Raw genomic sequence first — 72089 nt, 5'->3', positions numbered from 1 at the left:
ACAAAGTATTTGATAGCTGACACCTTCCGGCAAAAAAAAACGACATGGAAAATTCATGACTGATTTCCTAATCAACACACTTGGAGAACAGTTCATGCTCAGAGCGGTGCTGAGAGTCTGGTTTCCTTTCAGCCACCTAGGCTGATGAGCTGGGTCCACATTTATCCACCTACCTGGACTACAGTTCTCCCTTTGGGAGAATTGCTGAGCTATGTCCCTTCCTGCCTCTAGCCACTGCAGCTGGCCCAGCAGCAGGGAGCTCTCCCGCAGAGATGTCCCTCCAGGCAGGCAGCGTTTAACCTCTCCCAGGAAAGAGCACGTACAGCCAGTGGAGGGTGAATGAGGTGAGTCTACTGTGGCACACAGGCATGCTGTCAAGGAGCTAAGAAAAGCTGCCTATGAAAGATGGTGTTGAACTCCTCACCCCTGTGTCACTTACAGCTTCATGGCTGGCACATTTGCAGAGATCCTTTGAAGCCTCTCTCTGCTTTCTGTCTCCACTTTACTACCTAAGATGGAATATTAGAGATAAATCTTGTACTTGAAAAATCCCACATTATGTAATATCATCTTTAGAACTGCTAGTTTGGGGTTTTTTTCTGGCTTAATTACACTATGAAATGCACACGACCACTTCTCCTGACATAACTACTTACCAAGCGGGATTTTTTTTTTAATGGGAAAGGAGGGAATACAAACCCTTTGCTTGTATTGACAGGATGGTCAAGTGATCTCAGATTTTCTCTATGGTGATGTCCTGATGTAGCTGTCATGATTCTCTATCAATTAAAGTGTGATTTCGATGTGATTCCTTAAGTTCAGCATGATTCTTCATCCCCAGTTGAAACTACCCTGCTTTGGAGGTTCCCGAGTCCAAAATGGCCCTGATGCTGCAAGATAGGATACATATTTTTTTCTTCTTTTTCTTATTTTTTCCCCTCCCCTTTCTTACTGTCTGGAATGATAAGTTTTGGATAAAAATGTCTAGGAAGTTATCAGCCCAAATATACTACTATTATATATCCACTTACCCCAGTGCGAGTCCTTTCAATGTTACTACTTGGCTACAGTTCTCTGTTAATCATCAGGACAGTTTCAGTTCTATGTTTCTAATGGTTGAGTAAATTCATCATGTTCCTACACTTATCACTCAGCAAATCTGGAGCTTCCACTTTCAGAAATTCTTCTGATATGTCTCAACTCTGAAAACTGCTTAATTTCTGATTCTATTAACAGGAAATGTTTACAGAATGCCACTTTTTTCTGAGGGCCTTCATTCATATTCTTCTTTAATATTGGTGTTTGGAAGATAATATGTGCTGCAGGTCACCCAGTGTTCAGAGAAACTGATAGCCTTTGAAAACTAGAAATTTAAGAGCTGTCGGTCAGTGTTTCTAACAGAAATATGAGCATCTTTTCCTGCATACACAGTACTGGTTAAAATTACTCCAAGGAGGTATTCTCTTTTGGGTTGTGGGTGGCTGACAGCAAGGTTCTATGGTTTTGGCAACTGTTTTCTGCATGCCATTTTTTCCCTCTCATTTAAGAAGTATGCTATCTATATATAGCCTAAGGGCATAGCCTCTGTACTGAAATGAGTTGAATTTTTCCAACTGCTTTGTTCTTCTCTGACCCCATTCCATATATGCTTTATCTTAAGGGCAGTAACCATCTGGAATGCTCTCTATTGGTGAAGCCAGTCCATAAGGACAAGGACAAACCAGCACTCCTCCAGATCCGCTGGGAAAAGGGAGAGCCATATACCTGAATCAGACACAAATACCTGGAAGCTGATTTAGCAGCTGCAGGACCCAAATGAGACAACTCTTGTTGCAGAACAAATACTTCCTCCTACAGAGAGATACCTTTCTTGTTCTCTTCCACCTTCCAGACCTCTTTTTTCCTGCTTCCCCATCTGTTTATTCCCTTAACATGATTTTCAGGCTGTCTTCCTCACCCACTTCTCTTTCTGGGATGCTGCAATGGAGCTCCGCTCTTGCTTCTTTTCCCTCCATGTGTAACTGCTTGCTGTTCCTATATACAGCAAATATCTCTGTGCAGGTGATAGAAATGGTTTCACTTCTGCACCTCTCTCCTCTGTTCAACCCAGGCCTGTCTTGCTAGCAGCTCTTGAATAATTGTCAGCTCTCAGAGTGACTAACATAGACCTCAGCCAGGCTCCTTTCCTTGTGGGGGAAGATTGTGCTGGTCACCCCATGCTGCTGGTAGTTAGGACCCTAGAACTAGGGATATGCTTCAAGTCACTCCTGTCATCTTCAGACTCTTCCTGTAACTTTCCTAAAATACAGATGTAGACATGCCAGACATAATATATATCGGATATATTTGTTTGTAGCTTAACTCTTCTAGAAGATGCACTTTCACTATCCACCAGCTGGGAGAGAAGTCACCTGCAGATGCCAAATGTGACTGTCCTTTCTTCCTGAGACCATTACATACAACAAGATACCTCGGTGATTTTTTACCACTCACAAAAACTGCAAGTTCTGTGCAAGAAACTGGCAATGGCATCAACCAGGCAAGGCTGGGAGACGCTCATTGCTCTTCAGGACTAGGAAGGCTGTGAGAGTGTGGGCAGAGGAGCACCTGGGGACTGACACTGCTGTGAGCTGTGAGTAATGGGAGTTCCTCAGCCTGAGGATTTCCTCCACGGTGAGCTGAGTGAGAAAGGCTGCTCCAACAGCACTGATTCCAAACAGATATTGTGAGGGCAGTTTGAACACTTATTGGACAGGGTAGTTGACTGGTCAAATAGCATTGCCCAGGTTTTAGAAAGGTGAAAATCCAAAGTAGGCTCTATGCAAGCAGTGTCACTCACAACCTTGGATCTAACAATTAAGGATGTAAATGGCCTTTTTGTTCTGGCTTTGTGCATCATGCAATGAGGTCATGATCCATGATTACAACTCCTACGCATTAAAGTAATACAAATAATTAATAAAAATAATGAGTTAGGTTTCATTATGTGTCTTGCACTGCATAAAATCCCCTGTGAGCAGTTACTGTCTCTGAGAATATTTAATGTCTTGATGCAATTTGAAAATGTAGTGCAAATGACAGTGTAATAAACCAAAGAACTTCATCAACTTCTAATTGAAATTAATGACAACTGAACTTCTACATTGTGCATAAAAGAAGAGAATTCTTCCCTGGCCTTAAAAGCATTTAGATCCAGGGTTGGCATGGCTCAGTCTGAATTATCTTCTTTTTCTATCTCAAACACTGGTTTTATTGCAGAAAACTAGGCTTATTTCAGACAACCAGCAAATATTGCATGGATTAAAAAGTCAGACTTTTCTCTCAATTCCTGCAGAAGTGTTTTCTCTCTATATGTGGCAAATCTGTAAGAAATCATATCCATCTGTATTTTGGGAGACTAGGAGCTGAAAATACATTCCTTACTTACGAGACTATTTTCTACAATACTACTTCAGAAATTTATATAGACCAAATCTTAACAAAAAAGAGACTCTCTTATTTCAAGGTCATTTTAAACCTCTGTGGCAAAGGTACGAAGGTTAGAAACATCATCTGGCAAAAGCACAGTGTACTGAGGCATGCCGGTGTGTTTGTCAAAATGGCTATGGAAGCCCTTTTCCCATCCCCTGGCAGCAGAAGTGAATAGCAGAGATGGCTGGAAGTGGCCGTTGCATTTTATTGCCATGCCATAACACAGGCAAATATGATTCTCCATGCTAACATTTGGCACCAGGATGATTTCACAGACCCGTAATGATTGTAGCACAGTGCAGCTCAAGCCACTTGGCTCCAGGTAACTGAAGTGTTCCTTGTCTTCAACACTACATGTAATATTTACTTTTCTAATAACTTTGCAATAAAACCTGCTAAAACAAGAATTAACCTTTTTTGTTTTACTAGCTTGCACAGCTTTGCAGAGTTTTAAGAACATCTAACTTGCTGCAAGCTTTAGCACAGCCATTTAAGTCATTCCACATTACTACACTGCAGCTGGTTGCATTACATCTTGTGGGTCACTTGTAAAGAGAAGAGTTGTTGTGATGTACTGTACTTGCCAAGAGCAGGCACAAATCAGGAGAATTGTACATGGAGGCATATCATTAAATTTCAACAGATTCAGTAGAGAAGTCATTCTTCCTATGAGAACACTATAGCTGCCATTGTCCATAAACTATTTAGAAGGCCTGAATAAAGGGCTACTTAAAATCTTCAGCTGATAAGGCTTTATGCTGTATTTTCTTGTTCTTTTGTTTATAATTCTCCTACTTTCCAGTCGTTTCTTTTTCTCAGTGCCTGAAAAATTTGTGCTCATGGGCACGTACTTTCAGGATTGTTGGAGAGATAAGATATTTAAATACTAGCTCCATCTGATACCTACAGAAAGACCTAGAGGTCTGTAAGTTTTTTGATGCTGCAGCATAAATGGGTGGTTAGCTTGTGACAAAAGCATACCACGCAAGCCTCTAAGAAACTGAGTTCAAGTGACAGTCTTTACCTCAGATACTGATGGTTTATTTCTTTTCATAGCAGTTATATACAATGCTTCTAAAAATAATTCTTTTTCATATACCATCAACCTGCACCCTGGGTCTAACTCAAAGACTGTGAAGTCAATGGAGATTATTCTAAGCAAAGATAAAAAAGATTCTCTATAAATAGAATAGAACTTGTGATATTTTGTTCTATTTTACTTTACCAAATATGAAGACATAAAAACTACAACTTCTGTTTTCTGAAAAGCCAATTAGTCTGCACTTTCCAGAGACTTAAAAAGCAGTGACCAGAGTCTGCATACTCTTCTCCAAAATGGTTACCCTCTTGGAACTAGAAACAGCTTGTCAAAATCCCATCTTTCATAATGGAATTTACTACTTTTTGATGGAGGAGGATGCTTTCTGCAGCAGTATTATGCCCTTAAAAGGCATGAATCATTTTACATTTCAATCATGGGTGGGCCCATACCATCAATTTGTAAGAGTGCTTTTAATTTACCTCAACTCACAGTCATTGGGCTGATCCCAGCAGATTTGCCTTTATGGCAATACCTGCTTTTACCATGACATCTCTTGAGTGCCCAGCCTCCATAAAAATAAATAAATTCTCCTGAAACTGTGCTAAATTCATTACCAGTGAATCTTCTTTCACTATATGAATTTCTAAATTAAAAAGATAGGTTTATTTTAAGCTTTTAACATACTGTTGTAGTTAATCGTGTATATTGGGCAAGAAGCTTGGTTGCTAAGAAAATCTTTGGCATGTTTCCATGGAATTTGTGTGTTATTGATGGAAAAAGTACCAAATCATAGGAAGTGGATCTGCTAATTTGAATAGTGAAACCAAAAAAAAAATGAGTAGAACAATTTTCTGCCCAAATTTTGAGATAGTGCAAGCCCATGCCAAAAATAACATACTTCCCATCTATTGACTGTAGATATTTGTCTTTAGAGACTTAAGATAAAAAAAAATAATTCCCATTTCTATGGATAGATAGAACATATGGATCAATCTCTGCTTGTCAGTGGTTGCCCTTACATTGCTGCACAGAGGTTGCTAGGATGAGCTCAAAGCTAAAATACATTGGCTATCTGCAGAAACACCCAGTGTGTTTATTACTTCCAGAATAAATCCCGTTTGTGTTTACATTTAACGTTCTCCGGTGTGTAGTTGTCTGCCCTGTGATCAGATAGACATTTCTATGTAGCTTTTCCAGCTGTCTCAATAACCATGGTCCGGAAGGGGGAGAGAAAAAATGACCTGGGATAGGGAGAGAAGACAGAGTGGAACCTGATACTGCTTGCCTCAGGAAAGGACATTGCAGTAGACATCCAGGGCTTTAGCTGAATAAAATCTGCCTAGAGGAACAGATGACTAGTACTGGGTCACAGCCTGGAGCTCAAAATGCTGCCAGAAAAGTTTTGGCAGGTGTGAAGTGGAGCAGCCCGTGGCAGAGAAAGCCTGTAACCCAGCATGGACACACAGCCCTGCTCAGGGCAAGTTTTAAAGACTGGCTGACCATGAAAAATATATTTAGTCCACTTTGAAACTCTTATTTTTTGTATTGAAATATAGACTGGAGTCACTTGGCAGTCAAGAATAAAGCAATGGGATTAGATCTTCTCGATATTCTCAGAAACCGTAATTGCTACGCTCCATAAGCAGTGCATGACCTCATTATTTAGGATTTTGTAAAAGGAATGAGTTGCACAGGTCTACAGGCCAAATAAAACAGTGGATGTATCGTGGGAAGATATATTGTTTAGCAGGATAACATAGTTCAACAAGGTAGCATGGTGGCCAAGGAGCACATTCAGAGAACAAAGTTTCTGGGCGCACTGAGAACATTGATCTACAGTGCAAGGTTCAGAAAATCCTGTGGAAAACTAATTATTCTGTGGGATGATAATTTTATTTTGCTATCTTGAGTTCCTATCGTTTTTAGGTAGGGGGTTTTTATGCCTTGACAAGGAAAATCAAGCATACATCTGAAGCCTACAGCCATATATGGCACATGTATGGCTCAGTAGTTGCCTCCTACTGTGTTTTTTTACCTCATGAGAGAAACTTTGATTTTTGGTTCTCTGTCATTTAAATAATTGTTTCTTATTTCAGTTTAAACACAGTAGGATTTTATAGCCCGAGGAGTAGGTTCCTGCTTCTGATTAGCTTTGAGCTGATTAAGCAGCAAAACATTGCTGGACAATGAGGGAATCCTATGAAGGTAAAAAAATTGAGAATATAAGACTCTCTTACAATTCAGTAATAGCACTGGAGAGAATGATTCATTTTTTGTGGAAGACAAGCAGTCAAGTTTTTTTCTGTTTTCTTTCTGCTTCTATTATTTTATCCATTCTGTGACCACAAGGAAGTCCTCCTAATTTCTTGGTCCCTCAAGTCTTCTCTTTCTGCAAAACAACAAATCAAACTGCTTTGCTGGAATGTTGGAGGAATGGATGTAGCGCTTTATAAATATGTAATGAGTTCTATTTTGTGCTAGGAGGCAGAATGAATTAATATATAAATATATAAATTCAATGTTTGCCAATGGTTTTGGAATTTTTTTCAAGACGTGGCAATAAGAGAATAACCTTAAAAGCTACTTTGACATATCTCATTGAGTGTCAGAGGTTTGCATCAAATATTTGATTCAAGCTTCTCTATAAGTCTCTTCTTAAAGCACCACAGAGGCAAGGCACGTTGCTTAGCCCACATATCCTTAGAAAGAAATTAGATATGCATTTTTTAAACCATCTTCATTTACTTATGAGAAGAATATCTATCTGCAATACTTCATGTATAAAATGTTTTGCACCCACATAACATATGCACAGAGCATATGTTTTAATTTTAGTTCAGTACAATATTTCAAATTTAAACAAATTAGCCTAAGGCATAAAGTACTATCAACCATTTTTTCTGGTTTTTAATACAAACCAGATTGTAGAGAAGCAATTACTAATGAAAACAACAGTCATATACCTAAGTGTATTTTGCTTACTCCTATCCTCATTAAGGACACAATATACCTGTCTTTTTTAATTTAGATTTTCATATGGTGAAAAAAAATTAATTGATAATGACCTTATCTTGCTATTTATTCACAGATTTTTATAATAATTGTTTTAAGGGCTTTTTGAGTTGATAGTACCATTCAAGCCTCATTATTCAGGGCTATCTGCCTTAAACTTGTTCAGTTTCCATGTTCTGTAACCAGGGAACATGGACACCAAAATCTCTGAAATATTTCTAAGATAGCTGCTAATGATAACTAGGAAAAACAAGTCAGAAGGCCTAAACTTACTGTTCAGGAGTCCACAGTTTTAATCCCGTGGAATGGTATCTATTATGTATAATGAACATGTACCCCAGTAAACCCTCTTTCACCCATGGAAGGCTTAGCTTAGCAAGGGTTGCTATTTCTCCAGTTACAGGTATTCTATGGCAACACCATAGTAGTTGCATCGCTAGTTATATAAAATTTTGTGATGAAGCTCTTTTAACTTCATTCAGAAATCAGAAGTATCCTCCTGAAAATGATCTCACTGAAGGGAAATTCAGTAGTTAATATTATTGCATGTTATGAATACTCAGCTATTGCAAATGATTTTGTAAGTCATTTGAATAGAAATCATGAACAGACTGCTTTTTCTTTTCTGTACAGCAAATTAGGCATTGCTAAAAGCAAAAAAAAAAAAAAAAAAGATTAAAGACCAGATTTAATGCCCATGTAAAGCAATATTTTTAACTCTCCTACCAAAATTTATTTGGATGTTCCTTCCTCTGTCCGCAAGAACTCTTTTATCAGGCAGGGCTTCCTAGAGAGAACTCATGCCTTAAATCTGCCTGTTTGACCTGTTCATATGAACCCTCCTCAGTTTGTCTTCAGTGCAGTTATCTGGGATGGCTTGAGCAGGATTGATTTAGGTCTTTGCCACTTTGACTTTGTTGTCAGGAATGGCTTATAAGCAGTTCACCCTGGAGGCTGAGGAGGATGGAGACCTCTGGTGCAAGGAGGCCATAAAAAGGAGAGAAAGGGAGGTGTGTCTGTATTGAGGGGGCATGCAAAGGGGACTGAGGGTAGGAGAAGTGGAGTGAAAACTCTCCAGTCAGCTCAGCTGAAACTGGAGGAAGATTTGCCCATGGCAAAGTATCTCAGAAGGGACCAAAAGGATGAACTTGGTGGAACTTGCTTTCAGGCACTTAGCTAAAGTTGTTGCATTCAGTGCAGCACCAGGTAGCACTAACACACAGGAGGTAATGAGTAGAGTATGTGCAGCTGTAATCCCACCCTGTCTCTGGTTCCCATGCCAAACACAGAGATGCACACACCCACAGCTAACTATCCACAGGCAGGCTCCTACACCCCTTTCACTCAGAGAACCTCTCTCTCCCTTTTTCTCACCCATAGAGGAGAAGGCTGAGGGACTCACCTTTTACAATTGTCTTACAGTGAAAAACCTAAACCAAGGTCTGATTCCAGATCTCTCTCCAGCTTGAGAGAATTTAAAGTCCAATCACTCTTCTGAGGAGTTTGCAGCCCTGTATGGATAATGAAATATTTGAACTTGATGTGCCATTTTCTGGAAATTTCTATTTCTTTCTCTATAGCAGCACCTGAGTACCACTCTGTGGAATTTGTGTTTCAGCAGTGGGTACAGTGGGGTTCTGTAGGGAGCCCAATTTTGTCAGCATGCATGTGTGCTGACAGTGTCTGCCAGATAAACTCCCTCCCAGGGACAAACTGCCTCTTTCCTGGATGGGCTTATAGCTGAGAAGACACCAAACTGCTCAGCCTTGTTTGAAGCAGGGCTGCTCTAAACAGGAGTGTGGCTTAGGCATATAAGGAACACAAAAGCCTAACAGAATTGAAGCACTCCCAGGATGAGATAGAACAGATTCAGATCCTAAATTCTGTATGAATCTTGTTTTAATTTTCCCTTTTATTCTTTTTGAGATCTGGTCCTAAAAGTCTTGCTTGGTATCATATAAAGATGTTGCAATGGGGCAAGAAGTGGAATTCTATGTCCACCTCTCAGATTACTTGACTACCTAATTTGTGTTTCAGCACAGCCACAAGTATTCATTTTTTTATAAAGAGATGCGTCAGTGCAGCAAAATAAACTTTTCACATGGACTCCCACAGACCTATTCTTGATTTATGGCATTATACAGAAGCTGAGTCAAGCTAATATTTTTCATCAGATATCAAGGGAACAAATTCTAAGTGCTCTGTTGAAGCATTTTTCTGGTTTGAATTTTATGTGAAAACCAACAGAGTGTACTTATTCCAGTGTAGATGAGAAGAAAGTCTACTGCAACTATGGTAAATCAAAAGCAGCCTGTGTTTCAAACAGTCATTTCTTAACATGTTAGTCACTTTCTCATTTCTTTTTGTTCCTTGGTTATAATTAATCTTTAAAAAAAGAATGGTTTAAAATTTAAATGAACTATAAAATCTATAAAAATATAAAATGAACTGTCCAAAACCAGACAGTTGACAATTACATTTATTACTGCACACTGACTGAACAAGATACTGCATTAGATACAGAAGGACAACTGACATCAAACAGGCACTCCACATAAAGTGGAACAATATGTATTGCAGAGGAAAGGCTTTGGGGCAGCATTTGATTAATGTACTTTTAATTGGACTTTCCTGCCTCATTTGTTTTATTCTCTCAATTTAGTTCAAGCTGCTCAAGTACATAAATAGGCAAAGCACCTACTATAATTAACACAGTATACTGTTTGCAAATTACCATATTCCTCAGATTGTGTATAAACAAATAGGATATTGTGCAAATATTGTTGAACTGCTACAGAAATATAAACAGGCAAAGTAAGTCCATTATTCACTAAAAACCCCACCAAAAAACCAAAACCAAAAACAAAAATACAAAACCAACCTCCTCTTTGAAAGCTATTTGGGACACTCGATCTTTATGATTTGTTTTCAGCAGCAACTGTAACTTTAGTTCTATATTTCATTAAAAATTTGTAGGATGTTCTGCCAATGCCATTTAAGCTTGAAGTTGAATGTACTAAGTTATATTCCCTGTGTGATGCTCTCTGATCAGATAAAGAACGTGTGAGACGATATTTGTGTCACCAAATTCAAGCAACAACACTGAAAAGCAAACATATGTTGAATGAAGGATGCCTACAGCATAGAAATCCAACAGAAAATGTTAAGTACTATTGCTATTTATAATGTTGAAAATATTCTAGGACTTTTAAGAATCCCATGGTGTGTGCCATAATTCTAGGATATAATTAAAAAAGAATACCTGAAGTGCACAATTGCTAATAAAACAAATTAAACATTTAACAACTCAGAAAATCATGTAGGTAATTTGGATTTGATACCTACGTGCTCAGAAAATGTGAATGACATCTGGGCAATAAAGCACATGGACAGAAATTCCATAGTCAAGATATAAGTTGAGTGAACTATTTGTTGTGTGAATATTTGGCAGAAAAAGAACAGACTGAAAACTGCATATCTTCCATATTTGTTTAGTGGTCATGTAGATTTACAGGATTTAAAAATCATTTAGTATAATATTTAATATCTTTTTAGAGGTTTTGCACTTTAACTACTCTTCGGTTACCATATTAAAAAACCCAAAGAGCTCTCCTTCCTCAGTAAACCTTCTTTAATTTGCATTTTAGACTATGATGTACCCTGGGAGCACCACCTACTGATGAACATCTACATGTACAGTGTGCAGTGTCCTACAAAGCTGATGGTTCTTTTCAAATATACATTAGAAAAACATACGGCTTTTCATTTAAAACAAACATGGAAAATTAAAGACACATTCCACAAGTTACCTGTATATTATATGAGCCAAGAGGGAAAAGCATGATTCTTTTCCTCACACAAATTAGGTAAACTTTATTCAGGAGAAATCAAATATTGGATTTATTATATATTTACTACTCTTCACCATTCCTCACTAAACTTGGCCACAAAGAAGTGTCAAATTATTATTTGCTTTTTCTTACATTGCTTTTCCATTTCACCTCACAAAATTCAATCAAACAGGCTTGACTAATTATTAAAGTGAATATAGTTTCTTCATTAAATACTCACAAATGGTTTTACAAACATTATTGGAGTCTTTGTATTTTCTTTACTTTACAGTTACACAAAGCTAATAGTATCTAAGATGTTACTATTTTCTTGTTGGGAAGGAGGATTTTTTAACTTATACTCAGTTTGTGGTGCTGATATTTCTGGGGAATACCTAGGTGACTTGCAGACTGACAGGGCACTGGATGCTCGATATTGCCCCAGAGCAAAAGGTTCTGTAATGTACACACTTAGCTAAAGAATTAATTTTATAGGGGGAGGAATTTAAATTGAATCTCCCTATCTGTGTTACTGAGCAAAACAGTAGTAAAGCAAAGTAAGTGTCCATTAGGAGGTAATAGCTGGAGAATGCTCTACTACTGCTGTTCTGCACTGATTATGTAAAACAGCTGTCAGTCAGGAAATTCCTTTGGGAAAACTGCACTTCCTTCTTTCCAAATTAATTATATTAAATGTGGTGAATTACGTTAAGGAATGGGAGCATGGAGGAATGGTTGTAGAAAGTTTACTTCCATGCTACCAAAAAGTTTCAATCATCTGTTTTCATAGAGGTGCACAGTGTAACCAAATTTTTCATATTAGTTTCTTCTCCAGCTGGGATAAATATTGAAGAGACTTGGAGGTTTTATTTTAAACGTATGCACTGTTGCTTTATTTTGAAGAAAAAATCCCCACCTGCTCCCTTCTCATGAGCTATGGAATGATATATATCTCTGAATAATTGCCTGTAATATGCGTTCAAAACACATATCAGCACTGATGTTCCTCTTATTTGTATTTATAACTTCTTCAGACTCAAAGTCTTTCAGGAGCATTGCCTCCCTGCATCTAAGACACATGCTTCTCAGTGGTCCAACATCCTTTAAACTGAGGACAACAACAAATTGATACAACTGTTTCCAAAATATTTTAAAATCTAAATGCTGCTGTGGGGCTCTGTTATCTCTACATCTAGCTGTCTCCTTTAGGGAAAAAAAAAACAACTTCTTTTAGTATTCTCTGTCCTGTTCAGTTCCATGTCTTGTGTCCAAGGACACAAGGGAGATGTTATAGGCTAGTTTTACTTGTGTCTACAAAATTTTAAAAATAGATTGTGAAAACCTTCTAAAAATTGCCTCATTCTGACTGCTTAGATCTGGGTTTTTTTCAGTGTACATGTTTGTTTTGAATTCAGATTGCCATAGCTATTTTCTATTACCAATAATCACTTTTATCACTAAACCTTCTCAATACTTTACTAGCTGCTTCACTTTCTGGTACAAGTAGTTCAATAAGCTGAATAACTCTGATTGTATATATTTTTTTAACTTAGCCATTACTTTTCTGATCCCTGAATGGCAAGAGGCTGGATCTAAAGATGTGATTGAAATGGACGTCACTCTAGTTAATTAACAATATCATTGTAGCGTATTTACGTGGAAGGTGAATTAACTCAGTGAAGTTTGAGGCCAAAACGATTAGAATGTCACGATTTTTATCACTATATGTTAAGGTCTGCCATTCTGCCAGTCAGCCATTCCAAGCTATGGATTTCCTAAAGTTATGGACTTAATCTTATGACTTTTTCTTTTGAGGCTGATGAATATTCAGGAGCAAGAAATGGAATCAAGTATTTCAAATATCCTCTCCATACCTTTGGAACTGTCTGAAATCAAATTCTTTCTGCTAAAAAAATTTTTAAAGTGTTCTAACACTAACAGTTTTCCTGACAGCCCCAAGCAAGCTCTGTAAATATTCCCTTGTGAGAGATCTCCAGTTTCTCCGCGCACAGGTCACACTCTGCACAGGCAAGTATTACTACTGTGTTCAGTATAATTATCCAGTGTTTCTAAAATTCAGAAATAGTAGAGAGAGTGGATGAAAATCCACCTCCACTGAAGATGATCTATTGACTTCAGCAAGAGAGGACTTCACTCAAGAAATATATTTTTTTTTACTGTATGGTCTATGCATCTGCAATATACCTGAGGAAAAGCAACACTCTAACCATAGAGCTAACTTATGTCATCAAAAATATTCCAAAAAATTGCTGTTTCAGTTAGTGAATTATAAGAACTATACCCAGCTGTTAAAATTGCTTATGATGCACCACGACCAAACTCACAAAGCATCTGTGATGAGAGATCAATCATTTCCTGGCATTTATCAAGATGTAGCCAATTAGAACAATAAATAGTATCACGCACATTTTCATGTTGTACCAGCAATTCATCTTTTACAATACATAGCTTTGTTTTGCTGAATTTTGCAATACATTTGTTTTGCTGAATTTTGTCTAAATGCTCTTTCGGCTTCTCAATTCAAAACTCCTTTAATGCATTTCTAAAAATGATCTAATTTACCTGTTTCTGCTGCTGAACTGAAACTCCTGAAAATAATTTGCAGCATATTAGCTTCTGTAACACATTATCTTTGTCCTTCATGTCATATGGTGGGTGCTTGTGGTACAAATTATATTAATTTCAATATTGTAAGTTCTTTTGGTCTGAAGGATCACAGACAGCTCCAGAGAACACAGACAAGCATTTTAGCAAGTATTGTTATTTTATCTTGACTAGAAAGAAATCTTAATCAACTTCAGTGCCAGACACCAATCACACTCAAAAGGATTTGTGGTCTCCAAGTATGTCTGAAATTCTGGTTATCAAGTGAGATCAGTTTCATTCAATTTTAGCTCTCTAATAAAAGGAAAGGGCTTACTCTGTAGCAGTTCCTAGATTTCATCTTCTCTCAATGAAGAGAAACAGGCTCTTCCAGAACATGATTCATCCTGTCTGTCCTAGACACTTGTGCTGTGTCTGTGCAGAAAGTGTCCAGCATGCTAAGGCTGCTAAGGGTAGAAGAGATTTACCATAGAAAGAGTGAGCAGATGAAAGCACATTAAAGAAAAGCTATTTCTACAGAGGCAAAATTAAGAAATCAAGGGAGACTACACAGTGCAGCAATGCTGCTTGAGCTTTCTCACCAGCTTGCACCATGTGTTACAACTGGCCACAATCAGACTTCACAGTTACATCTTTGCAACACTGATCTACCATTTCTTTTCAGAACCACTGCCCAACAGGACAGATTCCCCCATTCTCAAGCATTAACTACACTTTTGTTGTCCCACAGATGTACAGTTTCTCTCAGTCTGTCCTGAAGCACATGTTCAACACACTTTAAGAGCAATCAACTCTGCTGTCTTATTCTTTGTTACTTATTGCTTTCACACCTTCTTATTAGAATCAGAATTTTGTTGTAAGTCTGGGCCATAGATGAACCCTGTGGAACCAGTAAGAACCACCAGCCACTGGTGATTCCAAATTTATGACTACATTTGGACACTGTGAGTGAAACAGTTTATCCTGCTTTTACTACGTATCATGTACATATTCAGTACACTTTATATGTGTGTATTTTTTTTGTTGTGACATACCAGGTAATTCTTTTATTTTTTTCTATTACCTGTATAGATTAAACACAAAATCTCATTTAAAAAAAAAAAAAAAAAGAAGAAGAAGAAGAAGAAACAACATAGTATGATTAAATCTATTTTCAGTAAACCCCTGTTAGCTAGTATTAATTATAGTCCTCTCTTTTAATTCTTGATTAATCAAGTCCTGTATCAGTCATTCCATTAATTTGCCCAGGATTGATATCAGGCTGTCAGAACTATAATTAGCTGGGTCATACTGTTTGGCTTTGGTGTAAAAACTGGTCACAGTCTTCTAAAGTTGTTATAACTAGATTATGCTCATTCTCTTCAATTGAAAAAAAAAATCATTAGCTATGTGATTATTGCTGCAAATCAGAATTTCTTCAAAGCAATCTTACAAAGCAGAGCAGTATAGTATTAAAGTAGCACATTTACTCTCAATTTTCTTGCAGCCAAGGGAAGCAATCAGGAAGGATGTTCTCCATGCTTAGACTGACAAGGACTTGGCTCTAGCTTCCCTTCACAGCCTTTCTGAACATAATCACTTATAGCTCTTTGTGAAGCTGTTAAGGCAACCTCATCAAGTGCAAAGACTTGTCTCCTCAACCTAATGAGAGTGGGACCAGTCTCCACAGTCACATTTCCAAACTGCAATCCAGATCTTGCCACAGCTATGCTTGGCTGACAAGCAGAAATCAGAAGTTAGTTCAGACTCCTGATCTTGAGTGGACAATGCTTACAATAACAGAATCGTTAAACCATTTAGGTTGGATAAGACCTCTAGGATCATCAAGTCCAGCTGTTAACCCAGCATTGCCAAGTCCACTACTAAATCATGTCCCCAAATGTCTTTTAAGTACCTCCAGGGATGGTGACTCCACTACTCCCCTGGGCAGCCTCTTCCAATACCTGACCACTTGTGGTTTAGGAATGGTACTCCCCAGTTTAGTACTCCCACTGAGACTCTCCAAACCATGTGCCACTCGCTTGGTCCCCCTTCCTCCCCGCCCTGCAGTGGGAGGGGAAGGACTGGAGGAGAGGAGAATTGGAGGAACAAAAGGTAAAGATCATGAACTGAGATAAGAACGATTTACTGGGAACAGAAATGAGATAAGGAAATATACAGTAACAGCAGCAATATCAATAAAAGAGCATACAAGAAATGAACAATTCACACGTGAGTTCTTACCCCTGACAACACCCAACTGCTCCCTTCGCCACACTACCTGACCCAGAAGGGACCCCTTCCCCTGTCCCCAGAAAATTATGGGAGGTGGTATAGAATAACCTCTGGGTCCCAGCCATGCCCTCTCCTGGCTACTGAAAAAACTAACCCTGTTCTGGCTGTAACCAGGACACCACTCTTCCAGGGTAAACAACCCCAGCCCCCTCAGCTGTTCCTCGTAAAACTTGTGCTCCAGACCTTTCACCAGCTTCATTGCCCTTCTTGTAGTGAGGGGCCCAGAACTGGACACAGGACTCAAGGCATGGCCTCACCAGTGCTGAGTAAAAGGGGAGGATTACTTCTCTGCTGGCCACACTATTTGTGATACAAGCCAGGATGCCACTGGCTGTCCTGGACAGCTGGGAACACTCTTGCTTTGTGTTCATGCGGCTGTTGAACTGCACCCCCAGGTTCTTTTCTGCTGGGCAGCTTTCCAGCCACTCTTTCCCCAGCTGTAGTGCTGCATGGGGTTGTTGTGATCCAAGTGCAGGACCCAGTACTTCACCTTGTTGAATCTCAGCAATATGGTATGGGATGTATTGTGAAAACTGTATCTCACAATAGTGCTTTACAAATGTGGGAAATTTCAGATTCCTCCATTTCTACTGTCCTAGGTACATAAGAAATGGATCACACCAGTGGTCCAACTAACCCTCTATTCCATCGCTGAGCGCAGCAGTGGGAGAGTGCACAGGAGCCTTGCCACCTCCCGAGTTCATTCCCTCACACATCAGCATAACCCACACTCCTTGTATTACAGGGCACATCCCTGCTCCTTTTCTTTAGTATCTGAATCATGGAATCATAGATTCATAGAATCTTAATATCATGATCTGGCTGTCAGACTACTGGCCATGAATTTGTCTAGCCTCACTTGAAGCTGCTGATACCATCTGCCCCATAGTTCCCTGTGGCAACAGAAGTTCACTGCCCACTGTGTAAAGATGTACTTTCTCAAATGTGCTTTAAGATGCTCTATCCCTCATTTCAGTGAATTTCCCCAATTCCATTATTGCAGGTTTTGGTGATTAGCAGTTCAGTTTAACTAACATTTACATGACTTTTTAAATTACCCTTAGTTCCAGACTGAAGAGTTCTGTATTTTCACAGTATGTTTAGCCTCTGGAAAGGGAAGAATGGGAGGTTTTAAGCCTGTCGCCTTTTATTTTGTCCCACTTCCCACTCCAGCATGGTCATCCTTTCCTTTCATTCTAAGTGTAATGGAAAAACAGATAGCACCAATGCAACTACAGGGGAGTGGGAGGCAGGGGTTGATAAAGAAGTTTGACTTTGCCTCTGGTTGTGGGACAGCCCACAACCTTGTTATATGCAAGAGCCTTGCTGTTGACAAGGCTCTTGCATGTATACCAAGCTCTGTAACTAATCTCTGCAAACAACCATCCCTATAGGAGTGTTATTCTCATAGGGTTTGTGAAAAGGCAGTTCATTAAACCCAGAATGTTGACAAATGTATCAATGAGAGGCTCAGTGATCTTTCTGCATCCACACTGACTGCTGGGGCTGGAAGCTGCTCATGATGGTGCTGGTGTAAAGCAGCTTCTTCAAGGGTGACAGGTGAGACTCCTCAGCAATAGATCACCTTTTGAAAGTCCATCATTTGAAGATGGATGTGCCTCTTTGTCTTTACAAATTTTTTAAACTGCTAGTGCTTAACACTGTCTAACATGTGCTTCGTAATATATATTTGGCCAATTTTCCGCTTGCCAGTCTGGAAAATCATCACACAATCATCTTTCAATATTGGGTTTTGTACACAGCTAATGTTAATGGAAAATAGGGGACTGTTAACAAAGACAAAGAGCATGAGCTGACATTATTTCCTTCAAGCTTCATTCAGCAGGAATGCCCTGTCAAGTGGAGCACATTATTCCCAAAAGCATTTTGAAAATGGGTGGGTGAACATCCTCTATCATTCTGTAATACTTGTTAAATATCAACAATTTTGTTGGGAGGGATGTAGACATGGAGGGTGTAGCTAGAGAATTGACACTCCCAGGCAAAGGGTAATACAACAATAATGTTTTGGTTAGCTCTTTGTAAAATAAATAAATAACAGTTTAAGTGGGTGAAAAGGTAGACAGAGCCTGGCCTAAGTTTACAGCTGAAATGTATGCACATGGAAAACAGAGGACAGAGTCCTCTGCAACCAAAATTATCTGCCTGTATTTGCCACTGGATCTGCAGTACATAATTTACAGAAGTAAGTGTCTTACAAATGTTTCCTTAATGGTTTCCTTAATTATTCTAATTAATGAGTGCCTGGTAGGTTGCTTCAGCCATTGGAGAACTCAAGTGATGTGTTTCTACTCCTGCCTTGTCTTCAGAAATTCCGTAAGACAAGAAATCAAGAATAAAATACAGTGATGAGGAAGAAGCCAGTGACTAGAACTTGAAGGAAAATAATAAATACAAGAATTATCATGATTCAAAATGTAGGTACAGTGCTGGAAAAAGGCACTACTCCCAAGAACAGAGGGGAAAATAGTTTACTGTCTTACTGCCTGGCATGACTAGTTGTGCTGTGGATGTCTTCCTTTTTTTTGCTGGTCATAGTGACAAGAGAACAAAGACTTGACCCTTTTCATTCTTTATATATTAAGCTATAATCTCACATTTTGAAAACAGCAGAGAATAACGTATTACTTGGCAATCTAATATCAAATTATGAGCAAATTCATTCAGGAATAAACTAAAGTCCTACTGAACCCAAATTGCTGCTTAACTGAATGAGCTATGAAAACATAATTATGTTTTGGGAGTTTATCTTGTCTTTCTGAATAACTCTAAATATAGATTTCACAAATCAGTTCATAAATTGTTTTGCTTTTCTTCTTTTTTTGAACTTTCCTAAGTCAAGTAATGCAACAGTACCTGAGAGTATGCACACTATAGCAGTGCTGTAACACTAGAGATGCAAGTTCATGTTTCTTTTCTTAATGTTATTGTAGAAAAAGTACTCCAATATGTTATAGAATACTAGGGCACCATTGCTTTGCCATGAAATTTGGTTGTCTGAATCAACTAGGTGACATGAAGGATTTGCAGCTAAATGCAAATCAATACAAAGGTGGAAGATAATAGCACAAGAAGTGGTTTGTTAGAGGGAGAAGTTTGGGTCACAGGTTTTCAAATACTGAGGTTCTGTTGTGTAATTAATCTTCTTCTTCCCAGTGCAGAGCACGTATTTGCTTTAAAATAATGCTATCCATTTTTTCTCTAGGTAGAAAAGTATTCATGGTGGGAGTCAAAAGAAGCTAACAAGGTAGTTAAATGATATATATATTCAAAACAATCCAACAGTATTCTTTTTTCTTGAAAAGAAAGAGAAATGCTTTTTTCCCTACAGACAATGTCCGAGTTCCTAAAATTCATAGAACCTAACTGTACAATCTGATCTGTATTAACAGTTTTATATGAATGAAAAATGCTCCTGAAATTCATGCTGCTAACAAGGGTCCTTTATGCTGATCACCTTAGAGAACCTGCCCACCAAGGTTAATTTCCAGTTGATCAGCTTAGGCATGAAAAAGAGACATGATTGTATCTGCCAAAAATATTAGAAGCTCCAATGCTGTTAGTTCAAAAGGAAATTATTTGTAAACAAAAGCAGAGTATGATCTGATCACTAATATCAAGAGAACACAGTAAGCATAGCTGCAATTTTAGAGCAGGCAGAAGCTTTCTACAGCTCCCTAGCTGAATTATTTTCCTTTTAATGTCAAACCAAATGTGCTGCTAGAGGATCTTCAACATAATAACACAGAGCATTGCATTAAGGCTTTGCTTAGCAAAGGTTGAGCTTCTCAAAAAAGAAGGATAGCAATAGCCAAGAGCTAGAAATTCATCCCAGTGAACTCTTTCTGTCTGTATCTCTCCACTTCAGAAAGAGATTTTGAATTTTAATCACTAGGTCTCAATTTCACATACTTTTTTTCCGAAGTATAGAATTAATGCAGGAAATGCAGTATCTTCTTCCTCACAATCTGCCTAATGATGGTCTGCACATGGCTCATTCTGGACCCCAGGTATAATAATACATGGTCTTAGAGACCCGTGTCAGCTTCATTTATCTCTTTTCCTTTCATAATTACCAGTGAAAAAATGAAGTGATCCTAGGAGTAAACAGAATAAAGCACTTCATTTCTGCAAGAGGATAGAAGGAAATACTACAATCTTTTCTCCTCTTCTCAGGCTTATGTGTACAGCACTGCTAAAGATGAAGGCTTCCTGTAAGGCATCAGCTTCTAGGAGTGTACTGAGATATTGCAGTTCTCCTTTTTCTTTTTTCTTTTTGGTGATGTACATTTCCTACAAGCCATAAATATTGTTTTAAATTTATCTCTGAATGCCACAGATTGGGGAACTTTTACATGTATTTGGTTAGAATTAATTCTTGATTCAAGTAATGATTTCACAAATGTTCCCTAAATCTTCAGACCTCTCCTGTCCACACTGATGAGGTCACTGCAGACAGAAACTGATAAGGATAGCACTAGACAATTTTCTCCTAGCCAAAAATGCTAAAACTGATTCTACAAAAATCAAAACAGAGGACAGAAAGAGACATACTGTATCTTCAAGTTCAACATGGAGCACATGATATATGAGGACAGGTTGAGATATGTGGGTTTGTTAAGCCAGAAAAAAAGTCTTAGGGGATTACTAGGGGCTTACAAAGAAGACAGTCTTCTTCACAGTCAGAAATAAAAATGAGAAGCAAGAGGCACAAATAGCTACAAAGAAAATCTGACTGGATAAAAAGAGAAAAAACCACAATCTACAGGAGAATGGTCAAGTGCCAGACCAGGTTGCCCAGAGTGGCTGTGGAATCTCATTTCCTGGAGATACTTTCACTTCAAGTGGACAAAAACCTGATCAACCCAATCTGACTTTGAATTTAGTCTGTCTGTTTGAGAAGGAAATTGAACTGAGCGACCTCCAAAGATCCCTTCTAACCTGAATTATGCTACAGTTTTTCTCATTTTGCTAAGCTACCCAAGCCAAACTTTTTTGTCTCCTCTCATAAAAAAGAACCTCAAACTCATTTTCATCCAAAATGGCAGATAATATCATTTTCCTGTGTCAGTCAAGAATTTATAATAAGTGGGGTGTATTAAACTCAAGTAAATGTTTGTAAGCAGTACATTATTTTATTTACAGGTTGATATAAAATAGAAGCTCAGTAGATGGAGACACTTCACACTGAAATGTATGCAACAGAGTCCCAACAAAGGAAGATATTTTACTCCACGCAAAGTCAAAGTCAGCCAAGTACGGATGACACCTGATCTGGCAGTGTGACATTTCCTTCCTTGAAAAGGTGAGTCTATTCCTAAATCAGCAGGAGGAAAACCATCTCTCATATAACTAAGTAATTTTTGGGTAGGATGTCTGAATCTGAACGAATTCCCTGGAAACCTCTAAAGAAACAGTATTGGCTATAGGAGTTAGGATGATGTACTAGGAGGTGGTTTACACTGTGGGATATAACAGGTTAGAAGGGCAGACAAAGAGACAGAATCAGTGAAGAGAGGGGCACATCTATGCTGGTGAAAAAAGGGAGTACTGGGACCAATGCTTGACCTTGAGGACAGATAGGACGGATTAACAGAAGTCCCCACTGCTTTGGTCCAGTCCCTTCATGAGAAATCAGTCATGTACACCTACAGACTGCTTGGCATTGAGTCTCTTCTCTATCTTACATATTGCCCACAAGATCCTATGACATAATTATTATCTTGTGTCTTTTTTTTTTTTTTTAGTCACAGAGTCTCTGAAATAACTTCAGGACTACATGGCAGCCTATCACTGTCATACCACTGGAGTATGAAACTGGAGGGTTTCTATTGTGTTCTCTGGGAAGCAAAAGGGTACAAAGCCTATTAGAAGACTTTGCTGGGAGTTGAACCTGATAGTCTCTTTCTAACTGACTGCTAGATTAGATTTCTGGATTGAACTACTCCCAAAACTGCATCTGGGTTTTCGTCTTGCAGAGAATAAGATAGAGTGGTCAAATGCAGAGCCAGGGGTAAGCTGACAAACAATTACATATCCACGCAGGCACTTCCCTATCATGCCAGAGTTGCTTAGTTTCCTCAAAATTTTTAATAGGACTACCATGGGGTCTGGTGTTAAAGCTCACTTCCTGGCCCTGTGTGTTTACCAGAGTACAGGTATGTCTACAAGACCTAGTGTGTCTACAAAACATATTGTAGAGATTTTTTTCTTATCTCGGTACCAGAGTCTTAGGCAGTTTTTCTTTGTTTCTGTAAACCTTTACAACTGTGCTTTACATTTGGAATTAGTAATTTAACTCTTTCTTTCGACTTAAGTACCACAGTAACTAGCTAAAAGACAGTGGTCCCACACCTCTCTTATTTAGCAAGATATTCCCCTAGATTGGTAAAGAGGCAACAAATTGTTTACTTGGTATTTTAGCAACTGTCCCACTTTCCTAAGATAGCCAAAGGAAAAGGGACTGTATCCCCATGGTAGCTGCAAGAGCTGCTTTGGGACTTTGCATCACAAAGATTAGGAAAGGAATTATGTGTTCCAGTTACTGTCTAGATTGTAGCAAGGTAATAGATGCTGATCCTGAATGTCCACAGGCATCCTGTGTCCATGCTTGTGTCTGCAGGCATGCTTCCAGATGACCTCCAGTTCCACTGATGCAGAGCATCCACACAGTCCAAAACAAAACCTCCTCAAGCACAGAGTGCTCGTGTACACACTGCACAGTACCTGAGTTGGGTCTCCTTGGGGACAGCACGGTGACACTGTGAGTCTAAAACATCATCAGCAGCACAACTCTGTGTGTGTGTACACGTGTGTGTGTGTGGTGGGAGGAGGTTTCAGTTTGAAGGGTATGTAAGGATTATGCTGAACAGACCCCACCAGTGCACTGATTTTATAGCATGATTGTGAAAGACATATTGATTATTCTGGGCCTTGGATTCAGCTCAGTGGACTTTAAGGGTGTCTTGAACCTCCTAGGCTAGTGTTGGAGGAAAGTGAAGGCCCGTGGAAGCAAAACCTGGCAACTAGAAGCCATCTCTGTCTGCAGGGAATGACCCCTAGGACAAATGACTGCCAGAACTACACCAAAGAATGGTTGTCCATCCAAAATGTCCAGGCAGAGCTTTGCTGTATGGTACAGACACTTCCTGGAATCACATTTGCCTCTTTCATGGTAATATCATTTATGCACCACATAGTTCTGTGGTCATCTGATGAACACCCATGTAATAGCAGACATTCCTGTACTTTGTCTTGTATTTGTCTATTGCTTTGTACTTGAAATTGTTAAATGTGATTCCATCTTCTAACTTTTCTCCAATTCTCTTTTATATCCTGTGATTCTATTTTATATTGTTAATATTCAAATCATTTTCTATGTTAATGTTGCCTCTCAATTTTGCATCATCATCAGATTTCATTAGGATATGCACATTTTCGCATGGCAATATATACTACATGAAAATATTAAATTAGAGATTGAGATAGACCAAAACTGCTCCTGGGGGAAATGTGCTACATACTTCCCTCCAGTATTAGGACTATTTTCAGCACAAATTCCCGTCATCTATGTTCTAACTATCCTCTTTTCAGTTCTTATATACAACCCCCTCTTCATAAACTGATGATTCTCTGTGTGGAATAGAAAGGGACTAAGCAACATCCATGTGGATTAAAGCTATGGCTTTGCAAGGGAAAGATAACAAAAGAAAATATTTTTGTCTTTAAAAAAATCATGTTGTTATGATATAATCTATTTCCAGTGAACACAAAACGCATTTTGTCCTATTTATCCAAGACATACTGGCAAAAAAGCAAGTAAGGTCAGCTTTTCTATGTAAGACCTGCCTTCTTCTTTTCTGGTTCTTGTTTTGTTTATATGGGTATATTTAAAATCTACTATTTTAATTGCCTGTACAAGATCTAATTCATCTTAACTTTCAGCAATTTTCAATTTAGTCTACTCTTTTTGCCCTCCAGGAAAATCTTTGGTCTCCTTCTGTGTTTCACTAAGGGTGTCTATTTATTTCTTATATACTTTTGATGTTGTTAATTGTCCACCTTGATTCTGAGCCCTTTCATGCCAGCTTTTGGATTAAAAATCCATACTATTTCTTGCACTTTTGACTTCAGAACAATCCAGTTCAAACATTCCCTTCCCTAAGCACTTCAGTCCAGCCTGCCTCACTATATAGTTTTCTCAGCTTGTCATTTAAAATCCTCACTATATGTACAGATCACTCTTGTTAATCCTTCTGTTTCATCACCAGTGTTTGCCAGACAACAACAAGCTCCTTGGTGAATTCTCTTAGTCTCAAATATTGTGAGCTCTGTTGGTTTTGGCTATGGTTTACATGACCAGATGAATGAGTGTGAATGAAGTTGTTTTACCTAAGGCACCTCACTTGCATTTGTTTGCAGAGAAGATGAATGTAGTGCCCCTGGCTTTCCTGTCCTACCTGCATGTATAGACATTTGACTGTTTTAAAATATATGGTCCTGTGGAGGGAGTCATATAAATGTCTCTGTCTAAGATAGTCACTGCAGGTTGCCCCTGGAGTCCCTGAAGAGAAGCAGACATTTTAAGGCTGCAAATCAGAAATTAATATTTATGGTCCTTCCAGTGACTAGTTTTGCATAGGGAGACCAGACAGTTATCTCAGAAGTAGCCATCTACACTGCAGATAACTACTGTTAAAAGGAGATGAATCAAACTCCTGCAGTGCTTTAACCAGTTGCTTCTGAAACAAACTATTGCACCCATTTTAGTGCTAATGAGGCTTTGGAGTCTCTCTGCTACCCATTAACACTTCTGGAGACAGGACACTGGTTACTGGGGCCTTTGATATAATAAAGGGTGGCACGTTCTTATTGCCGATATTCTTCAAGATAATGATGTCACTTAAATTTTACTTCACTGATAATTAACAGTAGTGAGATTCTCTTGCTAGATAATAATTAGTATTATACCTCAATACTCTTGTATATATTAAGCACAGAAGACAATGCTTGCTCAAAATGAGGTGCTGGTCTGAATATCTGGTTTAAAGTATATATTAGATTTTGTACAGAATATGAGTTTCTGGGGACCTCTATATTACATAGTGTGTACAAGCTGGTGTATGTTCGTACAAGGTTATCTACTAAAGATAATTACTCAGTTGTCACAAACTGCAAAAATTCTGTTCTAATAAACCTACACATAATTGCCTAAAACTTTATGGTTTGCTTAAATTTGCATGGCCATAAAAAAAGGACACAATTGCTTTCTTCACACTGAATCATCCTGACTAATCTTGCTTTCCTATATTTCTAGTTAAGTAGTCAATAAAGATTAGAAATTTAATATGTCTTCCTTCAAGCCAGGAATGGGTTTCCCTCTGATCATCCATACAAAAATTTACTACTGGAAATATTATTCTAACAGTAAATAATGCAATTAAGCATTTGCTTTTATTTGGTTATTTAATCTTTAGGTCCAACAGACCTTTTCTCTAAATGTATGTCTTGATTTGTTATTAATCAGATGTGTAAAGTAATAAATGATTTCTGAGGAAATACATCAATTTTTACTGTAAGTCTAAGGAGAGCAGAGAAAACTGCACCCACTATTATATAGTAATGACATACCTTGACATCTGGACCACTTTATGATATTATTATATCTTCAGGCTGACATATAAAAGAACAATAATACCAATATTAAGCAGTATAAAAGTACCGAGTGCTACTGACATTTTGACATAAGAAAGCTTAAGGTGATGTACAGATACTCAGTGCCAACAATTACCTGACTTCTACAAGCTCAGCTGAAGCAAAGTCTGGTGAGGTGGAGGTGAATTTCCCCAGCAAGTGGTGTGCGGTGATGGAAGGAAACAGTACCACCTCCATTTCAGGAATAGGAATTTCCGCAGCAGGAAAGTTGCTCACGGACTATTGAGCTGTACAGTCATGACATTTTTCAGGTAATCACTTTTCATCAGTTTAAGCCCTTCTTATCCTTGTGGATATTTCAGCAATATTCACGACAGTATTCAGGGTGTAATATTTGCAGAGGTATTTTAAAATATTTATTTTTTTTTATCAGAACTGTGTCTGGGTTTTTCCACAATATTATAAGCTCACTATTCTCTGGTTTTCACTTGTGTTGGGTAACTCTACTCATCCTTTCTGATTATTAATTGGACATAAAACTTTTAAAACAGTTGAGTAGGAAAAAATGGATAGCAAGTACTATGTGTGAAAAAACAGATTTCTTTTTTATAAACACACAGCTACATCCATGAGGAATACTCTCATGATTGTGATGAGCATTTAAAAACCCATTAGTTCAAAAAGACAGTTGGAGTACAAGTGTAATTGTACAAGGTAGTTCATTGGAATTCGAAGTTCATGAAGGCCCTTTCTGTAGCTTTTGGGTGTAAAACTAGCACAAACTTGAACATTCCATGGGATGGAAGCAGTCAAAACAGATTAGATTTTATATTTGGTTATATCAAAAAAGAGTCTAGCTTGAATCACCTGGCATTAACAAACAAAACTCAGAGCTATTTAACATAAATGTGCAGCAGTTCTATTACAGACGTTACATGGTATTTGTCAGTAAATGATCTTTGAAGATTAGAAGCTAGGGAACTTCACAATCAGATGCATTAAATTCAGCTGTCAAGTAATACAGTGACTCACAAGAACTTAGAACAAATTTAGGAGGAAAAACCCAAGTAATTTCAGTTCAGTATGTGTGTTAGAAAGAGCAAACTTCTGCCCATTGTGGCTATGATCTCAAATACTAATCTGGAAAACAAATGAAAGTACTTTACAAAGCTCCTGGTTAAGAACATAGAAGGCTGAGAGGTAGTAAAAATAAAATATTCTATTATTTCTTTCCCCTCTTTATTTGGTTTTTCTCTGGCTTAAAATATAGCAGAAATGTCCCCAGGCTTTGAGCATCCTGTGAATTATCTTGAAATTTAACTAAACCAGACAGTACAATCAGTTCATGCTGTACTACCAGTTAGCTCTATGTATACTCCCTGTTCATCTGTCTGCATGTTATTTATCCAGCCACTCTTTAAAGGGAAGCTAACAAAAACAGGTGCTGGACAGGGGGCAGGAGGCAGCATCCCAGACTCTATTTCATAGAGAATATACTCCTGACCCACCACTTTCAACTTAGTTGCACTCGAGCTAGCAACAGCATGTCTCCAGATTGCAACCTAGGCTCTCTTAGGTATTGCACATAGAGATATCCTAAGACATACTTGGCTCATGCTACTTTAAATTTATCTCACTATGCCAGTTCAGGAGAGCTTTACTGAAGCAGACTCATATGGATTTACCCCTAGTTGCTTGAGGATAGAAAATAATAATGGAATTCATAATTAGACAAATGCCAGTTTCATTACTTCTGACCTCCATATATCAGTTCCAGATAAAAGAATAACTGCTCCATACTCTTAGATGAAAAACCATTTAGATCAAGGCTCAGCAAGAAGCCTTGGACAAACCTGATATATCTATTTAGAGCCATGACAGAGAAGAGCAATTTATCAACATCAGTAAATCCTGATGAATGCCAAGACACACAAGCCTCCTAAATCAAACAAGGGCCTCAACCAGGTTTTGTCTAGTAATTGCTTGCTGAAAGCTGAATGCAAGGTAGGACATAATTAATTGGATTCTCCCTCCTCATAGGATAGCACAGCCCTAGAGTGCAGGCTGCGAAGGTTTAGGAGTCAAGAGGGAACAGGAAATTAACTTGCAGAAGATAAAGGAATGGCATTCTCATGTTCTCCAGCAGGTAAGATCATGTGGAACTTACTGGTTTTTTCGGCTGACTTTTCCAAGCCCCAAAACCTATTTTGCACTCCATCTGCTAATCCTGAGTGTCCCATTTAGCCCAAACACTGTGAAATTTTTATATATACTTGGCAGATTAAAGAAATCTGTATTTGTTTTAGGTACTATATGGTAATTAATTCCACCATAACAAGGTACTAATCTAGAGATGAAACGGTTAAGGCACTGTTTGGGGCTTATTAAGCAAATTAGTGCACTATTTTGGCTTGTGAAACAAATCAAGCCTTGCTCTGCCAAGGAAAAAATGTCATTTTGCATATTACCATGGATATATGTAATGTTGGGCAAGTCATTTGCAATTTCTTTCTCTGTTCTATTTTCTTAAATGGGAATAGCAGAGCCTGACTGCAATGGATTTATGGAAGATGTATTTGTTAAAGATTATGACTATGCTGTAATAGTGGACCTATATAAGTATCTTACAACTAGAACAGTGACAATAATATTTCTTTCACATTTAACCAAGGTACACAGTGTGTGGATGAACCTGCAGGACCTGTGACATCCAGCAGGTAGCAGGAATAAGTGACAGAGTGAGAGTCATCTTTATTTAGCTTCCTGATGTTTCATTGAGACATAGATAATACAAGAAAAGAAAATGCTGGGGTCTGCACCTAATCTGTTTGGGTTTTACCACTAGGATAAAAATATTACACACAAACACACACACACACATATACACAGAGGAAGAATTCACAGAAATAAGCAAGCTTGCTTTCTCTTATATCAGTTTCTCCTGTGCAGGGGGAAATGGGATCCTGAGAAACTCAACTTCCTTTAATTTGCCAGAAGACAGCTTTGCCTGAGAAACAAGCTTTCAAGCCAGAAGGCAGACCAGCTCTAATATTCACCCATCAGTAATCTCCTGTAAGGATTATGCATTTTAAAAAGAGAAAGGTATGTGTTCTGAGATGATCCTTTTACTTCTCAGCATTTGTCATAGTTGTTCTGTCAAAAAGTACTGCTTCTTTGAGAATATAGTCTTCATGCAAGTGTGTAGGTGACTAAGATTGTTGATGCCTTTCAAAACCTACTGGTAAAAATATCCAGATCTCAGAAAAACTAAATCCCAGGCATCAAGGCAATGATAGCCAAGATGCAGCTTATGTAGCTTAGTTGTCTAAAATGGAGGGCTTCCTGTTGTAAAACTGCTAGTCTCTTTCTTGAAAGCAATCATCCTAGGGAAAAAAAAAAAAAAAAAAAAAAAAGAGAGGCAATACAGTCTAACCTTAATGAATGTTGAATTTCCACTGACTTGTGCCAGCATGTTGCTTGTGCCAGAAAAATGGCAGAAGATGATGTACAACACAATTAGTGCCTAGCTAGTGGAAGAAAAGAGAGATTAAAAGGAAATTTAGGGAAAGAGTAACCTGTTTCTTATCCTGCACGTGAGAAAAGGCCATGGAACCTGGATCTTGTAGGCACATGAAAAGTCACTCAAAATTTATGTATCATCAGCTGCTACTGTCAACAACAAAGCAGGGCTGTTACTGACATTTCTGCAATCAGAGTATGTGCTGTGAGCAGCAGGACAGTGACATCCTGCCATAGTGGATTTAGTGAAACTTGTAGTGAGTCTGTCCTCTCTGAATGGGGAACTCCCCAAAAAGTATTTGGAACTCAGCACAGTGCCTTCCCCCTCCCCCCCTCCCCCCATGATGTATGTTACCCTTTTCTGGGTTCAGTCACCTGTAGTAGGCAAAGATGAACACTTCATAGGTTGAGTAAAACCCTGTTGAAAGGGATGAATGTAACAACTGCTGTTTGTTCAAGTCCATTGTAAGGAACTGCACAAGGGGCCTCATGAAAAGACAGACACATGTTACCACTCTAAACAAACGTGTGCCCCGTGAAATCCCAGTCAGGAATTTGAACTATCTAGGTGGAGGTCTTAGATAGGTGGAGTTTCTGTGAGTGCTCTTGTGGACGTGTGTGGGTGGGACAGAGAGAAAGAAAAAGGAAGAGGGCAACAGAAAGGTAGAACGAGGAAGGGGGGAGGAAGCAGGAAAAGAACAGAGAGGATATGTTTGGTTTTTGTTGGTTTGGGGTTTTTTTTGCAAGCAGATGTGAGCTTGCTTTGGTTGTGTTCCAAGCAGGCACAACTTGTGCCCACGCTATCAGCAAAGGCTTAGCAGCTCAGGCTTACTAACCATGGCTACACTGTTTATGGTTTGGAGCTGACTCATACCCATCCAGAGTAAAGGCTGACAACTGTGCAGTTAAAACCAGAAGAGACCAGAAAAACAATTCCAGACATAGGCAGAATAAGCAAGTTGTGTCTTCTCAGACAAGCATATAGGTCTTAGACTTGCTGCAGGGCACTGTCCATAAAAGTTTAAACTAATCTTAGCACTGAGCCGTGGGAATTCATCTTGCAGTTCTTGTGTTCCAATCCAGGAATTTAGCATTGGGCTACATGTACTTTGTGACAAAACTTCTATTCTTCATTCTGGAACTGGAGGACACTCTTCAGTTACCTGCTCCGTAAGTGAGCCAATCCTTATTGCTACTACAGGTTTTGTTGACTTCAGCTTTCAGCCATGAGATTGTGTTTGTCTAATTTTGTTGTTCTGACATCTCACCCGTATTGTGTGACATTGGCTAAATCCAGCTGATGTGCAGCAAATCAAATACACATAAAAAAAAAGAAGAAAAAAAAAGAAATCAATTATTTTAGGCCTCAAACTTGGATATGTCTAAGTCCAAAATGACAATCTGAAACAAATCTTTCAGCTTTCTTCTGAAGGTGTATATGAAGTATCTCAGCATCTATCTCACACCTGCACCAGCTGAGATAGCAAAACCATGATGTTCCTCAATCTGCCTAAGAAGAAAGAGGCAATATAGTCAGGAAACTTAGTTGGTCTTAGCAAAACATCTGGAATTTGAGCTCTGCTTTGACAATTTCTGCATTTTATAAGAAACAGTTAGTGAAGAATATTTATGAACATTTCTTGGAGCAAAAACTAAAATCTAGATATTCCCCCTCCTGGGTAAAGGTCCTAAGGCTCTGAAGCCTAGGATCACAGTGGAACTCAAAGGCTTTTTTCATTCCTCTGGTGCTGATAAATTATTGGCAGTTGCAGCTCCAGAAAGTTGCAGATGACCAGAAAGCTAAAAGACCACTTATCTCAAGTTTGTTGATCTGCTCTTATTCTTAAAAAGACATTGAGCTGCAATATGGCCTGAAGACAGGAGACATCCCTCTTATGATGTTAAATGTCTAACTCCCAGAGCAGAGCTAGGATTACTGTCAGCATTGGCTTGGTGTAGACAAGTCAAAACCTTTGAGCATGCTGACTGTAACAATGCACTCCTATTGCTACATTCCTCTGATCACACACAGTGCGGGAACCTGACATGGCTCTATCCAAATATTCCGTAATATCTATCTCTATCCAAATATTCCATAAATCCTGCACAAGATAGAATTTTCAATGCTGTGATGTTCACTTTTAGATATAGGTGCAAGCTTCCAAGAAAGATACTGATTTCTCAGCTATGGTGGTTGTATTGCATTTATCCTCATGATATATGTCATTTCAAGGGCAAACACCACGGGTCTTTTCAAGTCTTGATGTGTCTTATGAATGCATCTGGACTCTACACTGCAACAATCTTCTCCAAGGACAAAAGGACAATAATTCTGTATTTTGTGTTTCGAAAATTTGAGCCTAAGTAGTTTGATGAGAGGTTTGGGATGTTTTTTTCCCTCTGTTTCAATAATGATAGGATTTCATTCTTCAGATACATCTCTTCTCTGTGTCTCACAGCATAATAGTCAAACTTGACAATGTTTTTAGTCAGTGGTGAAGAGCATGTCTTTACTACATGTTGAGGGCTGTTACATTGGGCTACCAAACAGACTGAAAGCTGGTTGCTTCTTGCTGAACGTTATATATGCTGCATGTTACACCATCATTCGGGCACACTGATTCCACAACAGAGGTATTACATCTGCATTACAAGGTAACAGTGATAATAGCAAATTTCTTTCTCATAATCTCTAAACATATATCTTATTCTGTATATAAAATATGATATGCCACATGCAACATATACTACAATAATATATTACAATATATGTGAGGTAATTTTTTTTTACATTTTCTATTATGTTATACATTTTTGTATATATGTGCATATATATAGATATATAAAATCATATCTATAGATATAAAATCGTAACTTAAGGAAAATTTTAAAGATAAATGGCACTCAGTTTAGCAGAACAATCTCATCCCCCTCCCCTTCAAAGACATGTCTCTGTATGTCTCTGGCATATAAAGATACTGTAGCAAAACACTGAGGCAGTTTAACTTTACAAAGTGCAATGTAGAAGTGCTTTCAGAATCCATGAGCATACTGCACTCCAGCAGCCTTGATTTCTTCTCACAAGGGTTAAGAAGAAATTCACTTAAGCAGAACAGCTAGGCTCAGTTTACCAACTTCTTTTAATACATTAACATCTTTGTTGAAAACTGTACTGTGAGCCCTCAAAAATCAATCATCACAACTTCTGCTGGCAATTAGGATGAAGAAAATTAAACCCAGGAGACATACCAGTTGTACATACAAAGCTGATTCCCCTGGGGATGATTGCTTCACCTACTAGAGCGTGCCAGAAACATCTCTTAAGGCTTTATATCATCACCAAACTGGAAAAAAAAATAAAATTCTAAAAAGTGGTCGTATATTTGATCTATGTTGTAGACTTCTGCAATTTTCAGTTAGAAGGCTCTGACTTTAGCATTCCTACAGCAATAAAGGCCATATCAGGTGCATTGTCTCAGCTGTTTGTTAAACAAAAATGAACAAACAAAATGAGATCTTCAGTAAACTCCAGATAACTCTCTTCTCACTGAAGTTCTCCACTGTTTAAATTCCAAATGTCTAAATTAGCAACTACAGGATCCCTTCAGCTTATCACTGAAAACACTTGTTACTGTATTTGCTGACTTCCACTGTTCACCCAGATGTACAGGTTCCCCTAAGATAACAAAGCCTGCAATACATAAATTATCATTTGGGGAATAGAAGAAGCAATATGAATTTTCAGGAAGATTTGGTTTGTTAAGTATCATACATATTTTCAAATGTTTTTCATCTTTCCAGTTGTCAGGGAAAAGATTTGTTGAAGGGCTCAGCTTTGGTCTCACTTTGCTTCTATCAAAGACAAAGGTTTCATTCTTATCAGTGGCACCAGATAGTTGACATCAAATCTTTGGGAGATACCACTAATGATGTCTCCTCGGTTTGAAGAAGACGCATGATGTAAAGTTTTGTGTGTTTAGGGGGTGGTGATGCTTGTTTCATTTTTCTTTGGTTTTACTTATCTTAGGGTGTTAGGAAAAACTTGTGGCAGAAAAAGGGTGTACTAGTTATATTCTCGTATCTGTTTTTACAAGAGAGGATAATTATAAGATTAATTCAGGGGGAAAAAAAGAAGGTCTGCATGTAATGAAAAAGTTAAAGAATGTGTGCAAGCACACTGTAGAGAAGAAAAGGTTAGTAAATACAGCCATATCTAACATGCCAAAATTGTTATAAAGATATCTTATTAGAATATACCATACCATGCATGCATATACAGGTTTTGTTGTTTGTTTTTTTTAATAGTGAGAAACACTTTTTTGGTACAATGACTGAATAGTTTCCTGTACAGAACTGTCTACTGATTACTGTACAGAACCAAGCACTCCTCCAGTAATGGTTCTATCAAACAAAACCTATTTTCAATGACAATTCTAAAGCAGTATTCTGGAAATGCTTTTTTTTGTTGTTTTTTTGGGGGGTTTTTTTTGGTTTTTTTTTAATAACTGTTTAGAAGCTGCAACTTGCAAACTCCATAAAATGATACACTATCTTTATTTCCTCAGGTTCATTAACTGTTCCTCATGTCTTTGTTGAGTGCTACAGCTGGACTTTGATATATCAACAAACATAATTTATGACTTTGTGGCTGGTTTATATGTTTACTTACAGGTTAATATGTTTACTTGCTATATTATCTAGCAGTTCATTTAGGATTTCCCATTTAAATTACCCTGGGTATTTAAAGGCCTTATTTGACAATGTTTCCATTGCATTGTCTTTTTCTTCCTGTCAGTTCAATCAATTATTTATTGATACATTTATCATGAAATATATACAAAAAGGGATAAGCACAGTTAGCCCAGGAAAACATATGCAAGGAAAATTGAAAGACAATTAAAATATATTTACACTGCTTCCTTGCTACAAAATAGCCAGTAAACTAACCTCTACACCCCTAGTGCAAACTTACAAAAGACTGACTCATATCATGTTTAACATCTAACAGCAGACTCTCACCTGGTAGCAGATGCAGCCTGAGTATGCAGGAGAGATGAGCAATCTTGCTGCTGTAATCTCAGGAACTTGGTGCCAGACTACTGCAGCTACAGTTTGTGTTCTCTTGCGTGCTCACTGCTTGTCCAGTTTAAAGCAAAAGAACTGATTGCAGAGAAACTCTAAGGAAAGATTGTAAAGAGCTAATAACAGGGGATGCAGAGGAACTGCTTTTTTCTTTAGTTGGTCCAGAATTTAAACAGAACGTTTGAGCATTGGCCTGAGCTGTTCAAAGTGTCATTAAATGACAAGCTCAAACATGTTGTTCCTGTGTTCTAGCAGCGTTTTGTCATTAGTCAAGGTGGACTCTTCACATTTTCAATTACAATGAGCTCTACACAGTGTCTACAACAAAAAAGACCACTTACCTTTTACAGACATAAATAAATGTATATGTATCATATTTAGAGAAATTTTTAACAACTATTAAATTTTAGCTGATCTAATTAGGCCTTTTATAATAATAGTCCCTACAATCCCTTATTGATTATTGACAGCAGGGCTTAATGCTGGGGAACAGAAATAAGCCACTAAGTTTGGGAAATTTTTGGGTTTATTTTTTATCACTGTATGTTAAAAGAAGACCTATCGCTGACCTCAACTTGTCTCAAAGTTGATTGATTTTAAGGTTTAAAAGAAACTTTTCCCTGTTTTTGTCAATCAGATGTAGTAGTTCAGAGAACTGTGATGGAAATTCTACTCTATACTATCAGGAAGATAAAAATCTAGATTTATGAATCTCTTTCCAATATTTATGTTGGTTTTGCAATTTCAAAGGGTGATTCAGAACCTCAGTAGGATGAAGTACTTCTTATAGCCACTCAGTTCTCACCATCAATTAAAGAGGATGCTCAGGGAACATGGTTTTCTGTGTACACACACCTAGTTCTGGCTGTGACTAGGCTGAGTGAAGAACACTTAGGGCACCTCTACCTGCTCGTTACCACCCCCACCATAGATTTCCACCTCCCAGGTTCTGCCAGTGTGACTGGTCTGGTTGCTCCCCAACCTGTGTTGAAAGGAGCCAGGCCCACTCACTTTCATTGACAGGTCTTTGCAGGTCCATTTTGGTTTGCCTGAACTCAAATAGTGACTTTTTGAAAGTCCAAGCCAGCAGAATTGAGGGCAGCATTTTTCAGAGGATTTTTATGGTCAAGGGGTGGAGGGGGCCCTTGACCTAGCAAAGCTGCCACTGAAATGGGGCATCACTGCAGGTGCCTTCTTGTCTGATGGCAACTAGGGAGGACAAATGCTGTAGTACAACTGCAGTCAGTTCCAGCAGCAGCTAAATGAGGTCTACTGCCCCCAGCTACAGATTACTGCCCTGCTGCACTAACTGGAGGTTACCATTTCCCCAAACCCCACACTGTACCTGTGATTGCTCCCAGCCCTTATTTTAAATGGTTTGATTAATTACATGCCTCCAAACATTTGTGTTTCTAACCTAACCCACTTTGACAAGTAGTGAACTGGGGTGTGGCCACATAAATTGGGATATTGATAGACCCGAGAGCAATCTCTATCTTCATCCTGGTTCAGTGGTAGGTGGAGCAACACATGAGAACTTTGTTAAAGCCTTCTGAAAAGCAGTCAGGTCTACTTTTACCTGCTTGATATATACCCCAATGTAAAAAGCACTTCAGAGTGCGCTCTTTTCTCATTTTTTAGCTACTTCATTCTAGAAGTGCTTAGACATGCTAAGAATAAATGTGGAAGGCGGTGTATTCTAAGTAAGCCTTCTGCATTCATAAAACAAATACTAACATCACCCTGGAAAAATGAGTGTATATTTACAGGTATGTGTTTGTGGGTGCTTTTGGAAAGGGCTGACAGAGTTCTGAAGATAGAGCTACTGAAAGTAGAATTACTCAGGAGAAAGTTTAAGATGATAGAATCACTTCTCTGGAATTCTTGTCTAACTGAAATCAGACTCTTCCCCTGCCTGCGCAGGTTAAGTCAAGATTTACTACATTTAATACTACTTTATCTCAAAAGGTGGTGTCTTTCTTGGCCCAGCTTTTGCATGGAAGAAGATTAGAAAGTATGAGTTTCGACAAGGGAGAGAAAAACCATTGTAATAATTTTGTTGCTTGTGTCAACTTAGTGTCCATGTTAGCATTTAGAATGCCTCATGGCTGGAGGTGTTGCTGAACCTGAGACGGATGAAGGCCTCTGCTCTTGCTTCAGCAAGTCATGCAAAACAATGACCTTGTATGTAATAGGCCATAAGTTTCCTCAAGGAGGCTGTGAAGTCTCCATCCTTGAAGACATCCAAAACCTAACTGGACACAGTCATGCAACCTGCGGTACCTGACCCCGCTTTGAACAGAGGTTTGGAGTAGACAATCTGCAGAGGTCCCTTCCCACTTCAATCATTCTATCACCTTAAAAGTTCTGTGATTCTGTGATCTTAAATGTTAACAACTCATGGGCTGATTGTGGCATGAAAGCATCCAAAATAGTCCAAGTTCTCTGGTGTAGCTGGTGTTAGCCCACTTCTGCTGCAAACTTCATTGGTCTGATGATTCCTCTTGACTTCTATGAAAACTATGTACACCAATCGCTCTCTTTCTGCAAGTAATCGGGAGAAATTAATGGGGAAAAATATTAGATTTCTCAATTCAACTGCCTAATACATGTATGGAACTGATTGCACTTTTATTGATTTGTATAGTACAAAAGTAGGCATGGTTTTCTGTCTTGTAGTAGCTAGCTACTAACTGTCTGTTTTCTGCTGTTTCCCACAGTATTTGTGCAGAGCACTACTGAATGGAAGTTCAAGAGATTTTAAGTGTGGTTGTAGTGGTTTGAGGTGGTAGAGATGTCCCTGAAACAATGGTAGAAGGAGCTTTGCTGAGTACTATTACATGTTCCAAAAGCTTAATAGCTTGGAAACCATCATGATAGTAGTGTGGTGAATGTGGAGTGCTTGAACTTTTTTCTTATTCAGAGATAAAACATAAAATTGTTCTGAAACTTATTTTAAATGGTCTACGGTTGTTCCTTCATATCAATTGAACTGCATGATAGGTCTCTTTTCAAAGGTAACTGTTGTAGATTATTTTTGCTCACAAATAGCAATTCTGAAGTAACAGAAACTTCTACACAGCACCAAACATCGATAATGATAATAAAATAATTACCAGACTCCAGAGTGTCTATGTTTGAAGGAGTGGAACTAACTAGAAATGTGTTGACTGCTTTGTTCATATATCTGTAACCCCTTACCATCACCATTTGGAATTATTTGCCTACAGCCACATATTCATACAAGGAACTGATGACAATAATGTCTCTTCTGACAGTTCCAAGGCTTTCAGGGTGGGTCGGTATTGCAAGTGTTATCCCTTGGACATGAAAGGTGATGTAGAGCTACATTACACATTGATCTGTGTACTTCCTAAATGTTATTATAGAAAAGTGTTATTATAGTGTGTTACAGTTGCATTCCCTAATTACTTACAAACAGTTGTGAAGTTAAGCTATAAACTAATTTCTATGACAACCAAAAATACAGTCAAAATATGGCTTTTCTAGTATGGCCTACATCTGTGGTACAGAAGTTTTCACCACATATTGGAAAAGAGAATTTTTGCCTTTTTCCTTTGAAAACCTTGAGATCAGCATTTCTCTTGTTAGTGTCAGACCTTTTCAGACAAGAGGCATCTTTCAACACTGGCAGGTCAGGTATGATGGAAAAAGACAAGAGCTGCGAAAAGAAGAAACTACCAGGCAATTCCTGTGCTTTTTAACTGAAAGCTGTAGCAGCAGGCCAGCCATCGTGAACGTAAATTCTGTTACAGAGAAAGTGTCACACAGACACAGCAGGAATGAGTATGGGGTAGTAGAAAAACAACTTGCTGCTATTCTCACGTCCCAGTGAATTTCACCTACAACCTGCCATTGCCCAGAGATTTGATAGGACTTGCAGTGACATAAAATGAACACAATTCTGTATTGACACAGAAAATACTGAGGGAGTGAAGAAAGATACCAACTGGACTGTTTTACAGATCAGCAACTTTGCTGAGTGATTTCATCCTGAGGTGCAACGTTTCCACTGAACCTGAGTTTGGTTCAGTTGAGGAAAAAAGGCATCTGCAAATAAGTTATTAGCTCTACCAGTTCTTTCTCTTGCTATCTTGCTGCTAAAATTTTGCATTTCCTTCACACTGCTCGTTTGTTGTAGATAGCTGTAAATTAAATGTCAACAGGATTGCTTCTCCCCTTCCCATAAAGCTGGGGAAAATTACCTCTTCAAGTCTACTGGACTTTCCCTCTGCCTGTTACCAGGCTCCTACTGCTCTCACAGAACTGTTGTTGCTGTCTTCTAGCTGAAAGTTTAAAGAAACTGGAGTGACTGCGCAAATAAGGTTGGGACAGTTTTAGAACTGAACTTAAGCATACGCAGGGAAAGAACCAGCAAAGAGTGCCTGAGGAGATGATAGAATTTGTGTTTGCAGAGGTATTCTGAACTTGACAAGGTGTCCAGCTGTCTGCTTTAAGTGAGCAAAGGGTTTTACTTGGTGACCTCCTGAGATTCCTCTCAAACTGAATTATCCTGCAAGTATAAAAGTAGAAGGACAAGATGAAATAGGAATGTAATCATCACGGCTAGGTTTCATGAGCGAAGATTTGGGAAGGGCTCTACCCACATTTGCTACAAGTGCGCTGGTGGCTAAAAAGGCCAATGCGAGACAGACAGGTCAGCTTGCAGAAGGCACAGTGGAAAGATCGCTTAGGTGGTATTGATAGGACATGATTCTTTCTGTGTTGTCTTTTCTCCTCGAGAGTGATCCTGCGTGCGTTCTCAAAGGAAGCAGCAGCGTTATAGATGGTGTGTCTCCAGACCTCCCGACTGGAGGCCAGAGTAGACCAGTTATGTTGATCAATATGGCCAAGGCTGAGATGTTGTTTCAGGGAGTCCTTGTATCTCCTCTTTGGGGCTCCTCTCCTGTGGCAGCCGGTGGCAAGTTCACCATAAAGCAAGATCTTAGGGAGGCAGTGGTCCTTCATCCTTGAGACGTGTCCTGCCCAACGCAGCTGTGTTCTCAGCAACATGGCCTCAATACTGGAATGTAATAGAAGGAGTAGAAAGGTAGCCATAGAACTAATCAAAACTTGTAATTCCCCCTACCCAAGTTATTTTGGTTTGAAATTAGCTGTGGGATTAATCCAATGTTTTTGGGTGGCATAGGAATAAATCACTGCAGTTGCGTGCAGTTCTCCTGTCAATGACATTTCATCTGTATTAATGGAGGTCTAGCTCTCTTTTCTCTTTCTGAACAGATGGACCACAGTGAAGCTGTAGGGGGTTGCGCCCATCATCCATAAATGATTAAGGACACATGAGAAAAATGCTGGTTAACAGGTGGAAAAAGAAATAGGGAAAAGTTAAGTTATAGAGTAACACTGACCTATTTCCTTCCTGTGTTACTCAATACCTAGGCAATAGACTGTGTACGGTGGGATGAAATATGTAATTAACATAGGCATCTCCTCCTGAAGTGAATATTTCCAGTCTTTCCAAGTGGAACTATACCACTTTGTATAAACTACTTAAATATACACAAGTAGCATGTAAACAAGTGGGTGTGACTCCCTAGTTTGGTGGTTTACAGATGTAATTGGGAGCAAACCCAGCTGGGTTCCTGCCCTGGTGGATTATCAGCACAAATTAATTAATATAAGCTCAACAAAGCTGTTGAAACAGTATCAACGGGAGAATCTAAGCTCTTCTACTCCAGAGATACTGTAGTTTGTTGTCAAAGTAATGTTGTGGGAGAACAAGAGATATGAGTTCAAATACCCTCAGGTAGAGAGGAAAAATGAGGCCTATGGCTGCCACATCCATGTGTGCATCCTAACCGCTTAGCTCTCGGCTGAAAGGCAGGTGGCCAACGCCTTGGAAAACCTTTAGTTTCAGTTCTGCTTCTTCCGCACGTACTTGAGAGGGATTGCTTAGTTTCAGACCATAAACAATTCAATTACTTCTGTTTTTCTCATTAAAATTAAAAAAAAAAAAAGGTATTTGATGGCATTTGAACTTCCAATTGAAGAACTGATTACACCACCTTGTAATGGAGTGTTTCTCTCAGCAGCACTGGTTTGTCTTGCTGGCGATTTATCAGGGTAATGCAATGAGGAGACCTGATACAACAGCTTCCTTGCATCTGGAGGATGGGAGGATGAGTGGATTCACACGGCAACACAAACCTTCGGGTTTAAGAAAGGGAGAACGGTCGCGATGGAGAAAGATTGCAGCGGATTTCAGTCGAGTAGAGGAAACCGGAACCTAGCGAGGAGAAAACGAAGGCAAATTTAAACAGGCTGAAATAATGCACCTGCACGACGACCACTGCAGGGGTTTGCGAGCGGATGCTCTTCGCCGCTCACCGCACGCAACTTGCCCGACGCGCCCAGACCTCCGGCTCGCCTTCCCGACGGCTGATGGCGAATCCCGGGCCCGTGATGAGCCGCTCCCGCCGGGGCGGGGGGCGCGGCGCCGCCGGGGAGCCAATGGGGACCCGCGGCCGCGCCGCTCCGCCCGCCCCGTCGGCGAGGCGGGCGCTGGCGGCGGGGGCTGCCGGGGCGCCGGGGGCGGCGGGGCGGCGCGGCGGGCACCGGGCGCGGGCACAGCTGCGGGCACCAGCTACGCCGGTGTCGCCGCTGCCGCCGCCACCGCCACCACCGGGCGGATCCCGCGCTTCTGCCGGAGCTTCTTTCGGTCGCTTTACTTTGGCGGCCCGGAGCAGGGACATTATGCCGAAGAGAAAGGTGAGGCGCCCCGGGCGTGCGGCGGGTCCTGCCTCCCCCGGGCGGGTTCGGGGGCCCGAGCGGCGGCCGGTGGGCGAAACGCGCATCAGGGGCCGGGAGCGCCCGCCGCTCTCCCGCCGCCGCTCCGTGTCGGAGCTCGCGGATGGCTCCCGAGCTTGGGCATTTTGCTGCCTGTTGCAAGCCCCCTCCACCCCGCCCCGCCGCCTGTTTACTTCCCCGGTGCCGCGCGGGGCGGTGTCGCCCCCTCCCCGGGGGGTAAAGTGGCGATCACAACTCCAGCCCCCACCTCCCTCCTCTCTTCCTCCTCCCCCGCCGGGGAGAAGCGCCGCAGCAGCTGCGGCTTCGCCCCCGGCCCCGGCGGGAGGAGTTTCCTGCTCCCAAACTCCGGCGTCGCGGCGGGGAGGGGGCCGCCCCCACCCTTAGCGGCCGGATCCCGCCGCCGCCTGTTCCCGCCGCGCCGGAGTGATGGCTCCGAGGTAAAAGGGAGGAGGGGAGAGGCAAGCCATGTTTAAAACAAACTACACCCTTCTCCTCGCCTCCCGCGGCAGACCCGTATGTACCAACTCCAGCGCCCATCCGGGCAGGGCCCCCGGGGGCGGGGGGCGGCGCCTCCCGAGGGAGTGCCCGCGGCCCCCGCCGCGCCGGGGGAGCCATGGCGGGGTGCGGGGCCCCCGCCGCCGTCCGGGCACCTCGGGGCGGGCAGCCTCCTCGGGAGGGAGCCGGCTGTGAGACCGCCTTCCCCAGGGGAGAGAAACTTGGGCGGTCCTTCGGCGGCCGGGCTCGGTGGCGTGGGGGTTTTTCTATCCCTCCCGTGCCTGCTGGAGCCCGGAGCCTTGGCGGCGCGGCCGCCGGGAGCGCTCCGGCGCTGGCAGGAGGCGGGCTGAGCCTGGACGGTGGCAGCCGGCCCCCTCCCGCCGCTGTTTTGGCTCCGGGGGTGGGCGGCCGAGGGAGGCCGTGCTGCCGGAGATCCTCGCCGAGGACTTACTACCCGCCTTCTGCAGGCGCTAAGAGTGTAACGAGAGACTTGACACTAATGCATGCTATGACAAAAAATGATAGCTGCAGTCCTTTAATTTTAACTAGGTCAACCAAAGCAAAGCAATTTGTGTTTGTCCCAAATGTCACCTATGACCTCCTAATACACCATATCTGGGCTGGGGCTCAAATCTGTTTTAATAAAGTTACAGGTAGATGATGCCTTCCAGGTAACTCAGTGTTTACTTTTTGTCCTGTGCTTATTGCTTATGGGAGGTATCAAAATGTCAACTTGTCAAGTATGCAACTGGATTATTTAATTCATAGTTAAGGACCTGATTCTGGTTCTGAAAATGGATACAGCCATGGGGTTGACCGCCCTTATTGGAATAACGGGGCTTGAAGTCAGTGAGCGTTGGGCGGTTTTTCCTCCTGCTCTACTGTTACTTCACCACTGTGTGTTTCCATGCTTTTATTGCCATTGCTTGTCATCAAGAAAAAGTTGAAAATTAGCCTGTGTCAGTAGGACTCTCCACAACTTTTGAAACTTTCTTAACTTCCTGCCCTGTTTCCTTTGCCCTTCTGCGTTCTTGCACTAGAGATGTTTCAGGCTGTCCTTCGTAAGTGGAGTTAAAGACACTCCTGTAGGTTTTTGTGGTTTGTTGTGAAATGTTTTATAAGAGAAACCATCTTTGAGTAGAAAGTGCAGGAGAACATGTTTCCTTTCTAGAAGACCACAATAAAAGTAATAAAATCATTGCGCGTGGGATCAGAGCAATGGAAACAAATTTTAATGGTGCAGTAAATTTTATTTTACTTAGTATTGTATGGGTAAACATTTACATTTTAAGATTATGTATGAAGTGGGTTCCAGGAAAAGTGTGTGATTAGTGGCTTTACTTTTTTAGAAAAGTAGAATTGCTATAAGTATTTTACAATAGTCAATTTTATTCCAGAATAACATCCATAGAGTGAGAAGTTCATGATACAACAGTAGCTGAATAATTACGTCAGTCAGCTTCAACACAGAGGACAAACCCATCACATGCATTTAATAGTCAATTCTTCTAACTTATAACAAGGCTTGTAGCACTGAAAATTTTATGAGGAAATAAACATCAAAAGTCAAAATGAGAAATTTTCACAGAGGGTAAATAAATAATATTGCAAAAAGGGTTTAAATTCACCTGTATCTATTTTTGTGTATCCTTAGTTATGTAAACTGGCTGGTTCTTTTTTGTTTGCTTTGCTTTTCATCTCTGATGTTTTTAATCTCTATGTAGACTCAAGTCAGTGGCCGATTCCCTGGCCTTATGTTCATTGTGAATATTATGAAGAAAATGATGTGGGCTGTCTCTGTTTCTCTAGAGGGCTGTGGCCTAGGCTATTTGGATATCATTGCTCATTGCTTGAGGGTCACAGAGGAAAGGAAAAACTGACTGTGTGTTGAGGTGGTGTTAAATACTGTGCTGAAGCAAAAAGGTGTTGAACTCTGGGCTGCTCCTGTCAGATTTCTGCACCCTTCGTCTGTCGTAATAAAATGTTGTGGTGTGCACATGGCCTTTCACAAGAAGAGTGGCATGCCAGTGTGGGATAAACCAGAATGCTTGTTGTGGTATTGATAGGAACGAACGCCTTGAAATGGGTTGGGGTGTTTTGTTTTGTCACTTGTCTTTCTGGAATTAGCTCTTGGATCATAGTGAAAAACTCCTTGACCTTGAAACAGCCCCAGTAAAAATATCCCAGTGTTATCCATAAAAGGATGAAGAACCATTCTGTACCTGATGACAAGGAGAATCATAGTATGGTCACATACACCCATGTGCATAAGCATCCATCAAGTTGAACAGCATTTGGCCTCTTGATGTAGAATGTGCACCATCTCTGAGGGATGTTAGTAGGTCAAGTGGTGGCTTGTCCGGTATTGGATGGGGAGCCTGTCTGTTAGTTGGAATTGCACTCCAGAATGACCCAACTTATTCTTTATTCTGAATCTCTGAATCTATGCAACACCACTTGCACTTGTTTTGAAAATGCTTGGAGAGGAATCAGACGTGTGGACTAAATGCAACTTCTTAAGCCATCTTTTTTTTGTTGTTTTTAGTGTGACATCTTTGAATATTGCCATTGTTTCAGAGCAAGTAAAAAAAATATTGTGTTCTAATTAGCCATTTCAGTAGGTTATTAGGTAGCTCCATGTAGTTAGGAATGTAGTTTGCAGTATTGTTGATGCTATGAAGATACAGTAGAGAACATCTGTGGCAGGTTCCTGTTCCATTATGCAAATTCACTTTCTTTAAAGTCAGAGGTACTAGTTGGTTCTATTTACTGCAGGAAAAAAAAAGCTGAATATTTTGCTTGTAACGCTGCTTCTTTAGCAGAAGTTAGAAGGTACCATATTCAATGATTATCCTATCATAGTGCATTTCTAGTTACCTGATCACATGATGGGTTTTTTTGTGACACTCTTACTAGTTGTTTTGCCAGCCAGGTCTCTAGTCAATATATTTTCTAGTCTTTAGGCTTAAGTGAGTGTTCTTATATGTACTAACTGAGAGCTGTTAAATTCCACTTACGCTTTTTTTGTCTGGACCTAAACTGAGTTCTCTTTGCAAAATTCTTCTGCATGTTTGAGTTTGTATTTCTGAAGTATCATGAATATTCAAAGAGAAATGTTGTTCCTTATCCACTAGTAGGAGAGATGGGGCACAGAAGTAAATTACTGAGTTGTCGGAATGGTCTCTATCTTGGATTCTCAAGTTAAGATGACTGTCCTGATGTTTTATTCCCCCTAATAAGCACCACCTGCACTTTTCAGTGGTGCATTTGTTGTTACTTCACCAAATTTGTCTTCTTCCTTTGTGGTGTGTACATAGAAACTGGGGAACTTGCAATAGTAACATGTTCTCTAAAATTTTTATTGGAGCAACTTGTATGTGATCAAACAATTAACTAATGAAGCTGAGGTCCTGCAGGTGACAGCTCTTTTTGCTGCAGCTCTGAATGATCCTGCTGTTGTTCTTTGGTCTGTGGAATGAAGTCTAGATCCTCTGCAAAGAGTAGCAGGTGAGTTTTTGTTCATGATGCAGCAGTACAAAGCATACTCAAGTGCCGTTCAGCTCCATTCCATGTCCCTTTCCATGTTTTGATACTCCTACTGTGATTCAGTCCATGTCAATTAAACGTACTATATGTAACATAGTGGGTTTTTTGTAATGTTCTGTTAATTTTGAAGCTATCTGGCAGAAAAGAAGCTCCAGTGATGCTATGGGGGCCCACACTTTCCCAATAAGTTGTTTTGTCAATGGGGTTGGAAGCTCTTGCTCTGTAGCAGAGAATACAATAAGGAACACTGTTAGCAGTGAGGTTCTGTATTTCATTTCACACTCTGTAGGTGATTATGGAATAGAAAGGAAAAGGGAGCCAGTACCTGATCCAGATGTCTTGGCTAGTGCCTTCTCCCTACTCCTATTTTGTCCCACTTCTTTCTCCAGACTTTCACTTGAACTCCCCCTGTGTTTCATGCTGTTTAGTCCTTTCTCCCTGTCCATGAGAACTGAAAGCAAAAGTCAGAGCTCTGAAAAGGCAGTTTCTCTTTCCACTCTCTTGACCACTCCTAGGCCACTCAGTAACTACTGGAAAACAGGCTAGGCAACAACAGAAGATGACCTTCATTGCATCTGTCACTGATAGCCCTGATTTTGACAAATTTCTACCTAACAGGTCAGCAGAGTCCTCAGGTGGACTTCTACCTTCAGCATCCTTTGCAGGGACAGGTAAAACAATTGCTATGCAGAGATGCATTTAACATTTGAGCAAGGCAAAGAGAATAGATGTGCTAGAGCATCTTAAAAGATTGCAGAAGCCTTCTAATAGAAGGGATAACAATGTTTTGTCTATTAGAATTTTAGAAATTGTACCATTTGTACTGGATTTTTAACTATTGAGAATTTTAAACCTTGGTGTGTTTAAAAGCAACTGAAAACTCGAAGAAAGCCAACTAAGTCAGTTGACCAGGCTGACTCAAAGGATCTACATCTTTCATAGAAAAATTAGGCAGAAAAAACTACAGACATTTATCTGTGCATGGTATGCTTAGATACAATACAGTGTAGCAATGTTGAGTGACACTGTAGAAAAAACATGCTTGAGCAATGCTGCTGTGCCACATAGCAATAAATGATGTTTACAGGGCTATTAAATACATGCAGCAAGTACATGTCCATGTTTTATCTTAGAGGCACTTCAGCTTAGAAAGAAATAATTGTGTAATTTTAGCCGCTATTATTAATGTTGTTGTTGCTGTTATTTAGTTATGGAGATTAAAAGTTCATTGACCAAGGATTTAATGATCTAAAACATTTCTGATAACTTTATGCAAGTCTGTAAAACTCTGATTCATTAGGAATTGATGGCAATGTATATAAATTTTTTTCTTAGACTACACAGAAATATGTTGGACTTAATGAATGGGAAACCTAAAAATTCTTAGATTTTCACTAATTTATTGGTTAAAAATCATTCTTCATGCTTCTTGGGCACTTGAAGCATTATATCTGATGAGGTGTTGTTAGTAGTACAGTCTACAGCAGTACAAAGTACAGTCTACTTTGTAAGTCTTCACCTCTGAGTTCAGCACTAACTGTGCACTTGTAATCGTTTTATGTATGGTAGTTCAGTGCTCCAATGTGGGCAATACTGTTTTGTATGCAAGAGTATTGGTATTGTTAAGTTTAAAAAGTAAAAAGCCCTGTGTGTAAATGGAATGTAGCAGGTACATGCTATTTAGTTTAAGGCTGCTTTTCTTCTGTGTTACTTGAAAAGCTTCACTTTCTCTACTGTTCAATACCTAAGCAGCAGCAGTGTATAGGCATGATATGTTCCAGGGTATATCATTCCTTTAGAGAAATTGTATGAAGTTGAATTTTGCTTGACAGGATTGTAGCATTATCTTTTGTGTAGAGTGTAACTAAACCAGGTCCAGAGATTTCTCTGGAAAGTTAGCACTTTGTAGGATCATAATGGCCACCATTTATTTTCAGTTCTTGAACTGCACTAAGCTAGCACATGATTTATCCCATGGTCCAGTAGCCAAAAAGATGATTTAATGTGCTGTACTTACGTTTCAGGCCCTCACTCTCTTAAAGCTTGTCTACTGAACAGGTTTGAATGTGAGTTGGAGGTTTTTTTTAAATCCTGGATCATTTTACTGCTCCAAGTTAGAGATGCTGCACAGTGGCACAACAAATGTGTGGTAACCTATTAGAAGGCAGCAGGGCTGGGAATGAGCTACTGACTGCACACAGAAGTAAGATGCTCTTATACCAATTTTATTGTCAGCAAAATTGGCAGTGTGGAACTTCACAGTTTGGATTGTAGTTCAACTGATAATTTCAAGCTGGCATATACAGGCCAGAAGAAGCAATTCCAGATGCTCGTTCCTGTCCTTATTCTGATTTAACCTGTAGGATATCGTATTTTTTTGAGGTAGTTTTTGGCCAGACCTCTCTGCTGATCTAGTTTCTCATGGCACAAAGAGTTAAGCTGGCTTATTGACAGGAATGATTAGGTGGGGAAGAGCAGAACTCTTCCTAGCAGTAACCAGACATTCATCTTTGATTTGATTGTCCCTAACTTAGAGTTTCTAGAGGAGTATTCCTTAATTCATTAGAATAATCAGAACAACTTAGTGTTCAAATTGTGTCCTTGCAGCACTGGGGGCAGGAGAAGGCATCTGGCTTGGTTTTTATTTTTGTTTTTTTTTTTTTTCCCCTCCTTGATGTCTTTGGAAGCTACCAGTTTTCAATTAATTGCTGCTGTAACTTGGAGATACAGTTCCTGTCTTCCCATAGTAAAGAGTGGGTGTACTTGGTAACAGTGAAAGCTGCAAATACAAAGTGCTGTGTTCCCTAAGAACTTTGGAATCTGTCTGCATAAGAGAATTCTGAATGTTCCCATCAACACCAGCTTTATTGGGACGGTTGGGTATGTTGCTCATCCCACCTAGCTTTCTCCATTGACTTAATCCTGTCCGAGTTAATAGTAGCAGAGAGTGCTTCCATACTTGGAAATCAAAGTCTAAGGACATTTTTACCTCTGCAGGGTTTTGTTCCTCTCAAGCAGAATTGAGGAGAGGTGTTCGTGCTCGGTTTGTAGTAGGAAAACATCCTTTGTTTCTGCTGCATCGTTTCTTCCTTATCCCACCTGTACCCTCTTGGAGACATACTGCTTTATTCTTCTCTGGAAGCTGCATTTAGGTTGTCTGTGAAGCTCTTCATTCTGGCTGATACAGTAGAGCAATACTCCTGTTAACCACAGCTGTAATAATTATTATTGGGATGTCAGAGATGGGTGTATTTAAGGCTTTGTCCCAGCTGTGGCTTTGGTACCTGCTATCATCATCTCAAAGGTTTGATGTTTTCTAGCACCAGTTAGTTGAAACAACAACAAAAGTCCTTTTTCTAGAGTATTGTGGTTTTATCACAGTAATGTTCTCTGTGAGAAGAGGAATTATTTACCTTCTTCAGTCCTTCAGCGTATTTTTGTTTGTTAGAGGTGGCTATTTTTGGGAATCAGTTGTTACTGAAAGTAGTTATCTAAATGTAATCTCTAGATAAAATCTTTAGATAAAATATTTTTTTTCAGAAGAACCTTATGCTAGTTTTACTTTGCAGATCTGATCAGTTCTATTTACATACAGAGTTTGGAACCTAATCTTTAAGGTTTTAAAACCTGCCTCTGTGCATAGACTTGGATGAGTTGAGCAGCTTCATCTCACTTGCAGAACTGTCATCAGCTTTGAAAGATCAGAGAAATAATATTAGGGGCTGAATTTCATCCATCATATTTTTTGAATCTGCCTTTTTAGGGTGGCAGTAAAATGGTTAAGCAAATATAGAGACAAGAATTTACTTACTACCTAGCTGAATTTTCATGTCTGGTGTTCAAGGGAAACTGAACAATTTCAAATGCACTGTGCTCACTGCTCCCATGGTTGATCTGTATTTTTCAAAATGCAGCTGATTACTTCGCTGTCTGGAAAGGGAACTGTCTGACTAATTTTAAATTACAATGCTGTTTTTTTTTAAAATCTGAGCCTCTAGAAACTGCTCTTATTTCTTCACTCTACTATAGGTGGAAGATGATGTATTCAAAAAACTGACTACAGGGAAGAGAAACTGGGAAGGAAAAATAAAAGCCAAAACAGTTGTGAGATTTTTTTGAAATGTCCCATCAAATATAAATGCATTTTCAATTATATTGGTCAATCTTTGACCTCTTTTCAGTGGGAATAGCAAAACTTCAATCTACAATGAAGGAATTTCCTCTTCTGGAAAAGCATTTATTCTTTCTGGTTTTGGTTATCTAGAAATACCCCGGTCCTAACTTGGTTACTGTCTTTTCTGTTTTGTCTGGAAGAGCATAAAGCTCACAGAAGTCACCTGTCAAAATGAAGGAATTTAATAAAATGCATTTTCTGAACCTACTTATTCTGTTTTTACAGGCTATTTGTAGTCTTATTTTCTATATATTTTTTGAAAATGCAATGCATGCCAATGAGTCGCTCTGTTTGGCTTGCATCTCTAAACAAAAGTGAAGACTTTGGTCAGGAAGTGTTTTCCCTGATTTTTCTCTATTAACATGCAATTAGCATATTAATTCCAGGGATATTAATGCTTGTCTTTATATTTAAACTTTTAAGTAGCATTCGTCTTTCCAGAGCTTTATGATCTTGACATTCTCCCCCAAAGAATTAGAAATTTAAGTCTTCTGCTTTTAATAGATGTAAATGAAGGGATTTAAATTCTCAAAACTACATTGTATAATATTTCATTGTAATAATTCTTAACAAAAATATTAAAATATTATATAGTTAAAGAACAAATACTTAAGCAATGTTAGGATTGTTTGATTTTTTTTTTTTTTTTTTTTGTGAAGTACATATTTACATGTATGTACAAAAAAATCAACCTCGTATTTCTTGGAAGAGAGGAAGACAGATAATTTCAGATACGTATTAAAGAAATCCAACCACTAAACAGATTTATTCCCTCCTGGTTCTGAGAGAATTACTTTGTTGGGTTTTTTTGAATAGCAGCATGCATATTTTTTCCCCATCCAGGATCAGATTGGTAGAAAAAAGAAATGAAAGGGTGTAGTAGGAAGAATACCTTTTTCTTAAAATATTTATTAGAGGAAATTAATTTTACTTGAAAAGTTAATTCACATTGGCTCGACAGAGAACACTGTTCTATCCACCGAAAACAGATCAGAGAACTAGTTATAAGCAGAGGTTAATGATAAGATGCTGAGGGAGCTAAATTAGGAAACAATGGTTAGAACAGTGTTGCAGGAGTTGGTTGGTGTTAAATTAGTTGACATGTAGTTGTCATTGATCTAAACCAAGAAGTAAATAGCATTTTAATTACATTTATGAACTAGCACAAAATTCAGAGCTGCTCTGAAGACAAATAATTAGAAGATGTAGCATGTATGGGGACACCTTTTATTGATTTAAATTTGCTCTAATGCAGAGTTCTACTCAAAGGGAAATGAGGAGTGGAAAAATTTTTGGAAAATAGTGCAGTAAACTCTGAAAAAGACTTGGGACTTGATACATCTTTTCTTGCAATGTGGTTTTTCTTGCAAGCTTTTACCTTATTTTGGTCGGTGAAATAAATAGTTGGAGGAATGACCAAAGCATTACATCATGGAAATTGCAGCTGCAACAGTGCACCAGGAAATCTACAGGCAAATCCCCTTGCAGGCAGTATATTAAGATGTGGCTGAACCAGCTTGTAAAGGGAGGAAATGCTGTTCACAATGCTCATGTGCTAGGACAGTTAGGGCTTTTTGCCTTTCTAACTTCTTAACGTGGTAGTTAGAGTAAAATTTGCATCTAGTTTGTTTTTTTTTCTTGTGGGTATGAAAGGACTAATTTCTGTCCCATCAGAGCCAAGGTGTTGAGTTTCGGTTAGTAATAAGATCCTTCGGAGAATAAACAATCTATTTAATTTTATACCGACCTTCTGCTGACCGTTACTTCTCATGTGCTTGTGTTCTCATTCTTCATGCTTTTTAATGTGCTCCTTTGTAATAGTGCAGTCCATTCATTATAGTACAAACAAAATATTTATCCAGAAGCTGGACATTGCAAGTTCAAACATGTTTCTTTGGATCTCTCAAACAAACATCAAGGACTTCACTTCTTTGGGTTACTGTACTCTCATTGCATCGTGGTTGTATTTCAGGGTTTTGATTAGAAAAAACTGAAGCTTTGTGGGTTTTTTGTGGTGCATCTCTACGAGGTAACCCAGCCTTAAGAACAATAAAAAAAAGGAAATTTACCTGTATGTTCTATTAAATGTTTCCTTAAAACAGTTATCTGTTTTCAGCTTAACAGTTCTGTAATGATGTTGGCATTGCAGATACTGCAGTATTGCCTTGGTGTGTGGAAACACTGTTTCTTATGTATACTTTTCAGCTGGTGAAATGCAAGAGCTGTATATACAAGTAAGCTCAATGTTAATATTCCTTTGGGTGTTTTTTAACGTTCTCTATAATATATTAATCTTCCTTTTTTTTCCCAATCCACTCAAAATAATTTTCTAGGTTATTCTTAAAAAGAGATGGGGGAAAATCAATTAATAATTAAAAAAAGCCGAACACTGGTAGACAACTTTCCAGATTAGTCTTGTGGTTTGAAAGTTATGCAGCTCTAACAGATCTTACAAAGCTTAGTTTCAGCTTAATTTACAATCTTTTTGCCAATGTGTAGTGCTAATTGAGATATGACACACTGTGTGGTCACCTCAGCCAAAAACTTGTTAGTGGTTTAAATGTCAAAAGCATATTTAGAGGTAGCCAGTCATCTTCTTTCCTGTGCGTTCCTCTGTGGAAAAAAATATCACTCTTATCTGTGTCCTTATTTGCTTTTTTATTTTATGTCTTATGTCTTGTAGGCATCCATACGGTAGCAGGCGCAGCAGGCCTATAGGGACTGCTTTATGAGAGTAATACAAGCATGTGATGGAGTACAGCTGAAGAATTACTGAGGCTGGAGTCCTGCCCTTGTCAAATGATTCAGTGCTTGTATTGGTCTTTGATTTTGCTCCACAAAACTTGCAGTGTGGACACTCCTGCTCCTGACTAGTTTATGATGTGAGGCACAGTATCCAGGGTGCATTTTAATGCGACTGGGGTGTCTTGTGAAACATGGTGAGCCCTGGAATTGTGTCATGTGGGAAAATGTGCCAAGGGGATGGGTTACTCAGTACGTTTGGTTGCTTTGAAACCAGATGTCCTTCAGTACTTTGTCACTTGGACATAAGACAGGGGAAAGTGTTCCTGTGGAAGCGTTAGGAGCAAGGACTTCTAAGGTTTTAGTGGTATCTACATAAAAGTACTGTGACTTCAGATAGTAGTGCAGACAATCTGAGTTTTTGGCATGCCAAGTTCTTTGAGAACTATGCTTGGTGCAAATCCATTCATGTATAAATCTCTCTTTTCCCTAGGGAAAGGAAAAAGTACTGCAAAAATTAGTATGAAGAACCATATCAGCTGGGACTCATTGGAATGTCTAAGCAGAACTCATAGAAGGGAAAATAAGTTTCTATTCGTCTTTTAACAAGTATACTGTAGCCATATCTGACATACATATTTTTTTGTGTGTGTGTCTATTAGCTGAAGTAGATAGAATAGATGGAATCCCAGGCTGCCTGCAGCTACCCCATGCCACTTCATTCTTGTCTGTTGTACTGGCTCAATTGTTTGTGCAGCTGTGCAGTAAAATGATTCTGCCGGAGCAGGGAAGACTATATATTTATAATTTGTATATATATTATAATATTTATACATTTGTTTAAGCAGCAGGCTATTTTTCAGCTGGATCAATTACCTTACTCGTGACAAGGCCTCCCGTGCATCTCTGCCAGCATACTGGGGAGCCAAGGCCCTGGAGGATGAGTGCAGCCTTCAAATGCCTGGACTCATAGTGATTGCAGAGAGGAGGAGCAGGTCTGAAATGGAAATTAGAGCATGTCAGGACCCCTTGCTGCTTATTCGCACCGCTGAAATTATTACTGTGCATATCCCTCCATGGAGAAAGTTGTGCCCTTCAGAATTGCTGTTGGATTTTCTAACTTGAGAGGGAATGCTGAGCTAATTAATTAGTTAACTTAAGTATGTTGTGTAATATATCCATATTAGTTAGTACACAGATGTTGTGGTTGCACAGAGTATTTTTAATACAATTTTTTTCCCCTACAGTTAGCCCCATGAGCAGCTTTTTTTTGTATGTTGTCAAGCAATCGTACTGGCATCTAAAATCAGACTGCCATGTCTATCAGAAATGTAGGAGACTTCTCCTTCATTAGTGCTAAATAGAATGGGGTAAATTACTGTGCGTTAACTATGCAGTATTGCAGACTGAGGGTTTGCTCCTGGGCAATTACTGCAAGGCTATTGCTGTGTGGCAGTGCCATCCTGGGATAGTTTAGCCCTGTCTCAAAGCTCTGTGATTCCTAGAAATGAAGCAGGGTAAAACAGCCTGATTGTGGAGTGTCAGTCAGTTTAATTCAGTTTATGATGAGTTTTTTAGCTTGGCTTCTGAAGAAAATGAGTCATGCTGTCCTTCTGTCCCTGCCGCTGTAGATCTTAAGTCTCTTGACTACTGTGAGGAAAAGGTTATAAAATCTCAGAGAACTTCTATATAACTAGGTGCCCAGGACGTGAAGGATGCTATTTGAGTTCCCTCTCAGGGAAGGGGTGCAGCACAAGTTCGTTAGACTCAAGAATATTCATACGGGAGAAACAGGTATTACGAATTCATGGACTACAGGAAAGTTGTACCCAGAAAAGTTGTGCCCAGAGCATGTCTTGTATCGCGAGCTGAAGTTCTAGGAAACAAGGCTCTACTGACAGTGAACGTGAAACTACTTGTTTTTGTTTTCTTTATGACTTTTGAGGCTCCCAGCATCAGACCATCAAGCTGTAGCAACTCTTTAGTAACCAGATTGAAAGGCTCTTAGAAATGCAAGTCTGAAAGAATCCTGCAGGTGACTGGTGAGGCTGCAGTAGCACCGGGAGCAGTCAGTCTCCATTTTGGATGCCTGACTCTGTTGCTATTCTGAGTTGCTCTGCGCTGTGCTGTGCTGCTTAACTTCCTGCTGTTTTCAAGCTACTTAGATGATCAGTCCCCTGCTTTTTTTAAAGCAGCTGCTCTTGTGGCAAGATTCCTTTCAGTCGGGAGAGTGCATAGTAACAAAGGCACATTTTATTCCCTGGTGGGGGGATGTCTATCTGTAAGTATGATAAGAGCCCAATGCCAGGAGAAGGCAGTGGTCAACTGCTGCAAAGTAGCTGGTCTTTTTCTCTGCTCTAAACCATAACTGTATAACTCAAAGAAATTCCGTGTCAAAATCTGTGAGGAAGTTTAGGTTAAGACTGAAATGGAGAGACACAAGAAAAGATAACTAGCCAGCTTCCTTAGTGATTGAAAAACAAAACAACAACCAAATTGCCTTCTCTGCTACCTGTTAAATACCTTTTTGAAACATGTGTTGTTCTTGTAGTTCTCCTCTAACTGCTGCTGCTTGCTATTTATCCATGAATAGCTTGCTCCTAGGTGGAAACCCAGGTATTTGCAAAATATGAAGTAATACATCTTGAGTGGTAAACAAAAGACAGAAGCTTGATGTCACCGGCTCCTCACCTGCTGTAATTTAATTAACCTTTCTCTAGTACCTCTGGAAGACTAGTGTTAAAATGCTCAGGTTGATGCTTTGTTCTTGAGAAGAAACATGTTGTCCCTAGTTTTCCTGTCAATGTATCAGTGTTTTACTAATTTTTGCTCTTCTGATGGAGGAGGTGAGATATGAGGGACAGATACTTTTAAAACTTCCAGCTGAGTGGGGCTGAGATGAAAAAGGAGTAAATGAGGTAAATAAATCATTCATTTCAGTAATGCTATGCTTTTTTTAGTTCATCTCATCACATCTCATAACTGGTTAAGTTTGTATTTGGGAAGAAATGTGTTCATTTTCTTGGGGATTTCAAAAGCCTTCATAGAGCCTCAGATTTCCAGTTCATACTGTTGTGCTTCCAACAGCTGATAAGATGGAACTCCCACTGGAGCCTGCGGATGCTTTAGTTAATTGGCTAGAGGGCCCACTGAGGGAGGTGTGTGTTACAATATGTATGTACCTGGTGTTCTGTCCTCAGGTTCTTGCTTGGAAAATCAAGACTGGTTTTGGTACAATGCTGCTTGTAAATACTAATGCAACTTTGTCAGGCTTCTTTAAGTTGTTGCAATATATTGAAAGAACAGTCTTCACCATAATCTTTGTTTTGCTGTTGCCTGCACGCTTTTAAGTCTGTAATGAAAACACTGACTTAATATTTTCTTTCAGTCTCCAGAGGGTGCTGAAGGCAAGGATGCAGCAAAAGTAACTAAACAAGAGGCAAGTATATATATAGAGATATAACTAAATTTATTTTGGCATGGAATTATTTAACTGGACCCCTGCAGTCTTGCACATCAGAAGATTATGTGTTTCTCTGGCACTTCTGTTGAGGTGTTTTCAGTGGGAATAATGACAATAGACTACATTTTTACCCTATCTGACATAATTTAGTTTTGGCATACTGAGGATTTATAGAACTTATTAGTACACCAAATAAATTTCAGAAACGTGTAGGGCTTTGATAGACAAGCTCTGGTGGATCTTGTGGCAATAGTGTAGGGTGTTACTGCCTGAAATTGTTGCTCTGTCTTTAGTGGATTGGCAGAAGAGGCCTAATGCACCCACCTCAGACAGTCTACTTCAAAACTATTCTTAGCTTAAGTGACTGATGGAAGGGTGTATTGAATTAAGGTACTAGACTCTAAACTGGAGCAGCTGACACATTTGTGTGGTTTCTTTAACTGAGTTTGTTTAAGGACACAGTAAATTTTGCCAGAGAAGGCAAGGAGAGATGTGGTGATACTTTGATGTCTACAGTAAGTTTGCTAGTTTATTTGTCACAGCCTGTAGTAAAAAAACAGAGAGTTATGAGAATTTGTTTTCTTAGGTTTTCATCTTTTGTGGCAGAAAAAGTTAAATCAGGATCTTGAAAAGAATGGGTGAATATTCAAATGAATTAACAATTAACTGCTCTACTTGTAAGCATATTTGAACAGGAAAATAGCAGGTAAACTATTGACATGCTCTGTAGTTTACTTGCTTGACAAGAAAATTTTTTATAAGGCTTCCCGAGAGATTCTTAAGGAAACTAAGGTAGCATGAATTAAAGGGAAGATTTTCCCAAGAATTTGTAACAGATCAACTTTTGAGAAGAGAATGGAGAAGTGGTAGTTAATTTTCATAATGGAGGAGATTTGTCAGTGAAGTATTGGAAGGATTTATGTTTGGGCTTGTGCTGCTGAATATATTCATTAATGATTTCTAGGAGAAGAGTTACTAGAGAAATGGTAAAGTTTGCTGGAGCTTGCAAAAAATACTAGGATAGTCAGAATTGAGAGGGGATGAGACGGCTTTATGTCACTGGTAAATAAGTGATAAAATATCAAGAGCAATTCAGTGTGGAGAAGTGCAAATTAATACATGGAGGGAGGGGAAGACAGTGGTGGTCACCAGATCAGCTGTTAATTGGGGGAGAGATTGTAAAATCATAATGAATAGTTACTAGAAAATGTCAATAGTTCTAAATAGAAAATAACTAGAAAATAGGAAAAAATACTAGAGGACAGAATAAGCATCAATGTAGATTAATTTGTTGCATTCTCAGATACGGGACTACTAAATGGAGTTCTCCTGATAGAGGCCATGATAAAATTAAAAGGATACCCAGTACAGGGGGACAAACAGAGGATGCAGAGCAGCTTTTAAAAAAAGGCAAACAACCAAAACTAAAAAAACAAACAACACAGTTTTTCTAGGATTCTTGATCTTTTATATAATGGAGTTGTGATAAAATAATTAGTAACACAGAGAAAGGCAATTAGGGAATTACTACTCATGAAACCTGTAAACAAGAAGAATCTAATGAAAGTAAGAGGCAAGAAGTTTAAAGGAAAGACAGTGGAGCGGTAAGGTTTTGCTTTTTCTTTTCCACACAAATCATAATCCCATTATGGAACTCAGTGTCACAGCATGTTATGCAAACTGAAAGTGTAAATGAGTACTAGGTTATTAGACAGATTTGTGGAGAAAATAACTCTTAGGGACTATTTAAACACATGATGTGTATATGATATCCAGGTTGGAAAGTTGGCAACTTTAGATAGCCAGGATCTGGTTCAGCAGGAGAGTGCAGGGTGTTGTTCTGTCTGCTCCTTTTCACAGACTCTTCTGTAGATGTTTGCTGGTGGGCCAGTGTCAAACGGACTGTTGGGTGAGTTGCTAGTGTCTGGGTTAGTACAGCTGTTTGGAGGGGGACAAAGATTCCCAAAGAACATTAAAATGTGATCGTTGCTGACTTGGCTCTAGTTCCCTCCTTATACTCAAATAACACAAAATAGATACAAACTCCAAATGAGAGTACTTAGCTGCCAGGCTTTTTTAAGAACTTCTGGTTTATGCTGACTTTCTTATGGCAAAAAAGCCTGCTGTGAAACTAGTCATGGAACAGTCAGGAAGAGTTGGGAGATATGGGAGACAATTATAATTTATATAAACCAACATATTATCCTTTAAAAAATAGATGCTAACAAAGCATTTCAGTTCCTAAAACCTGAGGGATAGAAATCATTGGTTAAGAAAGCAGATTTGTAAAAGACAATACCTTGCACTAGGAGTTCTTTCATTACCTGACCAGCTGAAATGCTTTGTTTAACCTGTTGTAAAATAGGCTAGGCTGCTAACAGGCAGTTGATATTCTAAATTGCCAAGAAGAGAGGTTTACCTTTTTTTTTTTTGTTAATGATGCATAAATATTTCATAGCTGAAAATATCTTTAGGTGGTTCTTGACAGGAATTCTATTTTGCTGGATGCAGATTTGAACTATTCACTACTGCTTTCCACTAAGAATACTTAAATGCCTCCAATGAATAAAGTTACTGCTTTCTTCAGATATTAACATAGCTTTTTCCTGTTGCAGGGTGTGTGGAGCCATATTTTTCCAGCTCAAATTAAATGCTTAATATGTAATTAAGTTGATATTTTAGATTAATTTTTTAAGCTGTGTTATGTTAGATATTTGTTGCAGTTGAGTTGTCCCTTGATTTTGGCTACAGGTGTGATTCCAGTTTTATGACACAAACCAAACTTTAACTCAGTTTAATAACCCTACTTTGTAACTTGGTTAATCTATTTTAATTAATACAAAAATACTGTGAACAAACTAAAGAGCTGACAACTACTTCTAAAACCTAACTGCAGTAATAAATTTATGACACTGAAATAAAATCTAGTAAGGAAAGTGTCTTGAAGTGATTAAGCTGGAGAGAAACAGAATATCTGGCTTGATTCTTTCCTTTTCAGAATTGTGTTTAAATAGAAAAGATAATTTCTCCCTCTGATCCTGCAGCTGTCTTTGTGCACCTGGACTCAGACTGAGTGTGTAGGGAACTGAGGAAGTGGAAGGACTTAGTTTCGTATTTTGAAATTTTAGCACTCTGATAGGCTCTAGAGAAGGACGTTAACTTCATTCAGCTGTTAATCAGATGGTATTTGTACCCACTATTACAAGTAACATCTGCTAGATTCTAGAAACATAATTCTGAGTATGTATGAGGAAGGTTGAGAGTTCTGTGCACAGGTAGTTAAGGTATTTGTGAACCTTTCATAGAGCAGAAAGGGACTCAGAAGTACTTATAAAAGGATGTGTGTGTGAAGTATTTAATTGTATGGAGATTTAGATGTTATAATTTCTGAACTTTAATTTCTAATTTTCACGTCACTTTGTCCATTTAAAATTTTGAGTGTCCAAAGTGAGGAAGATGCAAATGGTGCTTGGCAATAGACACTTATTTTGGTAGAGGCATATTTTACGCTGTCCTCCTGAAATGACTGATACTATATCACTTTAGATACTTTTTGCTGTGAGCCTATAAAAATGTTTTCTTTTTTTTTTTTCTTGTAGCCCACAAGGCGATCAGCAAGACTGTCAGCTGTAAGTATGTAGAGCACCTCTTGGTATATTCTTTTCTAGGCACTTACAGTTTCTCAGACCGAACAGGTTTGTTACGTTTTCCTTGATTCAATTTTTATTCTTGCTGAGGGGTGTTTAAGAACTCTAGCACTGAAGTTATCTATGTTTCCTTGGCTTCAGGTTTCAGGTTGTTCTGACAAAAGATGTATTTCCCCATCTCAATGCAACACTGTCTTTTGGGTGCGGTATTGACTTTGTATCATTTTGCAGGCTGATGTCAATTGTGGAAATGCAGCTACTTTTCTGGGAAGGAGAAAGAGCTGTCTTTCATGGACTTCATTTGATGCCATTGCTAGTATTTGGTTTTAGTTCCTCTTCTCTGTTAGGACATAGCTGATCGTTTGTGGCTTTTGTTTTTTTTAATAGTTACTACTAATCTCCACATTTTACTCTTAGAATGACCCCCAAATTACTTTTCTTTTCTAGATAAGTGAGCTAATACAAACAGCTGTGAATAGAGATGAGGTGCATTTGTGCATAAAGGCTTTTCTAGCTTTTTCTAGATTCATACTACTGAGCAGGAAGTAAGGGAAGCTGTGGGGTGGGGACAAGCTGAGTGTGGAGGTGGCTGACTGACTTTTGGTATTGTGTCTAACACGTTGTGCAACTAAAAATGTTTTATAGAAACCTGCCCCACCAAAACCTGAACCTAAACCAAGGAAAACAACAAAGGTAAATAACTTTCTCTTTAGTTACCATCATTGCAGTCAATAGTAAGCAAGTATACTACTACTTTGCATGGCAAACAGTTCAGTTTACAGCATTTTTTGAGGCATGGGCTTCCCTGCCCTCTCTGCAGCTCCCTGCCCCTCCTTGCTGGAAAAAACCCATAGATTAGATCATTCTTTTCTTTTTGTTCCACCCCTTCCAGGCCTCATTACTGGCCCAAAGAAAATGTCTTGCCTGTTTGATATGCAAACCATGTTAGTTTTTAGTGAATGGTTAGTTTAAGAAGAATTTTTACCTTTCCTGTACCTTTCCTGAAAAGTACGGGTTTGGTTGAGTAAGTTCTACCTGAGACCTAGTAATTTCTACAAAAGGATTTGAGATTACTCAGTGCCATCCTGTTTTCTTGTCTAGAGACACTCTAGACAAGAGTTTTCTTGTAGTGAGAAACTTTTATCTGTTCTTGAAGCCTGACTGTTGTTGAGAATGCACAATTATAATTAAAGGTGAAATTAAATATATTTAAATTGAATGGTTTGGGTTTTCTGGGCCATTTACAGTCAAATTAAAATCCTGTTAGTGTCTGAAATACCTTTTCAGGATTTCTGCATATAAATCATGTACTTCAGAAACTGTAGATTTATTTGTGCCTAAGGGGGATGTTAAATAAGAGCAACTGCTTTATTGAAGAAAAAAACCCACCCCACATGTTGTAAACTGAGTTTAGCACTTCTCACTCTTACATTTTTCAAGTCCTTTTATTGGCATCTCAGTTGGGCAAGTACCAGAATACAAAGTCTGTATGTGAAAGTAAAACTCTGACTTTGAATGCTTTGTGATTTATCAAATTAAATTACCAGTAAAGTCTTCCTAGGTCCATCCTGCTCCCCTCTTAAAAAGAGAATTAATAAGGAAGGGAATGTGGTAGCTTCTGTAGCTTCAAGTACATGTGAGATGATCTCAGTGTTACAGACTCAGTCTAAGTTGGATGAGAGATGTTTGAAATTCATTTCAGGTGACTCAACATTACTCTGAGTAACTCTTTAATATGATAATCTCTTTTTTCCAAAGTCTAACTGGATCACATTTTAAGGAGCACATTAATCTTCGTGTCCTAAACACAAATCAGCAGAAGTGTGTACTCTGTACCTGCTAGCAAACAACCAAATATGGTACAGATTTGAGATAATTTTTAGTGTTAAAAGCTTGCACATTATGAATTTACTAGGGCAACTTCTTAGCTTGCTCTTCTGTAGGTGATCAGAGTTAGGACTATGCTCATAGCACCAATAAGCTTCCAAATGATACACCACAGCTGCTGTGTAACACTGAAGCTGAGGGGTGGAAGAAGTAATTCAGACTGCCCTGGAACTAGGATTACTGGCATTCCCTCCCCAGTGCCCCACTCCTCTATGGGGATCAGTGGGGAAAGGTAGTTAATGAAGGGAGACAGACCTTAGTATCCCCGTTCACAACTACTATTGCTATTTTGCATGGAAAATTTAGAACAAATGATCCTATGAAAGATCTCCAGTGTTTATCAGAACTGCTTTAAATACTAATGTAAAATATTAAATGCAATACCATTTAAATTTTTGTCCCATTGCACTTTAAATCCTTAACTTATGTCTCTACTAACCTTTAGATTGCAAACATAAATAGGTAGAGCAAGGATTTATGAAAAATAGTAGACTTCAACATATGAATTGTTTAAGAGCAAATCTCCAAATAAAACTGTAGCTGTTAGAATAGATCCTTTTGATAAATTCTGTTTTGTGTTGCTGCAGATGGAATTTTATCGGTGTTTGCCGCGTTAGTGTGTTGGTTGGTTCTTTCATTGACATGGTATTACCATCATAGATGTTATCAAAGTAACAAAAGGACAGCCAACAAAAAAGCTTAATTTTTAAAATCTAATTTAATATTTCATGTTAATCGAAAATGTAGTGCTGTTACACAAACAGTGTGGTGTTTTTGCTTGACTGAATAAGCTTTCAATGTACTGTAATTGGATTTGTTCACACAGATATCTTGTATATACCTCTGTATAATACAGCTCAGCAATACCAGAGTAGTCTGATATGGTTTTATATCCCTGTAAAAATAAGGAGAAACATTAAAGATGCAGACACCACCGTTTTCTAGAAATGTTGAGAGTCACTATAACTTCTGTGGATTTACATTTTCCAGGTAGCCTTTAGCTGGTTTTCTGTTTTAGTCCATCACATGCAGCTTGCCAAGATTTGCTGTTTAGTTCATGTAAAAGTTTTTTTTTTATAAAGGTGTAGGGTTCTGGCTACTCATACAACGTCTGTACCCATGTTTTTAATCTTCTGTCAGAAGGAACCTGGAACAAAGGGCAGCAAAGGTGCTAAAGGGAAGAAGGATGAAAAGCAAGAAGCTGCAAAGGAAGGTACTACACCATCTGAAAATGGTGAAAATAAAGCTGAAGAGGTACTTTCCACACATACCTCTTGCTGATTGAATCAGTGTTTTTTAATTATTCAGCCTTTCAGACATTGCTAGCATTTTCATAATGTTTCTTTTTATTGCCCATAATGTTATTGCAGATTCGCATCTCTCGCTCAACTGTTAGTGTTTCAACATCCAGAGGTGCCCCACCCAGCACACTGTCAGTAAAAGGGCAGATTGAAACAGTGAAAGTTAAGGGTGCGGTAGAGCATTCAGCATGTATGCAGTGAATAGAAACAGGTGGTAGTGTGGTGCTTTTCAGTATGAACCATGGAGGCTGACAGGTAAGGCTTGTATTGCTTTTGAAAAGCTGGGACCGATAAGTTAAGAAAAGTGTGTGACTGTACCTGTTCCAGTTGCATAAATGTCATGTGGACATAGGTTTGAACCTGAGCAGTTGCAAGTAAGAAATGTCAAAGGGATAAGGATAGTTTGGGTATTTAGGTGCATAATGGCAATTTACTGTAGTAATTTAATTTCTTTCTTTCTTCTCCACAGGCTCAGAAAACTGAATCTGTAGGTGACAAGAACGAATGAAATATGAAAATTTTGGGTTGATTTTATGTACCTCTTGGACAACTTTTAAAAGATATTTTTATCAAGTATTTTGTAAATGCTAATTTTTTTAGGACTATGATAGTTGACATATTAAACTGTATATGAACATTTCCCTTCTCATAACAGTGCTTTTAGAAATTCCCATTGTTGCCAAGTAATATAAATATCAACTTAATATTGCAAGGTATGTGTAAAATTGGATCAGCATTCCATACACTTGCTTTAAGACATTAAGTCTTGTGCATATGGTGATGTTTTTACTGTGCGTATTTGAATTTTTCATGCAGTTTTTCTAGAGCAATAATCAGTGGTGCTTTTGTACTTAGGGTTTATGTGATTTTAATGAAACATGGATAGATGTGGCCACCTGCTGACTATTTTGGGTTCTTTTAATGGATTAAAATAAAAGGTCTCCTTGCCTGCAAAACTACAGCCTCCTAATGTTTTCTCTAAATCTGAGGAATGCCTTACTCATATCTTCGACTGTTATAAGGAAGACTAAATGATTTAGTAACAGTTGTTTTGCATGCAGTCTGTTTGCTTTTTTCACATATGTCTGATTAAAAACCACCCACGCAGGAGTAGCAAACTGGCATTTTCAGTGGCCCACAACTTAAGGGACTTACAGATACATTCTTCATAGATACATTCATCGGGTGTACTGTCACAGGGTGAGTAGAGTTGCCGTGCTCTGTCAGGATATTGCGTCTGTGATGAGTTACCAATACAGAATGATTTGCTCATTTGATAGAGACATACAATAATTTAAAAGTAGCTTTGTTTCTCCCCCATTCTCTTTTCATTAACTTGCACTGTACTCTGTGGAAACCTTTCTTTCTATCTGCAGCCTCAAATTTAATATAAATAGTAATTACTGTTCTGCTTCAGCTGAGGACAGTTGTTAATACATTGAAATTGCTGTTAAACAGCGCTATATATTTGGTACCTGGTAGAAATGGAACAATGAAAGTTATTTTTGAGGTGATTGTGATGATGTGGTAGATTAGCTAATGATTTTTAGTGTCCATGTTTCAACTCCACAGCTCATTCTAAGCGCCTTTTACGATTTTTCTCTTTCTCTTTTCTCTAGGGGCCCTGGTATTTCATTTGTTACTTCTGGGATGGGAGGGGTCAAAGAAAAGATGTTCCCTGTTCTTCAGTAGCATTGATTTGTATTGCTCAAGTGGTAGCCATTATATCTGAGGATACCTTTTGCTTGTTTAAGTCGATAAATAAATGACTGTTGCCTGACCTAGTGTTCTGTTTATTCTTTGGGAAGAAATCTCTCATTGCCTTTTCTAATTAAAACTGAAAAGAAGCCAAGCATATCTGCACTTAAAAGTTGAAACTTGATTACCAAAACCCTACATGCTAGCTAGAATAGGAGTTAAGACCTGCATTGAGATAAATGTCACGTACATTTTTTTGATAGGCTTGCTACATCCACAGAAGAGAAGGCTGTTCTCTGCAGCATAAACTCAGTTGTGGAAGAAAATTTAAAGTAATTCTCTGCTTTTGGTGGTTGAAGGCAGAAGGCTGTAACAAAACCTGTAGCCAATGAGAAGTCCTTAATGTTACTCAATTATGTGTATTTGGTAGTCCTACACAGTACTTCAGATTTGCTTTCTGATGGACCCTGTTGAAAGTCTGTCAGTTTAGAAACTGCAGTCATGGGAAGTTGAACTGTGTGAACTTTTTCACAGGATCATCAAAGTGCTGTTTCTAAGCATTTGTCGATTTATGGGGGTTTTGTTGCTCTCTGTGTGCGTATACTCTGATCATTTTGTTTGGATCACCAAGACATTAATTGCCTTAACCTGACTAGGCAGTCGGAGTTCTTGAACTGGGCATGAGCATCAGAAGACACAGTTCTCTGGACTTATTTTAGGAGAGCTCCCTTTACTAAATGCCTAAAAAGTGGGCAAAAGTTTGGTCCTTAAACTAATGGCACAATATCCTGACCTAATAATTTTGGGTCAAAATTATTCTGTTGTCTCAACCAGATTAGGAGATTAAGCTCAATGCCAGAATTCCCTTTGAAGCATTAAACAACAGAAAATCCACTTGGGTGAAGTGTAGTAAAGCACACATCCTGCTGATTCACTTAACATTCCTGCCTTTTTAAAAATGCTTTGTAAATGTGTTGCTTTCCTGTATTTTTTCTCTACTTGTCAAGTTCTCAGAGAAATCTTCAAAGCACTGTATCAAGTTCTACAACACATCAAGTTCTGGTCACACATTCAGATGTATGTAGTGAGAGTCTTCATGGGCAGTAGGTGATCCACAGAGTGCCTTCAGGAAGTATGTAAGTAGTTTAGTTGTGAAGTGGCACTTGAAAGTGCCAGGTGCTGCAACTTTGCCATAAAGAAACTTGCATCTTTAGAATTTAATGACTGGCTGCTCTACACTTGAACACAAGCTTTGGAGGGATCCCTGAAAGTGGTATTGTGGGATGTAACAGGTGGGTAATTCAAGGTACATTAAAAAAAAAAAAAAGGGTAAGGATAGACCATTTTTTTTAAGTTTAAAGAAGGCAGGTACATCAGAAACAAGACTTAAAGAATGATCAAAAAGTTAGTCTTGAGTAGTTATAGGTTCCCCTTTCCTTAGCTTTATATAATTTCTCTTGGTTGTCACTTTCTGCTACTTCCCTGTCGTTGACTGACCTTGGGCTAATTGCATATGTCAGCCCAAGGTTACGCTTGGTATTTTGTCTCTTCAAATGGCAAAGGCAGCTTTTTCTGACCAGAGAAGTGCAGATGAGATGCAAGCATTTAACGGGAATGCTAATGGAAAATTAACCCTTGTGCTAAACAGCAGTGAAAATTAAGTTGTTTTGGTACATTTTGCTCAACTCTTGAAAATTTGAGAGTTATTTGGTCTGTTCATAACTGCAAAAAGAAAAAATAGGGAAAAGTACTAGCAAGACAATAAAGATCCCCTGTTTGAGTAAATAACATGAAAGTTAAATATCTAGTGGAATAGGAAAAGGGTTTTTTTTGTTTGGGTTGATTTGGGGGTTGTTTTTATATACTCAAATGATTTTTTTTTAATGTACCTTTAGAAGGGAAAAATAAGATCACTTAAATGTTCAAGAGAGTACATATTTTAAAGTCAAAGCAGTCCTACAAACTAAGGTATGCATCACAACACCAAGCCTCAACAACCACAATGTTGATTAAATTTCTACTGAAATTATACAAAATTTATATAACCATAAAGAGATTATGAACTGAGAAACAAGTGGCTGTTTTATATTCCATAAAGGTAAGGTGTCATCAGATGAGAAAGAGGAAAATAATTTGAAATGGGAGCTTATGTATCTTTTAAATTAATTGCTTTTGACCTGGCTCCCTTACTGGACTTGTACTTTCACTTGTATCATTGTATCTGGCATAGTGCTGGGCCAATGACTACCATCAGATTTAAAGCAACCATTTAGCCCACTATGTCTGTTTATATTAAATGAGACAGTAAACTTCTAAATGCAAATCAAAGCACACAAAGATACAGGAGGCTGTCTATAAACAAGTTTGGCATAGCAAGAACTTTGTCATCCTCCTGGCTTAAGGTTTGTTATCTCATATTTGTAGTTAACTGTGAAGAATACTTTCACTGCTGGTTAAATTGCTGCATACATAATGATCAGGAGATGCACTAGAATGTTCTGTGCCATTATTTTTGGTAAAGGCAAGAATTTGCCACTGCTCTTCTCTGTAATAAACGTACTTTTTACTTTATTTGGAAACTGAACTTGCCATAAAGCTGTTATTTGGCTAGCTATAGCCAAATTGGCTTGCCAAATTGCCAGCAACTGCCTTCTATAATGTCCAATTCTACAGTTATAATAGATCAGAATGAAATAGTTAATGGTTTTCCCATAAAAAAAGGACAACATGAGAAGTAAACTGTTTTGATACATTAGTCCTTTCGTGGTGACCCACAGTATTAACAATAAAGTAGTTCATATGTAACAGGCAGAGACTACCAGGTGTTTGACTAGTACAGCAAAATAAGCACCTTCAAAATAGTTATAAGTGAGTTCTGTTGAAAAATAACTAACACTACATTTCAAATTTGTCTGTTGATACAAATTAGTCCCTCCCTCCAAATATGAATGGAAAATTATATTTGTGTACCTGAAAAGGATAAAGCTAGTAATTTAAATTCATGCTCAAAAAATAAACTTGAGTGTGTGAGGCCATTGTGCTTAATTTTAGTGCTGCATTTATGTTACAATAGTATAACTTGTAGAAATTGTTTTATCACTGCTTTGATTCTCATTCGGAAATAAATTTTAGACTTGGAGCCCATAAAAACTGAATTTACACTGAACAATTTCAGGTTCTAAGCTATCTGATATGAATCTTCAAATAATGAACAATTTAATGGAAAGCAATATAATTTAAAATGACAATGCAGTGACTGGAAAGAATGATCTTGTCAAAGTCCTCAGTCTATTTCTAAAATGAATATAAAATGTAGGAACTGTAGTTCCTTGCAAAATAAAACTTGTAGAACAATAACTTTTGCCTCAACCCGAGATGAAGCTTGAAGGGCACTCGAAGCTTTCTTTAAAAGAATTAAAAAAAAAAATCTCATTTCTAAAAACCAAACCACAACCCTCCTGGCTTCTGCTGTTATATATAGATGTATATATTGGGTATATTCTGTAAGAAGTTGGAAGATACGAACTTTTAACATGAGGGGGTTCATAACCATTGGAGATGAAGCATGTGATGTATGTATATCAGTTGCATCTAGAATAATTGAGAATAAGAAAGGAGCAGCAGTACTGGAGAATTTTTGTGATTCTGTTCATAGTCATTTTATAGATGACTGCATGTTATTCCCAAGAGGGAGGAGTGTTGCTACTGCAGCAGCTGGGGGCTGTCCCACAGTGAGGTTGGAAGAAAGTTTCCTGGTGGCTGAGTGCAGGAGTGGTGTGTGAATACTCTGCAGTGATTGCACAGTAATGATGTTCTGTGGAAGACAATCTGGAGGGAGGTGGGGCAGAGCTGAGCATGGCAGGAGGGGAAGTAGTCTGATCCTGTAATCTGGGTGGGTGGGTGTGGATGAAGACATCTTGCACAACACAGGAGAAATATTTTTCTAGGAATATGTGTGAAAGAAACAGAAAAATTCTTTGCATGTGTAAGCAAGCCTTGAATGTCACTAGATTTATTTTTTCCCCTCAGGTCCTTTATCAACAATCCAGTTACTGAAGGTACACTGTTCTTGTTTTGTTCCCTCTGGGATACATTTCTGGTAAATCTTGTAATTTTAGGGGGGGGGTGTTACTTCCTTGAGGGCATTTTTGCACTTAAGTATCATTTGTGTATCGGTGCCAAATCTCCACCTGCAGGATAACTACTGGTTGTGTTGATGACCTGGAGTCTTTCAGGAAGCTTTGCCTGCTTTATCCCCGGGGGAACTATGTAAGTGAAGGTTTAAATATAAGGGAAATCAAGCAGTCTGTCTGGCATGAAGATGCTACTGAGAAGTCTGCTGTCTACCTCAGTGGCAATAGATACCAGCCTTTGAGGTGAGATGGAAGATAGAGAGACAGGGGAAGGCCTTGTGAGCATAGCACCTCTACTATTGCTTTGAGACTTCTTTATAGAGTGGCCATGCACAAGATGAGGGTTGCTTGGCCTCAGTAGCCAGAGGAGAGGTGTGGGCCTTGAATTCACAAGCTGTGTGCAGTGGTAGTTTATCAAAAGGAACAATGTGACTGCTGTGGATTATTCCGATATGTGGTAGCACGGAAAGGGTACACTTCCAGGCAGTTGCATAAGGATAGATTTTGTTGTGACATTTTTGGCAGCTGGTTGTCTTATGTGACTATGGTGAATCAGAAAGCTGGCAATAATTATTCAAAGATAGTAGATGTGCGTAGCATTAATAGGAATTAATTACAAAAGATGGCTAGTGCTCTGCTAGTACACATGCTATTAGGACTGTGGGAAGTTTATGAAACTGGTTTTAAATACTGAGTTGTGAGTGCCAATTACAGTAGAAGTTGAATATGGTTGTGAAGGTATCCCAAAGCCCAGCAGAAAATGAAATTGTATTTCCAAGTGGATGTCACCCTCAGGGATAAAACTACAAAGGGGATCACTGCCACACATGTTTTAACCAGCTGATGTTAGGGCACTTGTCTTTGTCAAGCTGCTGTCCCATTTACACTGGCATGATCACAGGGATGTTTTAACTTATTTTTTTAAATCCTGTGTCCTTTAAGTGAAAACAAGGATAATGCTCCTCATCTTCCATCATGCTTCAGTATTAGCATCTGATTCACCCTTTTCTGGTGGGGTGGTGCTTAAGATCAATAGATCCTACAGAACATGAAGTAATATGTAGAAAGCAGCTAGCAGCACAAATATTGCATTCTTAAAAAATTCAATGACCAATTCAGTTCATCACTAATAACAATAGCCTTGTTTTGTATCAAGCATGGAAGATACTGTCCCCTTTATTCATGAAGCAATCAGACAATGCATTTGGTATCGTATATCTCTTAAAAACAGCACATCTGGCGTGTTTAGCAGATTGATACCTTTTATGTTATTGTTGGAGCATGAATAAAAGGCTCAGTTATATATTACCTTTTTGAAAACTAGGTGTTCCACCTTCCCCCCCAGTAGTCATACTTTCACCAAATAAGAAGACAATGGCAGGAAGCTTTATGCCCAAATGCTGTTTAAGGATTCTTTTCAGTGCTTTCCATGCAGTAGTCTTCCTGTTCCCAGTAAGGTCTGACAAAGTCTTTGCCAAATTATATGGCTGGGCAATCCCCAACTGTATGAAATTAAACAAAGACAAGTGCTGGATTCTGTACCCGGGATGGGACAACACCAGATGTACGTACAGACTGGGGAATGAGATGCTGGAAAGCAGTGCTGCAGAAACGGACCTGTGGGTCCTGGTCAATGGCAAGTTGAATCTGAGTCAGCAGTGCCCTGGCAGCCAGGAGGGCCAACCGTGCAAAGCATCACCAGCATCACCAGCCAGTCAAGGGAGGTGATTGTCCCGCTCTGCTCTGCACTGGGGCGGCCTCTCCTTGAGTACTGTGTGCAGTTTGGGCACCACAATACAGGAAAGATGTTAAGCTGTTGAAGAGTGTTCAAGGGAGGACTATGAAGGTAGTGAAGATTCTAGAGGGGAAGCCATACAAGGTACACTGAGATCAGTGTACTTGGTTCGTTCAGGCTGGAGAAGAGGGGACTGAGAGGAGGAGACCTCATTGCAGTCTACCAACTTCCTCCAGAGGGAAAGAGGAGGGGCAGGCACTGATCTCTTCTATGTGGTGACCAGTGACAGAACCTGAGGGAATGGACTGAAGTTGTATCAGGGGAGGTTTTGGTTGGGTATTAGAAAGAGGTTCTTCACCCACAGGGTAGTTGGGCACTGAAACAGGCTCCCCTGGGAAGTGGTCACATCACCAAGTCTGACAGAGTTCAAGAAGCATTTGGACAGTGCTCTCAGGGACATGGTGTGATTCATGGGCCCGTGCGGGGCCAGGAGTTGGACTTTGATGATCCCTGTGTGTCCCTTCCAACTCAGGATAGTCTATGATTCTATGACTTAGCATCTCCTTTGCGACATCCCTCAAGCACTTTAAAACAGATTTGTTGGGAGCAACTGCAACCAGCTCTTGATTACTGCAGACTGTAGGTACTTACCTACAGTTCAGAACACTGCAACAGTGTTAGAGATATACTGTGAATCTCCCTGGCAGCTGTTAATTTGTTTACCTCCCGTTAATGTTACATTGCTTTCTTTCAACTTCTCCTCAGCCTGAGACTTTGTATTTTCTGGTTTATTTTCACTTCCAACTCTCCTTCAGTGATCTTTAGTGTGGCCCCGAGTAGCTTTTATTATCATTTTGAGCATTTCAGCATTTTCTCACTATTTGCTGGACAGAATGAAGACACAAATAATTTGGAGGCTGAGCAAAAATGAACTGAGCTGTCTTAGGGTTTGTTGCAAGCTAGCTAGGATTTATCTCTGCCTCTAGAACTTCCTAGTTGTGGGATGTGGTCCATACTTTACGTAGTATACCTTACTAAAAAGACATTTTCAGAAGTAAAGCACAATCACAGTGATTGTGTTTGTTGCAAAGGCTGTATCTCTGCTAACAAAACAGAAGGTGCCAGGGCAGATACCCACGGACTTGAAGCCTGCAGCTCATACTGTTAAATTGTTGTCAGCAGAGTTCCTGCACCAGGTCCAGGCCAAGCAGCATTCTCCCAAGTGACCCTTGGCACAGCTCAGGGGGTAGCTTAGGCACAGCTGACAATGCAGATGCAGCTGTCCTGTTTTGGTGGTTGACAGAGTTCAATAATATGGATATGGCCATTGGCACAAACTAGAAATTGAGTGGGCAGTAGTGCTCTTCACATTACCAGAATGGGTAAAATTCAAAACTGAGCAGCAAGAATACAGCAGCAAGAATGCCTTACCTTCAGTGTACTGGAGTTTGAAATTTTGTTGTCTGCAAATATGCCATGACCTGCCCTCCAACAGAGTCCTAGGCTATTAGAAACATCCAGCAGTTAATGAACTGAGAAGCACGCACACCACTCTCCTGGTGGGAGGACAAAAATGTAAGGATGCTGGCTGCTGAAAAATTTCAGATAAAACATCAGGGTTGGGAGTATATGGGAACAACACATTTCAGAGGTACATTTCATCTGGTGAAATCTGGGATACACCAAGAGTGGCATGTTAAAATTGTCAGCAACTGCTATGCAGGGTCTGAGGAAAGCACTTTCAAACATATACAAAAAAATCGATACATGGACTAAATAAACACAGCTTTATTATAACCAGAATAACCAACTCTAAAATTAGAACTGTGTTAAAAATTAATACCTGTGTATTTCTTCAACTGTTCAATCTAGTCTTCATAAGGCATTGTGTTTCTTTATATTAGTTGATTGACTTCTAGCATTATTTGGTGCTTTATTTTTAAGGGCCT

The 72089-nt window shown here is 39.1% G+C and overlaps 1 protein-coding gene across 3 annotated transcripts; it reads left to right on the top strand.

Annotated features, from left to right (window-relative positions):
* Window positions 1-41066: 41066 nt before the first annotated feature.
* Window positions 41067-64354, top strand: HMGN3 (high mobility group nucleosomal binding domain 3). 3 transcript variants are annotated; one of them, XM_051778068.1, is made up of 6 exons: window positions 41067-41280; window positions 55665-55715; window positions 59339-59368; window positions 60032-60079; window positions 62414-62486; window positions 63044-64354. In XM_051778068.1, the coding sequence occupies exons 1-6, from the start codon at window positions 41266-41268 to the stop codon at window positions 63055-63057; spliced, it is 231 nt and encodes a 76-aa protein (XP_051634028.1). In that variant the 5' UTR covers window positions 41067-41265; the 3' UTR covers window positions 63058-64354. The 3 variants fall into 3 exon arrangements, with proteins under 3 accessions (XP_051634028.1, XP_051634026.1, XP_051634027.1); XM_051778066.1 differs by lacking the exon at window positions 63044-64354 and adding an exon at window positions 62644-63037 and having other exon boundaries at window positions 41089-41280; window positions 62414-62527; XM_051778067.1 differs by having other exon boundaries at window positions 41096-41280; window positions 62414-62527.
* The last annotated feature ends 7735 nt before the right edge of the window (window positions 64355-72089 follow it).

The sequence above is a fragment of the Manacus candei genome, unplaced genomic scaffold, assembly GCF_025592945.1.
Source record: "Manacus candei isolate 608988 ecotype Guabito, Panama unplaced genomic scaffold, ASM2559294v1 h1tg000011l, whole genome shotgun sequence".
In the NCBI taxonomy this organism is placed as follows: domain Eukaryota; kingdom Metazoa; phylum Chordata; class Aves; order Passeriformes; family Pipridae; genus Manacus; species Manacus candei.
This window is presented reverse-complemented; position numbering and strand designations above follow the sequence as displayed.

Bases quoted from the DNA above. Each gene is read 5' to 3' on its own strand.
- HMGN3 (XM_051778066.1), top strand. The intron at 55,716-59,338 runs GCAAGTATATAT...TTTTTCTTGTAG, and splicing joins CAAAAGTAACTAAACAAGAG to CCCACAAGGCGATCAGCAAG. The intron at 59,369-60,031 runs GTAAGTATGTAG...AATGTTTTATAG, and splicing joins GATCAGCAAGACTGTCAGCT to AAACCTGCCCCACCAAAACC.